Genomic DNA, 72,089 nt, shown 5'->3' with positions numbered 1-72,089 from the left:
AATTGGAAGACCTTTAGTAAGAATATCAGCAAGTTAATCCTTGGAAGAGACATGAGCAGGAATAAGATCACTCGATTTAACCATATCTCGAACATAATGACAGTCAATTTCAACATGTTTTGTTCTTTTATGTAGCACGGGATTAACATCAATAGGAAGAGCACCTTGATTATCACAGTTGAGTAATGTTGGACCTAGATAAGATATACCCAAATCCTTGAGAAGAGCTTTGAGCCAGGTGATCTCATAAGCTATGAGTCCTTAACAGGAGTTTTTTCTTGATAATCAACCAATATTCTACTGCCATAGCTAGTGTAGCCTTGAGGAAGACACATATAAACATCTTCATCTAACTCACCATGTAAGAAAGCATTGGTTACATATGGCATAGAAGCATAAGAAGAGCTCAGATCATATGGATGGCAGCTTTGTGAACTTTTCCATGGGACAAGTAACACAGACTTGAATGTCTGTAGAGATGATTTTCTTCACACTCTCAATGTGATGAAGCTTTCCCAGTGATGCATGACCCAATCTATTGTGTCATACTGCAAATGGTACCTTGTCATTGCTAGGATGAGATGTCATACATGTAGGAGGGGAATGATTGATGTTGATGTTGTTGTGTTGATCAAAAGAATTATCAAAGGAATTATTCACCAAATAATACAAGCAATTCCTAGCTTTTCCTAATCTTTTAACCTTTTTTGTCACTATGTCTTTGATAATACAATGAGTTTTGCTGAAGATCACTTCATACCGTGAGTCTTTCACGAGTTTATGAACAAACAACAAATTATGTCTGAAGTAGTTTGGAACTACCAAAACATTCTGCAAATAAAGGGAGTTGGGAAGCTCAACTGTGCCAACATGAGAAACCTGTGCAGTAGCTCCACTTGGAAGATTAATCTTGAGATGTTCATGATACTCTCTGGGACTAGTGAGAAATTTTAGATAAGAAGTCATGTGATTAGAGGCTCTAGAATATATAATCCATTCTTCATTTCCAGAAAGTGAAAGTGCAGCATTACATGAAACCATACCTGAAAACCTATTGTCCAACTCTTCATCAGTGTCACTACCATTGATTGTTTTTGGAAGTTGTTTCAACAGCTGCTTAAATTGCTGCTGAGTGAGAGTAATATTACAAGAAGTACTTTGTCCTGTATATGTTGAATTCTAAGCAACAACAGCCAATTTTGATGCTGGTTTGCTCCATTTCTGATCCTACCTGACAAACCCAGGTCTATACTTGTGGTGCCTACTAGGATAATAACCCACAAGTTTCCAGCACTTATCAGGTCCATGACCTTTTACACCACACACACTACACCCAGCAATCCTATTATGACCACCTGGATTGTTAGCAAAGGAACTAGGATAGCATGGATTTCCAGAATTTCTGCTGTACATAGCTGAAATTATCTGGCTCATTTTTATTCACAAGCAACACATGCTCTTTGACTCTCTTCTTGTTGCAGCATGGAACTGTAACACCCAATAATTCTCTCATAAGACCTGTAAGTACCTTTCATGCATAAATTGCAAGAGAATTACAGACGTGCTACCGCCACGTGTTCAAACGTTAAGGCTATTTTAGAATTTAGTAGCGGAAAAATCAACTCAGTTATAAATAACTTTCAAACCAACTAACAAAACCAAATTAAGTCTTCCAACTTGGAACCATTAAGGCCCTTATTTAAAACTCAATAAAAGTGGTAAATAAACCAACTAGTGTTTAAATAAATTCAAATGTAAGAAATAAAATAAATTGTGAAGGGTAACCAACACTACACTCAAAATCCCACCACTTTGATGCAAGTTCTGATAATGTGGAAACCTGTGATTAATCTGCTTCCCAATATTACAAGTGTAATAATTGGATCATGACGTGATCATTGGAAGGCGAAGGCCATGACCAAAAAAAGACACATAAAAAGGCATGTAATCAGCAATGCTGAGTACATACAACCCACGAAAAATAATAAAGAGCTCTTAGCATGCTACTAATAATCAATCATTACACACAATTTAATTAATGACTCAAACATTACCGAGACTTCACTAATTAATAATAATTAATTTATTTCATTATATTCATTGGATTAAGGTTGTCCTCCCATGCTCCAATTTGGAACATCATATCAATAAAAGAAAAACCCCATGCCTCATTTCGGAAACATCAATAAACATCCAATGGCAACGGGCGCGACTCCGTGGCCATAGCTAGTATGAGATCTCATCTAACTCTTTATTGTTTTAAAAATTATTAGAAACAAGAGACTCGTAGATCAGACGGCCTCTAGAAAAGTGCACAGCTAATACCCCGTGTACCTCAACCCTTGATTGTCATTACTCTAGATGTGCACAAATCCAGAGTTTATTGTTCATCCATCTTGCACTTTACGTGATTTACAAGTTTAAACTTAGTGATGACTCATATGCAAAGCAATACAATTAATCAAAATATCAACCATTCAAGCAATTCAAGTTTCCAATTCAATTCCTGATTTATTAGTGACAAGTAATGTTTAATATTGAATCCTTTAACTACCTCGGTGTATAAACACCTTAAGTGCGTAAGGCAACTCAAATTCTCAACCTCGTCTTATAAGACTTTAATAATTCTCCCTTTACTCATTCCATTTCAATAATCACGAACGAGTAATAAAATAATTAATTCCACATATTCATGTACCTTTGCCTCTAAGCTCATCTTGCAAGTTAATGCATAAATAATACTTACAAATAAATTAATACACACTTTTCACACATGTATCAAAACCAAATCATCACATTAATTACCAACCACGCGCACATTTACAACCATACAATTTCAACCAATCCACAAGCTCCCTAACACGATTCTAAATTTTCCAAGTCCTTAAACATGCTCCTAAAGTCAAGGTTTTTCGTATCCTTGTACGTACCTTGAATAAACAAGTTGCTTGGCCACTTTAGGAACTAGAAACCGCCCTCTACGAAGTTCTCTCCTAAACCAAACAATAATAATTCAGTCAATACCCAAGCAATATAATTTACATCAATACCAAACTACTTTAAAACTCCTTAAACCATTGAAATAATGCCTTTAAATTATTCCCAATAGTTAAAGTTAATATATCAATAGTTCAACTATAAATTTATATGTTAAAATCATGAAAATATAGCTTATAATAACATAAAATTCCAACAAGTTTAACTTACTAACATATGCTGCAAATTTGTTTTATTAATAGTTTTTGCAATTTAAATAATCTATACTTGTCATATTGCATAAATAGTGTTTAAAACATGTTAAAGCATTCTAAATCCTTATTTTAAGCTTAATAATAATAAAAATTCAAATTATATAATATCTGGGAAATAACTTAAATTGTAGATTTCAAGCTTTATGATCTAAATTCATAATACAATAGTCATAATAGTATATTACACATTAAAACCATAAAATACTTCAAATATACAAATAAGACCCTAATGTCATAAAATATAAAATCTGAAAAATAATTGTAAATATAATATTTTGGATCTTGTCATTATGAAATCATAGGATAGATAGATAACTTGCTTAGCACGTCTTTAAGCCCTTAAACATGAAAAATCAACATTTAAACCCTTAACTAGTGTATGGCACGTGTGATGCTCCGGGTTATTTTTTTTAACACTTGTAATTGAATAGATAGGTTCATTCTTTATTATTTATTAATTCATTCATTATTTGTATATAATTCATAATAGTTTCTCATTAAACCTTTGAATTAATTATTTATGGAACAACTATTGACTAATTATATAAACATGTTCTTGTAAAAAAAAATTATATAGACATATTTTTTGTACAAAATTTATAATATAATGAAAATAAAAGACATAATTATTATCCAAATAATTAAATAACTAAAATTTATAACGATAGTTAATTTTTCTTGCTTGTATGTATTATCCAGGATTTTTTTTTAAGAATTGCAGTTATTAAATATTTAGATCTCCATCTAATCCATAATCTTATACAGTTATGAGTCGAGTATTAAAACATGATTAATATATGGATGAGATGGTAAGACATCTAATGCATATTTTTGTGGTTGTGAGTTCGAATCTCATGATAGACATTTTTATTAGAATATACTCATAATTGAAAGATGATGGCACATAAACGTTTTTAGGAATGCTTTTTAATATATAAGTATAGATAGATATAGATTAGATTCTAGAATAAACCAAATCTGAAAATTTTGTCATTAATTTATGCATAGAAAAATTCACAAAGTTATAATTTTTTGCAATATATGCTTAATCAAATCATAGTAATAACAATTTAAGAACAAGATTTTAATAAAGATTAAATCTTTAATTAAATTAACAAAAGAGAGGAAAGGAAAAATTTGAGAGATTGAAGGGCGTACTGGTGTCTAGGGGAGGTCGCAGTGGACGCCGGAGCAGTAGCTATGGCGTCGATAGTGGCTGGTATCATCGGGCGGCAGCATTGTTTTGTTTTTTTTTGTTTTTATTTTTTTATTTTTATATGAGCAGCAAAAGAAGGGGGAAGGGGATTTAACATGAAGATGGGGAAAGAGTTTAAGGGTTTTGGGGATTTTTATATGGGCTTGGTTTCCAAATTTAAGTAGGAGTAGGATTTTATGGTTGGGCTTGAATGAAAGTTTAGGCTTTCTTTATTCATATTTGGGCTACTAATACTATTAGTAACATATATTGTGGTATAGAAAAAGAAATTTAAATTTAGTGACTATTAGTTTAATAGAGTTTAATTAAGTTTCACATAAAATACTTTATTTAATGAAAACGAGAATTATTTAAATAATAAGGAAATATATTATAATGAAGCTAAAATTGTAGGGGATTACAGGAACAAGTTGATCAAACTGTAGTTAATGGAGTGAACATGAGCAATTGGCTTCTCATAGGGCCAAAATGCTCATCCAAACCATTCAAAAACTGAAACAATATATGCTTATCCTGATATTAGAAATTGCATTTAAAAGAGTTTTAATCTTAGCATTAGACTCGGAAACAATAGGCAGAACATTCATAGCATCAATTTCTTCCCATAAACTAGTCATGCTAGTGTAATAAACATTGATAGAGTCATTGTTCTATTTCAGGTTATACAGATTTTTGTTCAACTTATATTTTCTAGATTCCATTTGACATAGAAAACCATTTTTCAAGCTGAACCCAGGTTTCCCTAGCTGTAGACACCCAAATGTGTCTCCCCAAAACCAAACCCAGTGATGAATACCTTTCATGTCATTTGATTATCGAGCAAAGAGAAAGTGTGAAAAGTCTAGTGATGAGGATGTTTTTATTAAAATATCTCTTCTTTCTGTTTTTGAAAATATTTTTTTTCTTACCCTAATTTTGAAAAATGTGCATTCTTATTTATTTTGGTCCATGATAAGGGTCCAATAATGGTGTAGTTTGATGGGGCTTGAAAAGACCTTTCCAACGATATATTATAAGCCCAATTCCGATGATTAATGAGGAAGTTATGGCCAAAATACTAAATTGGGCCAAAACCAGATTTTACCTACGACCCAATGTCATGTGGAGGGTCCAAAGGTTTAATACTATTCCTAAACTAATTAGGATTAATTAGAAGCTTCTATAAGTTTTTAAAAGATCTTAATTATCCTTTTTGAAAAGATAAGATTAAAGAATTTGAGTTAAATAAAAACTTTCCTTTTCTTAAATCCTAATTCTATTCGAATTTAAAGATGATCAAAAACAGTCAGATTTTATTTTCGTGCCTCATAATATTTATCCAAATTTTATATGGTTGGATAGATCTTGAAATTATCTTTCCAATGATATATTATAATATTAAATCTGAGCTATAACGAAAAAGATATGAATGAGATACAAAACTCTATCCAAAACTGACACCCTTCCACTATTTCGGCCATATATTTTTATCTACAAAATATTTTAATCTTATTCTATTAGGGTTGAAAAGTATACTTCAAGAGATTTCCAACGACATATTATATGCCTTATTTGGACTTTCGGATCAAAAGATATGATAAAAACAAAACGCGTGAAACTGATTATTACCGTCTGACGCTAAACATTAGCGCCTGGCGCTAAGGCTTGGCGCTAACCATCAGCGCCTGGCGCTAATCGAGTTTTATTCTCGTTGAAACTCTGATTCATTTTTTTATCCATCCGACCGATTTTCTCTATAAATAGCCTCTTAAAATTCTGTTTTCAATCATCAATTCTTATCAATTCTTATTCTTTATAATTCTCATCAACTCTCATCAAGAATTTCTTGATTTTCTCTCTTTTTCTAAACCAACCCTTTTTACAAACACAATTTCTAATACATTATCACTAGACATACCTAGCATTGTTCAAAGTTGCCTTCGCCCTAGACGTGAAAGGTTTTAATTTCCGAGGGTTTGGTCCCAAATCTTTATTTCAATTATTTAATTTAATTATTGTTTATTATTTTCCTTGAAGTTACTAACGTGTGTATTTTGTTATTAGAAAGAGGAACGAGGCATCCAAGTAAGTGCTTTAATTGTTTACATTGTTATTATGATATAGAAATCATGCTTAGGTTGTTGTTATGATTCCTAATGTTATGTTAGGGCGTTTTGATCTTCTTAGTATCATGTCTAGGGTAACTTTAATATCAAGTATGATTAAAAGTATGATGCCTTTTATGTTCTTCCTAATATTTATGATCGTTAGTATCATGTTAGGGCTAAATATTTGATCTTTATTGTTTAGTGACATACTAGGGTTTGTTATTAATCTTGTTAGTATCATGCCTAGGATCTTGCTATTGTTATTATGCTTTAACATGATTATGTTAATTATGATTATAATTGTTATAATTTATGAACATGATTATTTTAATTATTATTTTAATTTATTATGTTGCTTGATTATATTTATTGTTATTGCTTGATCAAGCCTTTTATGCATGTATAAAGGGAATTTGTACTTGTAATCATGCTTAATAAGATAATTAATAATCTTGTTTAGGGTTAATGTGATTATAATTCAAGTGATCGCCAATAATAATTTTATTTATGCATTAATATTCAACCAACATAGATAAACAGGTTTAGGGTTAACCTATTTATTGCATGTTAGTCAGAAAGCGCACATGAATACGATCAGAATAAAGTAGAGGCCTATTATTAGGGCAGGTTCAATCTCTTTTGGTTGGATTTGTACCTTCATCCCCGAACTACCAGTCATGGTTCCAGACCTATTGGAGTTGACGATCTCTTGGATCGTTAAGGGGTGTAACCTTCACCCTATGAACGATTTACAAGTTCCTAAAACTTGTTGGCGACTCTTTTGCTCTATCTTCTTTCCCTTTGGACGCCACCGTACTTTAATGTATGATCACGGTGGGGTTCAAGTTTGGGATAATGCTTGAAATATTCCCTACAGTTTTTGGCGACTCCACTGGGGAGGATTTCTATTTTAATTCCTGAAATTTATTTCGGCAATGATTTAGAATGAGTGGATGAGACTCGAAAAGTTCTAAGTATTTCATGCGCGTAATTTTGGTTAACATTATTGTCATATGCATAAAAAAAGATCTCATTGGAAAGACCATCCGTAATGAGTTAAAACATAGGATTTTTACACATAGGAAATTTGAGGAATATCTTTCACAATTAGGATCGAAATAATGCTGCACGAAACAAGAAAATTTTATCGAGCACAGAAAACTGCTGAGGCATGTAGGAACTAGCGTCAGCGAACAAAGATTAGCGCCAACATTTTGACGTTAGCGCTAGGCGACAGCTTCTGTCGCCAGGCGCTAAAGCCAAAAAGTGGCGCTGGACTCTGTTTGCTGGCGCCAAGTTCTTCCAATACCGAGCCAGAAATATGCGTTCTAATTTTGACCGGTTTTTAGCACTATTTGCTCGATCCTACTTCCTGATTGAGTTTATCTCACTTTTTTGAAACCCATATGTGTTCTACATATGGACATAACCCTCTGGGAATTCATGCTCCATCTACCTGATTGAACGCTCTGAGCAACAAAGGGTACATCCGAGAATGTTGAATTCACCAAACCATGGAAGCGAGTTTTTCTAAATTCGCGGTGTCCCATCCACTCGTGCCAACCCTTCACGATTAGGCTTCCGCGAGGTGCATCCGGACAATTAACCATGGACCCTCTATTGACTAACCCATATCCCGAACTTTAGAGAACTAGAGCCATGGTTAGGTTGCAAACTCATTGCATCATATTGTGACTACTTGACTACTTGTGCATTCTTTGCTTGTGCATACTCTGTGTTTTTCCTAACCATTTGTTTGACATGTGATTAAGCCTAAATAAACTAATTAATGACTAAAAGACTTTTTTAATTAATTAATTAATTAATTAGAGCTAATAAATATGTCAAAAATCGAGTTATAGTCCCTTTAAGTCAACCCGGTTTTTTATTCCCGTATACTGCACAAGCGTCAACTTGTTTTGGTCATAGTCGGAGTTCTAGGAAGAAATACGAGTCGTACAACTATGGATCTGTAACCCCTAGTTTTATCTTTAATTTGGCGTTGGTTTAATCCCAATCAGAGTCACAGATCAAAAGTTATGACTAAAATACCACAGACTGTCCAGTTTAATGCATATACGTGAAGTCTTAACTTAGTCTTTGCTTGAGTCTAGTCACATAGTCTAGCCACATGGTCATGACACGAGTCTTAACATGTCACCTACACTCACTAGTATTAGCACATACTTTGTACATACTCTTTTCACACCATGACCATGTCTTAGGTTCATGCATGAGTCGGTTTTTTCCGTCATTTGAGTGAGAGTACATTCTATTCCTAATTTTTCAAGTCACTCCATCTACATGCTTTCTCTATATCACAACCTTCATTCTTCCTACCTTCTTTCATCTATGCATGTTGAATAGAGTTGATTCAAATAATTAACAGTGAATATCCCTAATTTTCCTTTCCACAGTACTTGGTCAACGAGAGAAGGGCGATTAATCAAGGACAACACCTTTGTTCAAGTCTTACTTTTTGATAAACCGATTCGTCAAAAGAGGAAAGCTAAGAAGATAATGACAAGTCAAGAAGAAGTCAATGAACTTAGGAATCAATTGACTACCGTGACTGAGGCGTTGAAGGCTTTAACCCTCAAAATCAATGACCCTATGAAGCAACAACAGATGGACCTCATGCAAGAGAGCTTGAGCAAGCTGTCTAGTGACTACAAATTTCAAGGCATTAGTTCACAATGGGTCTCGGTGGACAAGGAACTTCTTCCGCATAAGTTCAATGCCAACGACATCCCAAAATTCAAGGCAACAGATAACCCTTACTTTCATCTAAGAGCTTTTGAAACTATAATGAACATTAAGGGGATTGATAAGAAAGTCTTTCAATCCTTATTTCCTTTATCTCTTGAGATCGTTTGTCAACAATGATTCTTTTCCCTTGACAAAGAGAAAACCTCTTCTTGGGAGTCGATAACAAACGCTTTCATAGATAGATATAAGTGCAACATTCAAGACGAAACAGACCACAGACAACTTGAGATGCTAAGACAAAAAGAGAATGAAGGCTTTACTTCTTTCTTTAATAAATGGAGGGAAAATTCCGCTAAGATGATTGAGGTGCCCACTGAAAAAGAATATGTGAGGATGTTTATCAAGAATCTCCAGGAGAAGTATTCGAAGCATTTAAAATATCAACATAACTTGAATACTTTCAAAGCCGTTTATGACATCGAAATTGAAATTGAAGATCACCTCGCAAAACAAAAAGCTACTAACAATAGTAACCACAATGGCTGGAAAGGAAAGAAGAATGACAATCCTTCTTCTTCCGAAAACGCCTACTCTTGTAATAATGTTAGTACCTTTGACCATAATGGTGTCTTAGCCATGGACAATCAAGGATCTAAAAGGAAACCCAGGAGAGAGTTCACACCCATTGGAATGACCTACGATGCTGCTTTCGATCGTCTCTATGATCGAGGGTTAATCAAACCTATTGGCCCTACCGAGGATCCAACGCCAGAAAATCAATCTTCGAGATGGAATCCCAACTCTTATTGCAAGTACCATCGAGGACGCGGTCATACTACTGATGAATGCTACAGGTTTCAAAATCTCATTCAATATCTCATAGAAGCAAATAAGATCCCATTGCCTCTAGCTAACGAGAAGACTGGGTGATGATGAAGCAAACGACACAAGACAGAGGCGAGCTTTAACGACGAGATTTCATGACCTCTTTTTTCTATTTCTTTTTTTTTTTTTTTTTTTTTACCCTTTCCCCCAATAAGTCTAGCATAGGCACCTTTCTTTTCCCTTAGATTAATTTTGTAGAATCTTTCTTTTTCCCTTTTAATAAAATGAGCATTTATTTCCTTGCATATGATCATCGCATTGCATTGCATTAAAAAAAAACAAACCATGTCGAATTAAGCAAAAGGTATACCAATGATTTGAGGCACCCCTTGTATCCACATCATATCACTCATCACCCTTCAAATATGCAATCCTTTTTTGATAAACCACTTTGAGCTTCGTCTAATGATAGACCTTTCATTTTTCAACCTATATCTACATAACCTTGGGATGGGGCAGTGTGCAACTTATGCAATTTTAAAAAGCTTGAGTGATTTCAAAAGATCAAAATAAATAAAAATAAATAAAAGTGTAACAAAGGGAAAGTGTTCCAATGTCATTGACATGAACATGTCTTTGATATGAACACGTCTCAGATTGCGTCTCTTATCGAGTGCTCGGTACCGTGCCTGAGAAACATGAATGCCAAGTGAGTGATATACCGCATGATCAGGATTGCCCACACTTATTAAAGCAAAAAAAAATAAATGCAAAAGCAAAAAAAGAAGAGAGCAAAAATAAATAAAGCAAAAAAAAAGAGAGAGCTAAACCTCAAGCATGAAAATACAAAGATTCAAAAGCAAGGTTGCACACCTTAGGGGCTTATCTAGGGTCTTGAGCCTTTGTCCCTTTCTTCTATAAACTTTAGCCTAACCACGTTACAACCCTTTAAAAGACCTTTTTGAGGTATATACACACTTGTGCGAGGTTCGGCTAGAGCTACGTTCGGCCTGATTCCTAACGGATACGTAGGCAACCTCCCATCGAGGTGCGGCCATTATAAACATGCATTCACATTCACACATCATGGTCATATCAAGGGATCTCCAATGCTCATCCCTATTCATGTAGAGCTAGACTTGGGGGCTTGATCCCTACATCATTAGCTTACCTAGCCTAAGAGTCACCACCATTTGACTCTTTTAAAAAAATAATATCTCTCCACACACTTAGCTCTTGCGGCCTAACTTTAGTGTCACTTTCACACACTGCACAGATACATGACCAAATATACTTTCCCTTAGGAACCCTTTGTCATGAAATCTTAACACATCGTTGAATTATGTATTGTCATATCAAAATCACTCATCAATCATAATCATCATTGCATCGAAGTATGAAGTGCTTAGCCTCCACGCCTAAGTTACCTAAATACTTTCATTATCGAGTCAACTAGGATAGTCTAAGATGTTACAATCCTTGAGAGATAGTATCAAATGACATTTGACTAAGCTCATTCAACATGCACCTTCAAAAACTTCACTTCGATTCTTTTTCGTGTCTTTCTTTTTCGAGAGAAAGTCGGTACCCTCCACAAAAATGATGGAAATTTTTTGCCTTTTTGCATTTTTCGAGTCGCACGATCACAATACAATGCACACACGAGTCATGTACACGTTGAGTCATGTCATGATATAACCTTGATTTGAGTCTAACACATGTGTCAAACACTTTGAGTCGAGTCAACCTCGAGTCAATTACAGCGAGTCAAGTTCATACCTTGAGTCACGACAAGTCAATGAGTCAAGCAACACTAAGTCTTAGGTCAACCCTAAAGAAAGATAAGCAAAGTCCTATAGTCAAAGATTAAATGCAGGTGCATCCCAGCAAGCAAGAACATTCCCGGATTTTTTCGAAAAAAACCGCGAATATGATACATGAGATTCTTCCAAGATGAGAGGAGTTTGAGCAAAATTACATAGATCAGTAAATTAGAGATGAAGAGCTTTAATTTACAAAAGATTTAAGCGGATTTGGTTGAAAGGAAACGACCAAGTTCAAAGTTCGAAGCGAAACCGAGCAACAGCGGCAGCAAGAGCAGAATAAGGAAGACCCGACTCCAGCGCCAGACAACAACATCTGGCGTTTAGCAACAGATTTCAGCGCCTGTCACTAGATCTCAGCGTCTGGCGACATAGCCAATTCTTGGCGCCAACGATATTTCAGCAGCGACAAAGCTCGAAGCCGCTCAAAATGGTTATTTCGACCTCATACAGCAATTTCGGGTTCCTTGGTACGCCAGTTAGCCCCTATAAGTAAATTGACATGATTAGTAGTCGGCTCGATTACAATCGTAGTAAGTGATTGACCTGACAAAAAATCGTCTCACTTAGCTTAAGCGCCTAAAACACTGGCTCATTACAAGCACCAACGTATCGGTTTAAAAGCAAGCACTTAAACGACAATATTTCCAAATATGGATTGTCGCGCATTCTTCTTAAACGACAATATTTCCAAAATATGGATTGTCGCGCATTCTTCTTATACGACAATTTTTCCAAGATTGGATTGTCATCTCCAACTGACAATATTTCCAAAATATGGATTGTCGCGCATCTTCTTCGAAGACAATTTTTCCAAGATTGGATTGTCACCTCTGGCAAAGTTTCCAAGCGTGGATTGTCGTGCTCCTTCTCTGTTTGGCAAATTTTTCCAAGTTCGGATTGTCATACATTCATCGATTCGCTGGCAAGTTTTCCTAGATTGGATTGTCATACACATAGTTCCCTATGACAAAATTTTCCCAAAGGATGGTCGTAGGTCTCCACTCATCATAAATTTCGGCAAAGGTTCCTCAACGTGGATTGTCATTCATTTCAGTTAGTGGCAAATTTTCCCGAAGTGGATTGTCGGTCGACTCTTTTTTACAAATGTTCCAAGACGCGGATTGTCAATAGTGGCAACATTTTCCCAAAAGGATCGTCGCATAGCATTGGCAAATTTCCAAGGTGGATTGCTTTCAAGAGTTATATTCCAAGATGTGGATTGTCGATCGTAGAAAAATTCTTATGACAGATTGTTACGAAGCATTAGCAACTTTTCCCAAAAAAAAATGGATTTTGGCAAATTTTCCGAGATACGGATTGTCTCTTCATCGTGACAACATTTCCAAGGATGGATTGTTACGAAGTGTAGACACCCATTTATGTCTCCCCAAAACCAAACCCAGTGATGAGTACCTTTCATGTCGAATCATAATCGAATGAAGTGAAAGTGTGGAAAGTTTAGTGTTGCGGATAGTTTTAATTTCTTTTCTCTTCTCACTGTTTTTGAAAACCTATTTTTAGAAAACAGCCAATCTAGTTTGGTTGGTCCATGATATGGGTCCAATAGTAGTGTAGTTGGATAGGGCTTGAAAAGTGCTTTCCAACGATATATTATAAGCCCAATTCCGATGAATATTGAGGAAGTTATGGCCAAATTACTAAACTGGGCCCGGTTTGAACCTTATATGCGGCCTAATGATCTAGAGGAGGGCCTAATATGAATTTATCATTCCTAATGCAATTAGGAATGGTTTTAGTCTTCTAGATTCTTCTAGAAGGTTCTTTTCATTCCTAATTCAATTAGCATTGATAAATTGACTTTTGTTGACTTTTTTAGTATTTTAATCAAAATAAAAGAATGTTTTTGAGGAAAATATGATTTTATCCTCCTGTACGGTTAAATTCTATCTGATTTTCGAAAACGCGTCAACAACGGGATTAGCGCCTAACGCCAGACATTAGCGCCTGGCGCCTGGCGCTAGCGTTAGCCTCTGGCGCCAATTGCCGGCGTCGGCGCTAATTAAGTTTTATCCGCGTCAGAACTCTGTTTTGATTTTTTATTTTTTTAGCTGATTTTCTCTATAAATAATCTTCTAAAAACCCCGTTTTCATTCACCAACTCTCATCAAGATTCTCTTGATTAATCTCTGTCTCTCTCTTTTCTAAACTAGCCTTTTTTTAAATACAAAATTCCGCATTCGCAAGACTTAGATACACTTAGCCATATTCGAAGTTGCCTTCGCCCTAGACGTGAAAGGTTTGATATTTTTGAGGGTTTGGTCCCAAATCTCTATTTCAATTATTTAATTTAATTGTTTTAATTATTATTTTCCTTGAAGTTACTAACGCGTGTATTTTGTTATTAGAAAGAGGTATGAGGCATCCAAGTGCTTTAATTGATTTATTGATATTATGATATAGAAATCATGTTTAGATTGTTATTTTGATTCCTAGTATCATGTTAGGATGTTTTGTTGATTCCTAGTATCATGTTTAGGGTAACAACTATAATTTCTAATATCAAATATGACAATTGTGATTCTTGCGATGCTTCCTATTTTCTTTCCTAATATTCATGTTAGGGCTAAAACTTTTATTTTTATTGCTTAATGACATGCTAGGGTTTGTTATTAATCTTGTTAGTATCATGCCTAGGATCTTGCTATTATTATGCTTTAATATTATTTTTATTATTTTTATGATTTATGATTATAATTGTTATAATTATTGTTATGATATTTATTATTATTATTATTATGATAATTGTTATGATTATGTTGCTTGATATTTATTGTTATTGCTTGATCACACCTTTTATGCATGTTTAAAGGGAATTTGGTACTTGTAATCACGCTTAATAAGATAATTAATAATCTTGTTTAGGGTTAATTTCATTATAATTCAAGTGATCGCCAATAATAGTTTATTTGTGCATTAATATCCAACCAACATAGATAAACAAGTTTAGGGTAATCCTATTGATTGCATGTTTGTCAGAAAACGCACATGAATACAATCCGAATAAAGTAGAGGCCTATTATTAGGGCAGGTTCAATCTCTTTTAGGTTGGATTTGTACCTTCATCCCCGAACTACCAGTCATGGTTTAAGACCTATTGGAGTTGACGATCTCTTGGATCGTTAAGGGGTGTAACCTTCACCTCGTGAACGGTTTACAAGTTCCTACTAAAACTTGTTGGCGACTCTTTTGCTCTATCTTCTTTCCATTTGGACGCCATCGTACTTTAATGTATGATCACAGTGGGGTTCAAGCTAGGGATTAACGCTTGAAATATTCCCTACACGAAGCATTGACAACTTTCCCTAAATCGGATTGTCATACATCATACAAGAGAGTTGTGTTGGCAACTATTCCCAAAGAAAAGAGGATTGTCATCACAGCAAAAGCACCGACATAATGGTTCACAAGCAGCAAAAGCACCGACGTACAGGCATAACGGAAGCAAAGTTCAAGCGAGCTTTTTAAAGATCGACAAGCGTAGGTCTTCGGTAATTTTCTTTGGAATATTATCGCAACAAATGAGGATAGCTTCAAGCGAGGATATCTTCGGCAGTGTTCCCTAGCTTGCGGAGAGTTGTCACAAACAACTGGAGGTGATTTCAAGCGAAGTTGTCTTTGATCGTGTTCCCTGGCTTGCAAAAGATGGTCAAAGTGCTAGATGGTCGTTTCAAGCGAAGCAATCTTCAATGGGGTTCTCTAGCTTGCAGAAGTCTATCATAGCGAAATTGGAGGCAGTTACAAGCGTAGCAGTCTTCAGGCGGCATTCTCTAGCTTGCAGGAGGTCGTCAAAAATACAGAAATACAGCAATACAGCAGCAAATCGGTTACTTTAGAGACGTGTGCTCGACGGTGCAAGATACGCGTTTCTTAACTCTCTTATCTGTTTTAACTAAAGCTAGTTTTGCAGGTATCGGCGTTACAAGAATGATTTAGGATCGCAGAACGTTCTGAATCATTCTCCGTCCCTATCGCTACTTTGACTTTTGTTTTCGAAACTTGCGTTTCTCCAAACTCAGTCAAAGTTGGGGCTTCTGTAGACACCTAAATGTGTCTCTCCAAAACCAAACCCAGTGATGAATGCCTTTCATGTCATTTGACTATCAAACAAAGCGAAAGTGTGAAAAGTCTAGTGATGAGGATGTTTTTATTAAAATATCTCTTCTTTCTGTTTTTTTAAATATTTCTTTTCTTACCCTATTTTTGAAAAACGTGCATTCTTGTTTAGTTTGGTCCATGATAAGGGTCCAATAATGGTGTAGTTGGATGGGGCTTGAAAAGACCTTTCAAACGATATATTATAAGCCCAATTCCGATGAATAATGAGGAAGTTTGGCCAAAATACTAAACTGGGCCCAAACCGGATTTTACCTTGGATTCGACCCAATGATCATGTGGAGGGTCCAAAGGTTTAATCCTATTCCTAAACTAATTAGGATTAATTAGAAGCTTCTATAAGTTTTTAAAAGATCTTAATTATCCTTTTTGAAAAGATAAGATTAAAGAATTTGAGTTAAATAAAAACTTTCCTTTTTAAAAACTTTCCTTTTCTTAAATCCTAATTCTATTCGAATTTAAAGAAGTTCAAAGACAGTCTTCGTGCCTCATAATATTTATCCAAATTTTATATGGTTGAATAGATCTTGAAATTATCTTTCCAATGATATATTATAATATTATATCTGAGCTATAACGAAAAACATATGAATGAGATAAAAAACTCTATCCAAAACTGACACTCTTCCACTATTTCGGCCATATCTTTTTTTCTACAAAATATTTTAATCTAATTCTAATTGGATTGGAAAGTAGACTTCAAGATATTTCCAACGACATATTATATGCCTTATTTGGACTTCCGGATAAAAAGATATGATAAAAACAAAACGCGTGAAACTAATTATTAGCGTATGACGCTAAACATTAGCGCCTGGCACTTAAGGCTTGGCGTTTGGCGCTAACCTTCAGCGCCTGGCGCTAATGTCCAGCGTCTGGCGCTAATAGAGTTTTATTCTCGTTGAATCTCTGATTCATTTTTTTATCCATCCGACTGATTTTTCTATAAATAGCCTCTTAAAATTCTGTTTTCAATCATCAATTCTCATCAATTCTTATTCTTTATAATTCTCATCAACTCTCATCAAGAATTTCTTGATTCTCTCTCTTTTTCTAAACCAACCCTTTTTACAAACACAATTTCTAATACATTAGCACTAGACATACTTAGAATTGTTCGAAGTTGCCTTCGCCCTAGACGTGAAAGGTTTTAATTTCTGAGGGTTTGGTCCCAAATCTTTATTTCAATTATTTAATTTAATTATTGTTTATTATTTTCCTTGAAGTTACTAACGTGTGTATTTTGTTTTTAGAAAGAGATATGAGGCATCCAAGTAAGTGCTTTAATTGTTTACATTGTTATTATGATATAGAAATCATGATTAGGTTGTTGTTATGATTCCTAATGTTATGTTAGGGCGTTTTGATCTTCTTAGTATCGTGTCTAGGGTAACTTTAATATCAAGTATGATTAAAAGTATGATGCCTTTTATGTTCTTCCTATTATTTATGATTGTTAGTATCATGTTAGAGCTACATATTTGATCTTTATTGTTTAGTGACATACTAGGGTTTGTTATTAATCTTGTTAGTATCATGCCTAGGATCTTGCTATTATTATTATGCTTTAACATGATTATGTTAATTATGATTATAATTGTTATAATTTATGATCATGATTATTTTAATTATTATTTTAATTTATTATGTTGCTTGATTATATTTATTGTTATTGCTTGATCACGCCTTTTATGCATGTTTAAAGGGAATTTGTACTTGTAATCATGCTTAATAAGTTAATTAATAATCTTGTTTAGGATTATTGTGATTATAATTCAAGTGATCGCCAATAATAGTTTTATTTGTGCATTAATATTCAACCAACATAGATAAACAGGTTTAGGGTTAACCTATTGATTGCATGTTAGTCAGATTGCGCACATGAATACGATCAGAATAAAGTAGAGGCCTATTATTAGGGTTGGTTCAATCTCTTTTAGGTTGGATTTGTACCTTCATCCCCGAACTACCAGTCATGGTTCCAAACCTATTGGATTTGACGATCTCTTGGATCGTTAAGGGGTGTAGCCTTCCCCCCTGTGAACGGTTTACAAGATCCTAAAACTTGTTGGCGACTCTTTTGCTCTATCTTCTTTCCATTTGGACGCCAACGTACTTTAGTGTATGATCACAGTGGGGTTCAAGTCTGGGATAATGCTTGAAATATTCCCTACACTAGCAAATTACATACAAAATAAATTTCTTAATAGTATCAGACAAACAACTATGAATCCAAGATATTATCATGGAGTTGTATGTAGGTATCCCATTGCTCTTCCTTGACTTAATCACTTGCATAAGTTGTTCGAAGCACCGTTCCCTGAACAAAGCCAACCTTCTTTTTAGTTGTGAAAGCTATTTCCATGGATCTTTTCCAGGATTTGTAATCAGTAGATCGATCTTGTGAGCTTGTTAACACTGATGGACTAAGAACCACCATTTTGATGCAGATATAAAACATTGCTAGTACGTATCAACAACCATTTTAGAGGAGATTGAAAGAAAAAGAAATAGAGAAAAGACCAACAAGGATAGAAAGAGAGAAGAGCAAAGAAGGCAGCTGAAGAGAAGAGAAGAACAAATGAGAATGATATCCTGACTGCAAATTTAAACCCGATTTTGCATCAATGGTTGTGATACCATGAAGACTAAAATAAAAGCATGATGCAAGGGGAAATCAATAGAGAAAAGAGAGAATATAGTAGAGGAATAATCAGATCATTTCTCATTACTTACAGGCAGCAGCTATGATGTAGTGCACCTTATATATATACTTCCTCTGTTATTTTTTACTTGACCTGTTTCTTTTATCACGCTTGCCAATGCAAAACTTTAACGATCAATAACTTAAATTTTCCATAAGTAAAAATTATGAAAGTTATATATTATGATAGTACTTATTGAGACGAATCAAAAATGATCATACATGAATATATTTTTCCTTACATGTTATTCAGAAAAGACGGTCAAAGGAGGGGTGGTGAATAGTGTAAAAGTCAAAGTGGGTCAAGTAATAAAGAACGGAGGAAGTATACAATAAGACAAAGATTAGCTTTATTACACAACAAAAGAAATAATGGCCTGAGAATCTTTCTAGAATAATTCGAGCAATCTAACAACTGAAGTAGATGTCATATAGAGGTGGCATAACAACTTTGATTCCCTTAGAGAAAAGACCAAAATATCCCTGCATAGACATGCACAATATATAAAGATTGAATGGCCACCCCTTTCCTTTGTTCTCCACCATTGTTTCCAGTAATTTGGATATGTTTTCCTCTAATCTTTTTAGTGGATTTGGGTTCAGATGTCCATGGGTGCAAGTGTGCAACTCATGCAACATGCAATTAGTTGCATTAATAAAGTATAATTGGTGACAATTTCTTTATAAGAGTATTAGTTGTATTAAACTAATACTTCCTTCTTTCCCCTAATATTGCAATGAAGGTAGAGGACACAAAATTTAAGATGAAAAAAACAATAGAAAGAAATAAAGATAGAGAGTCATGTGTGTGGAGAGAGATATATAAAACATGTGCAAGTATATTAATATTACAATATATGTGAAACTTTCTAAAGTGGTAATTATTGTTGTAAAAACTGAGGAAGCATTTTATTTGCTTATCAATGAAAAATAAGTAAAATTTAGGTACTTTCAAATAAATCCTCTAGTTTTCGGTCTGAGCAATTCCCCCACAATATGTCAAAACTAATATAAATTCTTTCGATTTGTTCTGTCGGAGTAAAAACCTACGAGTAAAGCTCAGTTCATTTCACCTTATTTTTGCTGAACTAAAATTATTTTTACTGACTGAAATTATTTTTACTGAATTGAAATTAATTTTATTGAAATGAAATTATTTTTGTTAAACTGAAATTATTTTTACTGATTCCATGTTATATTTCTTCTTTGAAATTACTGATTTTTACTGAACTAAAATTATTTTTACTAAACTGAACTTATATTTAATGAATTGAAATTATTTTTGCTGAACTAAACTTAATCGTAATAAGCTGAAATTATTTTTACTTAATATTATTTTTGTAAGGTGAAGTGAAATTAGCTAGCCTAATTTCAAAAATATTATCTACGCACGTAAGATCGGTCTTGGGTGTTTATTTAATTATTTATATTATTTGGATTTATCTTATGACAGCTTACAATATTAATTAGCAGTTCTTCTTGAAACACTACCCCATTTAGCAATTTAAGCAGTAGTCAAAGAGACCAAGCTTCAATAGCAACATTCTCTTTCCCTCACAAAATGACATGCATAATCCTATCATGAAAATTAGGGTAAATGCCAGGGCTGTCCCAACTATTATGGAGGCCCTGTGCAATTGAGATACATTTCCCCCCCTCCCTTTTTTAAGTAACGTATAATAATATTGCATTTTTTTTTTATTAAATGCTCCGCTATGATTTATTTGTTGAAGAGGTTTAGGATAAAGAAATATATGTAATTTTTGTAATACTATTGAAGAGATCAAAATATGTTGAAAAGCAAAAATAAAAATAAGTTATAAAAGTATTTACGGGTTATTGTAAAGAGGAGAGAGAATGGTAATCAATAACATAATACTAAAGGTGAATTTGACATGACACTTGTCATGTTCTAATTAAAAAATTTCCCGCCATTTTTAACTTTCCTTTTTTTTTTTTTTACAAATCTTCGTGAATATTTATTTATATATATTAGAATATTTAACCTTCAATTTTGCAACTATATTATATACAAAGTATATTCTATAATCTATATGCATTCAATGATAATAAATGAATAATATTTTAACCTATCTTTCATTATTTTATAATAGGTATTTTTTTCTAAAATAAACAAACATATACTCTCTCCGTCCTCGATTGATAGTCACTTATGTCATTTTTGGACACCCAAAATGTTAGTCACATTTGCTTTTTTCAAGTACCATTAATCTTTGTGCAAATTTAACTTTTCAATGTAAATTTTACTTTCCCATGTACTTTAATTACTTTCTATCTCTACTTTTTTGCATATCCAATGTAAATTTACTTTTTCAATGTACTTTCTTTAATTCTCCTTAATTCCCGTGATTATTCTTCAAAAGTGAATATCAATTGGGGACAGAGGGAGTAATATATTACAATAATAATGTACTACTCCATATCATTTTGATTTTTTTTCTTTGGAAGTTTTTTTTTTTTTTTTTTTTTGCTCCAACCTGGATTGGCTCTTTAACTTTTATTACGACGTATATATTTGTTGATTTATTTATAATAATAACACTACATACAATTCAATAAATAAAGATATAAAATAAAAATAAAAATAAAAAACCTTTATTATTAATTATCAAAAAAAGTCAATTAAATTTGTATAAAACATTATATCGGTCAAATTAAGCTATAAAATATTGTGCCGGTTAAAACATGCCAACAAAATTGGGACGTTGAGGTATGTACATTACACATGTTCCTCTAAAAAAAAGTACATTGTACGGGTTATAATTAACATAAAATTTAATTCTTATGTAAAATCCTATAATCATTAAATTTGTGTTTTTTTTAAAAAAAAAATGTTTAATGATCAATAACTTTTGACATCAATATAATATTAAACTCAAGTTTTGTTTTGCCTTTTTTTTAATTTATTATTATTATTTTTTTTAAAGAAATTCAAGTATCTATTTCAAGTTTTTGTTAAATTAATATTGTAATTAAAAATTAGGTTAAGTAAAAACCGTGCATTGCACGGGACTTAAACTAGTATTTTCTAAAAATGAAATTGAATCAAGGGACCATTATTGGGGATAAAAATATAAATATTGTTACAATCTTCCAAAATATAGGAATGAAATTAAAAAAATAAAAAAAAAACTAGAATAAAAAGTAAAGCACAGACGAAGTATTTGAAAATCGAAAGAATATCCAAACCTTTAAATTATAAAAAAAAAAAACTGAAAAAAAGTACATAAGCAAGGCTCGAACCGCGTATCTTCAAGACTTGGTATCACCATACTTACCACTAAGCCACAAAAATAACACTAGAAATTTGTACAACAATTTTGTATATAATTATAAACTTTGAGGCCCCAAGCGATTTTGGGCCCTGTGCGGTTGCGAATGTCGCACACCCTAAGGGCCGGCCCTGGTAAGTGCTTGCCAGAATTGTAGATATTTAATTCAAAGAAATCAGTTAGATTTCTTGTTTGAAAGACAGGGACTATTTTAATTGGGGGTTGGGATTAAAATGTCACCAAATCTTGAATAAGCGAGGCAAACATTGATTAACTTATTATAAAAGTTACCCTAACAGTAGTTAAAGGGACAATGATACACATACATTGAATGTATATGATCCCAACATACATTACCAATTAAAAATTGACAACTCATTATTAGCTAAAAAAATGAGAGGGAAAATTGAGAAGGAATTTTTTTGGGTTTTTGGCGCCATTTACCATAAGAAGGCGGGACAAATTTCATTGGCACCAAATAACTTTTCTTGTTACTAAAAAAATATTTTAGGTTACTAAAATACACAACTTTGTTACTGAGAAAATAGCATCTTAGTCAACGTCATTAATGAACAGAGATGTTTATTATAAAAATCGAATAATACTTCATTTGACGATATTTTGCAAACTGTATATCAAAAAATTATAATAAAAAAACCAATGAAATTATTTTTTAAAAAATCTTTTTATAGACATCCATATCAATATATTTTCAAAAAAGTTATTAAGTTAAACAATTTTAACCTTACTATATTTGTTAAATTTTTTAAAGTACACTAGTAGAAAAAAAGCATTAGGCACCCCCCATATGGCACCGGTTCAGGCTAAACCGGTGCCCAAAACCGGTCTAGAATTGGGCGGGATTTTACCAAAAGAGAAAAGGCACCGGTTCAGCCTGAACCGGTGCCAAAAATAAAAAAGGCACCGGTTTGAACCGGTGCCAAATTCAAAAAAAAAAAAGGTCGCGTCTTTTTCTCTTTTCTTCCTCTCTTTCTCTTTCCTTCCCTTCATTCGTTCATCCCTTCTTTCGTTCTCTTTCAGAGTATTTGAAGTGCCTCCACCTTTTCCCTCTACCACAGCCGCCACCTTCACCAGCGCGCACCGCCTCCACCTCCATCTCCATTCTCCCTGCCCTGCCCTTCTCTGTCTTTCACGACCGGCCTCCTCCGCCCTTCTCTGTTCGAAACAAATAACAACAGCAGCAGCGCGCACCGCCTCCACCTCCACCAGCGCGCACCGCCTCCACCTCCTGTCGACCTCCACCGGCGAGGGTCTTCCTCATTCTCTCATCCCCTTAGCTTCTTCCACCTCCAACTAATTTAGGGTAAGTTCATCTTTTCAAGTAGAGCAAATTGGTAGATTTGTTATCTATCTGCTTAGATTGTATATGAAATGCGAAGAAAATTAATAGGTTCATCTTATTTTAGATTAAAATTGTGCTACATTGTTGGGTTTTATGATTCTGATTGACTTTATTGTTGATTAAAATATCTGCTGATTACAATGGCAGTATGTTCTGCTATTCATCTGAATTATTGTGATTTGTGAGATGTTGGGGTTATTATGCAAATTAATTGTATGTTTGTTCTTCATAGGTTGATTGAGTATTATTTCCAAGCTGTTGCTGGCTGTGAAATTTGTTTATGATGCCTTATTTTGGGGAGTTTGGTTTTTGATAATTGAATCAGTTTAAGGATTTATTACTGAATTTTGTTGCTTGGATTCGATTTCAGCTGAATTCCTGTTGCTGTCAAAGAAGGGGATACCGTGAATATGGAGGAACTACAGTGAAGCTTGGTGAAAAAGAGTGAGTTTATTTTTCTCCATGCACTTTTCTTTTTGTTCCAGATGGTGATTTCTTAGTCAAATTATTGTGATTGAATGCTTTGACTCTTGATCCTCGATTGAATATTTCATGCTTATAAATGTACTCTTGGTACTATTTGTACAAACGTGCCAACTAAATCCAGATGAAAGTAGTCGTAACTTGAATAGATTTGCTCGACTTGTGTAATATTCAATGTGGGAAGTCTATACGATGGTAACAAGCATTTTGAACAATTATTGTTAAGAAAATTTTGAATACATATTATACATTAGATTAATTTTGCATTACCTTGTTCCTTAGTTGAAAAATTTGTATGTTTTAATGGGTTATTTTGAGGTTGATTTAATGAGTAATTATGAATATAATAGAGATTAGTAAAAATGTTACTTAATTAGTTGAGTTTTTGTATGTTTTAATGTGTAATTTTAGGTTGTTTTAATGGGTAATTGTGAATATATTAATAATTTTGCATTACCTTGTTCCTTAGTTGAGTTTTTGTATGTTTTAATGTGTATCTTAGTGACCTTGCTTCTAATTAGTTGTGAATAAATTAGAAAATTGTGAATAAATTAGAGAATTGTGATTACATTATAGATTTGTGAATAATTTAGAGAATTGTGATTAAATTAGAGAATTGTGCATAAATTAGAGAAATAGTGATATTGCCACTTAATTAGTTGTGAATAAATTAGAGAATTGTGAATACATTAGAGATTTGTGAATATATTAGAGAATTAGTGACATTGCTAATTTTTGTTTTTTTAATATATAGATTCATATGTGAATTGAAGCACGAGTTTAATTAGCTTGAGGACTACATATTGAGCTCAAGTGGGTAGTTGCTATACTGGTATGACTTATAAACTTTACTTAGCTATATTTCTTTCTATTTATCCATTTAATAAAAGGTGATTCATGAAATTGCAACTTGTGTATTGTTTAATTGCAAATAAATACAACAATATATAGAATACTTGAATTGCATCATCATATGCCTAGATACCCGTTCAAGGCTTTCTCATTAGGAGAAAGTCTTGAATAGCCCCCGGTTGGGACTGTTCTTGAATGTGTACTCTCACTTAGGTGGTGAATGTATGTTTTCTTTTCGATTTTAAGGAACATCTTGGCTTACCATTTCCTCACTATGTTCTCTGGGTACATATGTGGGTAATTAATTATCTACATCGTGTACTTGGAGAACTAGGGGGAAATGCTGCCGGATTTTCCTTAAAATTGGAAAGTTGACATACATTCACTAGTGAGAGTAGACATTCAAGGATGGGTTAGGTTGGAGTGATAAGGACCCTTTGGAAACATGCATTTTTTCACTATATGAATGGTATATTCACGTTTTGTACTTGAATTTGATTTACATAAAATATGTAGCACTTACACATTATAAATTATATGTTGCTATATATGTTTATAGACAATTTACTAAATGGAGAAGGATCGTGGTTGGATGTATGGTAGACGCGATACAATGGAATTTTGGAATGGGGTTCAAGAGTTTTGCGAGAGGGCTTTAGCTTATCAACGCAAACTGGGAGGCAAAGGCCTTTATTGTCCTTGTGTTGATTGTAATTGTGTGAATGTGGTCGATAGTGTTGAAATCATTAGAGATCATGTATTATGTCGTGGGTTTAGGCAATTATACCATGTGTGGATTTGGCACGGAGAAAGTGGAGAGTACAGTGGGGATCTTGATCGGAATGATGTGCGTGTTAGAAGCACTGAGATTCATGTGGACGAGGAATACGAGAATGATGAGTATATTGTTGATAATGGTGAGGATGGAGCCGATGAAGATCAGGCGGATGAGGTCGAGGATGAACAAGTGGATGAGATGTTGCAAGGTGTTGAAGGTGAAGTGTTTGAATTATTATCGGAGGCTTCCAAAAAGCCTTTGTATCCCGGGTGCAAAAAATACTCCAAACTATCGGCCGTGCTAACACTTTTCAACATTAAGTCGAAGCATGGGTGGACGGACATCAGTTTTACTTCTTTGTTGACCGCATTAAGTGATATGTTGCCTGATGGGAATGAAATTCCTAAGTCTTATTATTACGCAAAGAAGCTCATGTGTCCCTTTGGTTTGGAGTATAAGAAGATACATGCATGTCCTAATGACTGTATTTTGTATCGAAATGAGTATGAAAAACTGCAGGAGTGTCCACGATGCAAGCGGTCGCGGTACAAGCGCATGAGTTGCAACAATGACATGTTATGAGAAACAAAAAGGCTATTTCACAAGAAAGGTAGAAAATGGGCTGAATAGAAGTCATATGGGCCATATTAGGGCCATTTTGTGTTAATATGCTCTTTTGATGTGATTTCTTTCCTTATACACCTATAACTAGATAATATTGACATGTTATGAGATAAATAAAGTTCATTTAATAAGAAATGTAGGAAATGGGCAAAGTAAGGTCATATAGGCCATATTCGGGCCATTTTGAGTAAAAAGCGTCATAAACCTTAATAAAAATGCTCTCCTATACAATTTTAGGTCTTACACACATACAACTACCCCACATTGACATGTTATGAGAAAGAAATAGTTCATTTGATAAGTAATGTAGAAAATGGGCTACATAGAAGTCATATAAGCCCTATTTGGGCCATGTTGAGTAAAATGCGTTGTTAAACTTCTTGAAATGCTATATTGATGTGATTTCTAGCCTTAGACACCTAATATTATCCAACAATGACATGTTATGAGAAACAAAAAGGCTATTTCACAAGAAAGGTAGAAAATGGGCTGAATAGAAGTCATATGGGCCATATTGGGACTATTTTGTGTTAATATGCTCTTTTGATGTGATTTCTTTCCTTATACACCTATAACTAGATAATATTGACATGTTATGAGATAAATAAAGTTCATTTAATAAGAAATGTAGGAAATGGGCAAAGTAAGGTCATATAGGCCATATTCGGGCCATTTTGAGTAAAAAGCGTCATAAACCTTAATAAAATGCTCTCTTATACAATTTTAGGGCTTGCACACATACAACTATCCAATATTGACATGTTATGAGAAAGAAATAGTTCATTTGATAAGTAATGTAGGAAATGGGCTATATAGAAGTCATATAGGTAATATTTGATAAAATACATATTGTTTGCCTAATTAATTATTTTTAAAATAATGTTTTTGTATTTCAAGTTTTGCAAGGTCCAAAAGGATGGTCCGTTGACAATCAAGGAGCTTAATGAAGTTCGTGACATGTTGGCGTCTTTTATCACCTTCAACATGTAAATGGCATTGTAATTGTAAATTATTTATGTTAACTTTTGAATTATATAACTTATTATTCATTATATATGTACTTACTATTATTTGTATAAGTAAGCAATTTTTTTTTTGTATTGCGTTTGGGAATATTTATATCTATATATATAATTGAATTCTTGTTTTTAATATTATTTTTGTATCTTATTGTAATAATTAATAATATTATTATTATTAGTTATTATAATAATAATATTTAATATAATTGCTGGAATTACAGGTTATTATTATTGTTGGAAACAGGTTTTTTTTTTAAAATATTATTGCACGATGGAAAAAAAAAACGAAAAAAAAAAATTTGGTGAATAGGCACCGGTTAGGCAGCAACCGGTGCCTAAAATATCTACCACCAAAAAAAAATGGCGGGAGAGCAGTTTTAGGCACCGGTTAACCGGTGCCTATTTCACCCTATGGCACCGGTTTTGAATCGGTGCCAAAAACCAAGTTTTTGGCACCCCTCACATAGGCAGCGGTTCAAACCGGTGCCTTAGACCGGGTTTGAACCGCTGCCAAATGCCATTTTTCACCTAGTGGTAGTGTTAGTAATTTGTCATTATTGTTACTACAAAAATTTCAAACGTACCAAAAAAGTATATATATATATATATATATATATATATATATATATATATATATATATATATATATATATATATATATATATATATATATATATATATAAGGAATTACATAAAATTAAATAGGTGTTAGCTATAATTATACAATTATCAGTGTTGTACGGATTAATGCATACATTGGAGGATATTATTCCTTTCTTAAAGGTTTTTAATCAAATAAATGAGAGTTAACATGAAGTCACAAAAGCTAAGGTTACACACAAACTTTTATCACGTATTGCAAAATACTCCCATGTGTTTATAACTTATCTTTTTTATTTGTGTTACTAAATAAGTTGGTTTAAATTTTTATTTGATTTTATCATATTTACGTATACTAGTTTACTCATATTATGTTTTAAAAAAAAAAATTACTCATATTAAATATGTGGAAAAACTAGTTTGCTTATATTATCAATCTAATATATATATATATATATATATATATATATATATATATATATAAAGGGGGGTTTTTTCTCAAGTTTATAGAGAGCCACGTAAGATCTAATTTTCTTAGTGCGCTAAGTAAAATTTTAAATTTTAATAGTAGCCAATTAAATAAGAGATTAGTAAAATCTTTTATAATTAAATAGTTCAAATGCCACATAAGCAAAATTGGCGAATGAATTTTTAAATTTAAATTAATTAAATTAAATATAAAATATTATCTTTTGATGTTAGGAATTTTATCTAAATACATAACCAATTTAGCACATAAATAATTAAAATATATATTTTTAAAAAAATTCAAACAAACTGTGCATTGCACGGGCTTCATCTAGCAAATATAAAGTGTTAATACAAACAAGTAGTGTTAAATACAAAGTCTTAATAAAATAAATACAAAGTGTTATTAAAAAAAAATGATGTTTTTTTTTTTTAAAAAAAGGATGAATTATATGCTTGTAAATATCAAAATTGAAACATCATTGAGGCTTTGAGAGTTACAATTTAAGTGTAGTAGATTTACTTTATAGATTTGAAGATTTAAATAAAATAATTAAGAGTTTAAGGGCATGTTCACTTCAGCTTAATTTCAATTAAGTTAAGTTCAATTCAGTTCAGCTCCAATTAGTTCAGTTCAGTTTATCTCTTAATTTTCTTCTCTCATAAAATATTCATTTCATCTCTATTTTGTTCTGTTCCGTTCAGTTCAGCTCATTTGTTTAGGACATATTTTTTTAATAATAAGTTATTACTTTTTGTTTGTTAAAAAAAAGGTTGTTATTGAAAAAAGTGTCATATAAGAATAAAACATATAGTTTCCAATACTATATATAATTTTTGTTTTGAACTTGTATTATCTACCACATATGTACATTTTGTCTAAATAAGGACATCACTTTATTTAGGATGAAATTGTATATCATGAATAATTTCCTTATAACAACTAAATTAAAAATACTACATATTGACTAATATTTAGAGGACTTGTTTCAAACTCTATCTTTAGACATTGTTCAACTACTAATTAATTATTTTGGGATACCAGTTAAACAAAACATGTTACCAAACAAATAAAAAACGTCGTTCCGATTGTAATTTGTATTGTAGTCAATTTTACCGCGGTTACCAAATATACCTTTATTGTTACTATAAAAACAATTAAACTTAAAATTTTGATACAAAAATGTATTTATCCTGTATTTTGTGATGGAATAAAATAAAAATGCAGGAGATAATTTTTTTACAAAGATTGTTTCATACTATGTATTTGTTTATTTTTCAAATCCAATTTTAAAGTGTTTATTTTTCTTTCCAAATTGGTGTACAACTTTTTATTGAAGTCATACCTCGCGTAATTCCAAGAGAAAGAGATAATAGTATTGATAACCTCTTTATCGTCTTTATGTATTTATATAAGATATGTCGCATATTAATCAGGAGTTTTTACAAATGAAGACTCTTCAAAAAAAAAATTATATAGAATGAAATACAAGCCAATGATTATTTTTTTAGGGGACCTTATCAAATCGTGATGCTACTCTATTAAGGATTTGAGAAAAAATAATACAGTTATTACAATTTTATACTCCATAACATAGAAAGTTCCTTTGACAAGTATATACTTTTTAATTGTTTGAAAGTGATCCATCAACAAATTTATAGTATTTACTTCATTATTTTGATTATGTGTAACAATTTTCACACTAAATGATTATTTCAATTGCTAAAAAATCATCATTGCTAAATTATCCATATTCTTTACTTGATAGGGCGGTATATTTTCCTCAAAACATGAATTTATTTTAAACAAATACAATTATACATGATCAACGCCACTTTAAAATTATAAATAACTTTTTTGTAACCTTTGGTAGTTATAATTCCTAAAAAATAATTACACAAGATCATTGTAAAAGGTAACAACAAAAAAATAAAATAAAAGGGAGAAACATCGCTTTTAAATAATCACGTAACTCGGAATCGATATGTGCTTACCATATATATACGTTCTTATGTTACTAAAATTCATAGTATGAATTGTTGTGTGGTTATCAATTTTGTGCGTACCAATTTAGTTCTCTGAGTTACTAAAAAAATTTCTAATGACATTGTTCGAATATTTTGGGGGTTTCTCGCCATTGTCGACGACCTAAGACCATTTTCAACCACTGCTGTTGTAGGCCTTCAAATCTCCTACTTATTTACTCCGTATTAATCAATATGCCCTCAATTACTTGTGTGCCTTAAACAATTATAGTATTTAAAAAAAAATCCAAATTAAATCAATTTGAAATCGATAGGAAGAGAAGACCTATTTCACAACTTCAATTGATAATGGGTATATATATTCTACAAGCATACCCTTTTACGAATTGTAGACGATTAATGGAGGAAGAATAAGTCAATTAAACCACAAAACCTCAATAAGGAGATATCATGACATTGAAATTTTAGCTAAACTTCTGATTTCTCTCTTTCTTATAGTTTGATGTTAGTTCATGGCATTCTTGCAGTATTAACAAAATAGCATATCTTAATCTAACTAGTGACATCCCTGGGTAACAGTAGGTATGATCGGGCAAAAATAATTTTTAATTTTTAATTTTTAATTTTTTTTTAATTTTTTTTTTTTTTTTGCAAAAAAAACATTAAATTACGTACTTACATTGGAAATGACAATTAATTTGAAATTCAAACCTTTGAATTTTTATTCAAATTTGAATGAAAATTGAAAGTAGTGGATTTTGGGCCCCTTTAAAAGAACCAATAAAATGCTACCATGTCACAATGTATGTGGGAACCACATACATTCAATATATGTGTAGCTTTTTCGGTAGTTAAAGTTACCCTTAGTTACTATAAAAGTTACTCGTATCTTTTTATCATAAAAATTTAACCTTAAAAGACTCATAATATATTAAATTTAACCTTAAAACATTCATAAATTCATAATGTATTAAATTTAACCTTAAAACACTCATAATGTATTGATTTCATTTTGCTTAAATTCCCAGATTCAAACACAAAAAGTATGCAACAAATATATACAACAAGCTATTAAAAACAATTGACAAAAAAAAATTGTATGTTATGCTTAGAAATCTATGAACAAATCAGCAATGAATGAGTAGTAAAAGATTACTCCGTATTAGAGATTTATGTATCTAACGACCAAAATTAAGGCTTGTACTAAGCATTGAAGGGGCACTATAGCCGTCTGATGGCGTCATTACTGGTACATGATAAATCGGAACAGGCATAGTAGGTGGAAGACTAGGCAAAGCAGCCTCAAAATTGAGCACTTGAATAGCTTGTTTTATAGATGGCCTATAATTGTAATCAGGATGAACACACCACAAACCAACTAGCATCAAACACTCGACTTGTTTAGCATCGAATTCCCTACGAAGCCTTTGATCAGAAGCCGAAAGTAGCCTCCCATTACCATAGAGATCCCACACCCATTGTATCAATCCCTTCATATTAGTCCCTTCATCAATTGGATCCACTTGCCTCCTTCCGGTAGCAATCTCTAATGCAACCACGCCAAAACTGTATACATCCGACTCTTTACTAGCCTTTCGTGTACTTATGTATTCCGGTGCCATGTACCCTATAGTCCCGGCCAGAGTTATTGTCTGAGCAGCACGCCCATGTTCCATCAACGTTGCTAGACCAAAATCCCCTAGCTTGACATTAAAATCAGAATCTAGCATTATATTGCTCGATTTTATGTCACGATGCACCACACATTGCTCCCACCCCTCGTGTAAATAAAACAACCCTGAAGCTAACCCTTGAGCTATTTTGTATCTCAAAGGCCAAGATAAGGGTGTCTTCTTACCAAATAAGTGAGTATCCAAGCTACCATTTGGCATAAACTCGTAAACAAGTAACAACTTAGTTTTATCATGGCACCAACCCAAAAGTTGTACAATGTTTCGATGTCTTAGCCTACTAATAATCTTAACCTCGGCTATATACTCTTTTTTCCCCTGTTTCGATCCCCTGGATATTTTTTTCACCGCGATTGGCAAATCCAAGTCGTTAAGATAGCCCTTGTAAACGGCTCCAAACCCTCCCTTCCCCAACTTTTGTTCACTTGCGAAATTGTTGGTGGCTGATTCAAGCTCGAAATAAGAAAACCTTCTTGGCCCGACTCCTCTCTCAAGTTCATCATTGATTGAGGTTTCCTCTTCCTGTTTCATTTTTTCCTCCTTCCTCTTTCGATGCAAAAACAACACTACCATCCCTCCTAAAATAGTAATGAACGCAAATGATGATACAACAACAACAATAATAATAATCCGCTCCTTAGTTTTGTTATTCGTGGGATGATCATCACTATTTTCATTATTAGTAAAGTCGGTATATTTCTTCAAAGTAGAATAGAACTCCCATGATTCGAGAGTGTGTTGCTCCTTAAGGTCCCCAGTTCCCGCAGAAAAACCAATGTTAACCAATTCAGGGAGGACTTTCGTAATATCAATTGGTAAAGACATGTTTGAATCTTTATTAATATTTGGATCATTTTTGTAAGACCAAAACACGTTTAATACCTTAGCAGTCGCGTTATAATTGATCCAAACATCAGCAGGTTGTTTACTATGCTCACTCGCGTTCCATGGTCTATGAACCGAAGAATTGAGAGAGTTGACGTTTATGCCAACATGCTCTTTATCACTAGGATCAAAAACATTTGGAAATGAGTCAAACTCGACTACAATTATTGGTGTACTCGACGTTACATATGTTGTTTGATTAAATAGGCCTAGATATGGACCGTCGGAGCCAGGTGGGATTTTAAAACCCACCGGAGCAATGAAAAATGTGAACCCATGCCCGTATTTAGGTGCCTTAAAAGTGTCAACAACGAAGGTGAAATGTGTTGAAAACTCGGCGATTTTGCCTAGACTTTTATCCCAAAGACGTACATTCTCACCATATGTAACAATACCGACACGTTCTTTGTGAGTTAAATAGTTGAACTCTATTTTACCTAGGGAATTTTCAGCATTACCCTGGAAATGTAAGTTTGAGTTTGAATCAAAGCGAGAATAATTAAATGAAGTAGAGGTAACAATCCGAAGATGAGAAATCGAGAGAAAGGCAAAGATTAGAGGGAAACATGTAGAAATAACTCGAAAAAATAGTAAGAAGCTAGGGTAGAAAGAGGCAGCCATTCTATGGGAAAAATGAACGAGGAGTTTGGAAAGAAGAAGGAAATTTTCTTACAAAATTTAATATTATTGTTATCATTATTCGGATGAAGTATGAATAAATATTATATACACATTGTTTATACTATGTATATGATAGTGTCAAACAATTTAAAAAAAAAAAAATTATTATAGCCTTTAATAAGTTTTAATTCATGCTTTCAACATCATATTGTACATCGATCATGATGAACACTTTGTGATTAATTAATTATACCTTCAAGACTATTTACCTAATTTTCTATAAATTAATTTTATTGTCATTTGTCAACCGACTTTTTTTTTAAAAAAAACTTGTATTTTTTATCAACTTAATCGATCAAGAACAAGTATAGAACTAAGATAGACATGGTGTTCTCGTCTTCCAAAGTCAATTGACATATCCTTAACACTAAACAATTTGTATCAATGTCATAATACATAAGTGTATAACTTAAATTTTGCGATCTCTTTTAGCTGCAAGGTTAGTTCTAACTTTTACATTTGTCAATATAAAGTATATGAATTTTTATATCTTTGATTATACATAGATAAGTAAAAAATTATTTTTGTAAAATTATAAATTGAGACGAATTTAACAAGATTTTACGTCATTATAATGACTAATTTGTTAAAAAAAAAATAGACCTCCCAAGTAACATCAAATGTAAGTGTCCTATTGGTTGAAGAACAGAGAGTTTTACAAGATTAGTATCCTTGAACTATATTCGATTTCAAAATCGATCTCATTATTTTTGTTCTTGACAAATTCAGTATCTAACTAATATACTCCGATCCGTATTACGAAGTACAACATCCTTAATACAATTCTTAAATCATATAGAACATTATATTGTATCATTCTGTTTGACTAGTTGATTATATTAGCCAGGCCAGTTTGACTTGGTAACTTTAAATAATTGATTGTTAAAAAATGTTTGGTAAATATTTTTTAATAGTTAGTTGTTTTGTTATATATATTTAATAGCCAAAACCCTAATTGCTTAATATGCTAATTTAAAAACCCTATACTAATGAGCTTTTTTCAAAAGAGCTTTTTGAGCCTAATTTTTTTTTTTTTATTTTAAATATCATTATTTCCACTATAAAAAAAATGAGAATAGGCAACATTTAAGATTGCAACACTTACAGAAATGATACTCTTAGTAATCTAAAGCAACAATATTTATTTGTTACCTTGAACTAAAGTAACAGATAAAAAAGTGTTGCTCTAGAATATATAAGGCTACAGTCGCTTAAAGTGTTACCTTTTTCTAGTCTAAGACAACAAACATAATAATTGTTGCATGAAAAGATAACAATAACAAAACTATTGCTTGAAAATGTAACATTAATATGTGTCTCCTTTTATATATATATATATATATATATATATATATATATAGTTTGGTGGAGTTGATGGTGAAGTCACCTTGTGACTTTGAGGTCACAAGTTCGAGCCCTACAACCTACTAAATGCTTGGGAGTGGCAACATTTAGAAACATTTTTGAATTGTCTCCTTAGATGGCAACATTTTTCATTTGTTGTCTTTGTAAAAGTGTTGCCTTATGTATTATTTTACCTTGGTTTTCAAAATTGTTTCTTTTGAATAAAAATGTGTTGCCTTATGAATAGACAACGGGGGCATATACTACGCCTCATATGTGTTGCCTTAGCTACAAGGCAACACTTTTTTTATGTTAGGCAATGATTTTTCACTGTTACCTTTGCTTTATTTTGTTGTAGTGTTCTCAAGATACATGATTTTAGGTACAACCTCTATAATAACAAGCTACTTATCTTGTAAATATATTATGTCGTCCCACATGATGACATCAAATAAATAAATATATTGACAAATACATAAAATATATTAAACAAATAAATATAATATATAGCATTGGGTAGAGTGAAACTATAGAGCCATGTATTTTGGCTTAGCTACAAGAGGTTATAGCTCCACAATGACTAAGCTAGTTTAAGCAGACTCTTATGCACAATGACTAAGCTAGTATAAGCAGATTCTTATGCACAACCATTGTCACATTGTGGATGCTCTAATTGGGTTGGGAGCTAGGGACTTGAGAGAATCCCATTGATCTTAGCTTGTTTCTGAAAAAAACAATATACTACTTCCGTTAATTGTTATGTGCAACTTTGGAATATTTTATATCTTACAAATAATACCCCAAAGTTACAGATAACAATTAACGGAGGTAGTATAACTCAATAGAATAAAATCAAAAGCTCACTCGACTTTTAGACAACAAGAAGACCAATTTTCTCTTAGCTCTACGAGATTTCTTGATCGGTCGACTGAATCCTCTTGTTGTACTCCATTTTTTTTATAATTTTATTTTGATAGCTAGCTAAGCCAATTGACAAGAAATTAAGGATACTAAATTAGCCAAGTAAACTTTAGGATAAAATGCTCGTCATGTAAGGTTCATCACGATGTACAACATGATGTTGAAGGCATTTATAATTTGTTATACAAATTATAATTGATTTGACACTATCATGTACATTGATATACTATATGTCTATATTATTAGTCAAATTTTGTTTGCAGAAAGAATGTCGATGAATAAACCTCTCAAGTGTCACCACATGTAAGTGTCCCACATTGGTTGAAGAAGAGAGAGTTAAACACTTTATAAGGCTAAGGGGCTACTCCTCCTATTGCCATATGGTTTTGGGATGGAACCTCCTTGGACTTGTGAAGTTGACTCTCTCTCTCTTAGTTTGCGGGTGCGGCCCAGACCCGCGTTTGACATGGTATCAGAGTCAGGCCCACGATATGGGACCTTAAATGGCTAAAGTTCACTGGGCCAAAAGTAGGTCCGTGTGAGGGGGAGTGAAGAAGCACTCTAGCCCGAAAAATCACATGAGACAAAGTTAAAAGGGACCTTACATGTGAGGGGGAGTGTTGAAGAATAAACCTCTCAAGTGTCACCACATGTAAGTGTCCCACATTGGTTGAAGAAGAGAGAGTTAAACACTAATTTCCAAGGGGATGCTAAATATTCCCTTGGGAACATAGAGATGAACATACATACAGAACTGTACCGTGTTGGTCTAATTACTTATGGTGACAAGGTACAACTTTGGGATAAAAGTTTACGAAAAATGTCCGATTTTACTACTCATTTCACCTTCATAGTTGACACTTTAGGCCAAAAGAATGTTACCAAACATGCCGCTGCCTATCTAGGCCTCTTTAACACAACAACACGCGATTTATCAACTAATCAATTGATTGTAGTCGAGTTTGACTCGTATGGAAATGGTGGATTTGAGCCTGATTATCAGCATGTTGGTATCAATGTCAACTCTGTTAGTTCCTCTGTTAATAAACCTTGGAATGGTAGTGAGCATAGTGGAGACTCTGCTGATGTTTGGGTAATTTATAACGCGACTACTGAGATACTGAGCGTATTTTGGTCTTATAAGGATGATCCGAATTTTGGTAGAAATGTAAGTATGTCTTTACCAATTAATCTTATGAAGATCATCCCTGAATGGGTTAACATTGGTTTTTCTGCCGCGACTGGGATAAGTAAGGAGCGACACATACTCGAATCATGGGAGTTTTATTCTAGTTTGAAGTCAAATGATAATAGAAATGTTTTGTTTAAGGAAATAAAGTTCAAGGAGATTATGATAATTGTATCGATAGGTGTTTTGTTTGTGATTTTGGGAGGAATTTTAGTGTTCTTTCTATATCGAAGGAAGAAACAGGTCAAATTACAAAAAGATGAGGAAAGCTCATTCAATGATGAACTCGAGAGAGGGACCGGACCAAGAAGGTTTTCTTATTTCGAGCTTAAATCAGCCACCCACAATTTCTCTAGTAAACGAAAGCTGGGAGAAGGAGGGTTCGGATGTGTTTATAAGGGCTATCTTGTTGATTTTGATATGCCAATCGCGGTTAAAAAAATATCTAAGGGAAAAAAGAGTATGTTGCCGAGGTTAAGATTATTAGTAAGCTAAGGCATCGAAACCTTGTGCAACTTATTGGTTGGTGTCATGATAACGGTGAATTTTTACTTGTTTACGAGTTTATGCCTAATGGAAGCTTGGATTCTCACTTATTTGGTAAGAAGCCACTCCTATCTTAGCCTTTAAGGTACAAAATAGCTCAAGGGTTAGCTTCAGGGTTGCTATATTTACACGAGGAATGGGAGCAATGTGTGGTGCATCGTGACATAAAATCGAGCAATATAATGCTTGATTCTAATTTTAATGTCAAGTTAGGGGATTTTGGCCTAGCAACGGTGATGGAACATGGACTTGTTGCCCAAACAATAACTCTGGCCGGGACTTTAGGGTACATGGCCCCGGAATACATGAGTACCCGAAAGGCTAGTAAAGAATCGGATGTATACAGTTTTGGCGTGGTTGCAATAGAGATTGCTACTGGAAGGCAGTTAAAGGATCCAATTGGTGAAGGAACAAATATGGTGGGTCTAATACAATGGGTTTATGGGTGTGGGATCTATATGGCAATGTGGGGCTACTTTCGGCCACTGATCAAAGGCTAAAAATGGAATTCGATGCTAAACAATTCGAGTGTTTGATGCTAGTTGGTTTGTGGTGTGTTCATCCTGATTACAATTATAGGCCATCTATAAAACAAGCTATTCAAGTGCTTAATTTTGAGGCTGCTTTGCCTAGTCTTCCATCTACAATGCCTGTTCCGATCTATCATGTACCGGTAATGACGCCAATCCCGCCATCAGATGGCTCTATTGGCCCTTCAATGATTAGTACAAGCCTTGAAATTGGTCGTTAGATGTTTGTAATTTGTTCCATATTCGCATATGTTCATTTCTTGGTGTTACATTCGTGAAGTTTTTTTTTTTTTTTTTTTTTTGAAGCATTACATTCATGAAGTTGAACACACGGTGTATTGTTTTGTAAAATTCAAATTATTTTGCTTTGTAGTTTGTATATCATGAAATTGCATTTGTTGTTTCATACATAAGAGAAAATTGACTTTTTTGTGTGAAAATTGATATTTTGAAGTGATTGGAATAATTTGATGTGCTCGTGTTACTTAACGTTGTTGATGTTGGTTACATGGTTAGGACGTAATTGATTTTTTTTTTTTCGGACAAAAAGTACCTTTATTTGATTAATGTAATTCATCTTAAGAACCTAACATAGAGTAGATTAATTTATATTTGGGGGTTAAATCTCCTAGAGTGTTTTAACTTGGGTACATCTTACCATCAAGTTAAAAAAAACTTCTAATCTGTAATTATATTTGCTTTAAATTAATAGTGCTTAATATCCTTCAAATTAAAGAACTTGTGTGAGGGTGACGTATCTAAACCTAAACTTAGTATATGAAATAAATCAATAATGAGTACTTATCTTATTTTTTTTCTTATTATGTTACGGTGAAATGACATCAATTTTATTTTTTTTTTCATTAATGGCGTTAACTGTTTGTTGTTTCACTAATAAAATACTTAAATGAATTGGGTTTGTGGGGAAAGGATGAGATGATTGTAAGCAACATGAGTATACATACAATTGTTTGTACTGTTGATTAGTTGTTAGCAAACATCATCTATCTGGTTTTATTATTAATGTATACAATTGTTTGTTAATTAAGGAGAAAGAGCCACTATTCAAGATGAATTAAAATTGTCATGATCTATCAAACTCAGTCTAATGCATGATGTAAACCTTATCTCAACATGTTAATACTTAATAGTAACTAAACATGGTTATTGGATAGGGCAATCCAATGATAATTGGGTCAAGGTCAAGCTTAAAGAATCTTTAGTAGATATGACCCTTATAGGTCAGGGTAGGGTCTATATAGAACCAAAGTATTTGTCCAATTTAATAGAATCTTTTTTTTATTTATTTTTTATTTTTTATTTTTATTTTTTTTTATTTTTTATTTTTTTTTTATTTTTTATTTTTTATTTTTTTTTTTACTTGGTTGTCTTCTTCCTCAACACTTCATGTCTATCTCATTATGTCATTCATGTCTATCTCATTCTAAAAAGAAGGGTATGGAGCAAGTTCAGTCGAACAATTGTAAAGAACACAAAATATCTTAATGAGACATAGAGGGTACAAAACTTTAAGACAATGTTTCAATTTGTCACTTCACTTTTCTTCAATTTCATTATGCACACTGTGACAATACATATAGCATCAAAACAGAGATTCTCTCTCTAAACCCAAAAGGTCTGTTTTCTCTTCTCAACCCCTTAAAACCCTACCCCTGCTAACCCTAGGAAATCGTCGGAGTTCCAACGTCGCGGCCGAACTCCGGCGAGCCTCCTCCTCTTTTTCTCTTCTTCTTGTCCTTTCTTCTCCCTTTCCTCGTCCTCCTTCGAGCATCTTCATTAGTTAAACACCTTATCGCTCCCGCCATCCATCTCGGCCTGCTACTGTCGCCGGAGTTCGGCCACAGCTCCGGGACTTCGGTTAGCCTCCTCCTCTTTTTCTCTTCTCATTGTCCTTACTTCTCCCTTTCCCCCTCCTCTATTGAGCGTCTTTAATTTCTCACACTATAAGAGCCGACGCCATCACCTTCTCAAGTTTAATTCTTCTAGTTGAAGGTGTTTGTGTGAGCTATCCCTGTTAAAGAATTTTTGAGGTGAGTAATTCCGAACGTTGGACTCCGTCACCTTCCCCACCTTAGCGTGTGTAGAAGTATATCGTTAAAAGGGTCTATCTGCCGGTGAAACAAGGCCTAATTAAGGACTAGGCCTAACGCCGCCGTCATAGGTCATTGGTAAGTTTGACTGTTACGGAAACAGTAAGTTAGGGTTAGGGTTTTGTGGGTCCTTGTGCTGGAGGGCTAGGCCTAACGCCACTGTCAAGAGAAGTTAGTGACGGAAACGGTGAAGTTAGGGCTAGGGTTTTGAGGTTCCTCGTGTTCTTGGGTTTGTGTTCTTGTGTTCATGGTTTCGGGTTTTTCGGTTTGGAAGGTGCTCTCCTCTGGTTTGTTCTCTTTCCTAAGTATGTTTTTTGTTGGTTGTCTTAGTTTGTTTTATGGTATTTTTTAGCCCCCTTTGGTTGTTTTAGCGAGCTATTGAGTTGTTTTTGCCATAGAATTTTAAATGGTTGTGTGCAGAGGGAGTTAGGATCCTTTGTTAAGGATTGTGGTGTGGTTAAAGTGGTAAGAGAGTTTACAGGTGTGGTTGTTGGGGGTTTGAACAAGAAGTTGGCCTTGTCTAAGATGAAGTGTGTATTTTGTTGGAGTGGTATTGGTTTGGTTTCTTTTCCCTCGGTTGTACGTAATGATTCTTGGAATCATTACTCTTGAAATTTATTATATGAAGCATGCACCCAAACTTTGTTTTGGGGTTTCTCGAGCCTCAACGTTATCAAAGCTTTCTTGCCAACAAAGAAAGTTATTGAATGGGAGGTCACTAGTTCAAGTGACCCGTTTGATGACCTTACTTGGTGATGTATTGATCCCGCCAGGTAAGGATTCTCTCTGTTGCTCTCTTTATGGTGTGTAGTAAGTTTTTGCTCCTTAGTTTGTAAGGAGTCCCTAATATGCGACTTATCCGGCTAATTCAAGTTTAATTTTGTTTTTAATGTCAAAAATTATTGTAAAGGCTTAAGTGTTAAAAGCCATGCTTTAAGTTTTAGTTCTTGTTCTATATTTTGTAAAATCTAATTTTATAAATACATTTCTATTGTCCCCCCCCCCCCAAAAAGACAATACATTGCTTAACAAATTTGCACTCAGACCCAATTGACGCCTTTGATTGCCTAATCCATTGGGCATGAGCCCTCGTCTCAACCATGTCTTTTTTTAGTTGCTTCGAATTTTGTTCTCATGCATGACACAACTAATTCGCCCGGCCATGCAATAAGAAAATACCACGCCCTAATCGATTATTTAATTTCTCTTGATTGGAAAGGCATGACCTTGTTAGCAAAACAATGTTTCTCTTTTAATTTAGGAGAACATGGTGTTCACTCTAGTTACAAGCTAAGCCTTTAGCTTGTTCTTTTTGGCTAATGTGGTCTTCTCTGCTCTGCTTTGTTTTGCTAAAATATGCTCTACTAATATCTGCTCTGTTATGCCAACATCTGCTTTGCTATGTTGAAATCTAAAAAACACGGCGTCGACAACATGGTGAGCCAACCAAGAACATGCTCTTACCTTATTTTGTTTCTCTTCATATGTAAGAGACATGCCTTAGCTTGAATTTGTTACAGGTTTCAATGTAGTGAGCGATAAGCAATCGCTCATTAGGAAGCTCATAGGCAAGTTGGGGTTCGTTCTGATAAATTTAGCGCTATAGCTCCAGGTGAGTGAACGTTACCTCACAACGAGTGAAGGTTCGGCTTGGTCGAGAGAGAGCTTGCTCGACAGCAGCTGGTGAGAGGTCTGTCAGTGCAACTCTAAAAGTCGTGCTTGTTTTGCTTCTTCAATACATTCATGATATTCCGAAGCACTATACATAATCTTCTAGGGCTTTATGTAGTACAATTTGAAATCCGTGAGACAATCACTCTATTCGTTGATCATTCTGTTTCTATTCATTTTATTTAATCTATTGTCTGGCCTAAATCTGTTTTGAATCTATAATATGTTTTTCCTCAAGATCACTCGCTTAATTGTGGATGTAGCCATCGCATTGTTAGTGAACCGCGTTAAATATGTGTTTTTTCTACTTGTTAATTATTTTACATTCATTATCTGTTCTTTTCACATCCGTTATAATTGACCTCTTTTCGACTATTTAGAGAATAAAACAAATCAAACCCTAAACATAATAATTTCATAAAAAAGATGTGAGTAGTTCTTAAAGTAATTTGAGTCTTCCAGTGATTTAGATATGAAGTTGGAAGGTATTTGTATGTGTAAGCGTGTAACTTAGTCCAAGGCACAATCATCATCACTAAGAACCTCGTATTGATGGCGATGATATAAGTTCTAGGGGCAGGTGTAAAATGTGTCACAACTCACAACTTATATACGATTACAAATGAGTATTGTCTTCTTCTCTAAATTTTTTTTCATGGTAACAACAATTTTATTTCTAAAATATCACATCAAAGTAGACCATATCAAACTCGCGAAAAATATGACCAAACTAGAAAAATTCAAAATCAACCTAGGCCAATCTAGAAAAATTATGATTATAGACAATAAAAGTTTAAAACCGAAAACATTGCATTAACTCACCATTTTAGTAGAGGTGGTTTTGGGCAGATGTAGGGTGGTCGACGGAATCAAACAGGCCCCCCAAATATTAGATATATACTTGTATATACTGTCAGATAATATAAACTTCTCGATTAGAGTGATTTTCATTGATCAATATTTATAGAGTTACAATGAGAAACCTAATCATATTAGGTAACTATAAGATATGTACAGATATCAAAGATAATCTTATACAAAATATATCCTAAACCTAGGATGAGAATATTCTATGGATATTCTCTATCACACCCCCGCAGTCAGAGCGGGAGAAAATCGGATGCTCAGACTGGATCTTAATCACGCAGTGAACGGTAAGGATAGTATAATAACCCATGATCAAAAGAGAAGTAGTAGACGTGTGCTGGTGATGACGATGAGAAGCAACAACCACGACCTACGTATAGTAGAGATATGCGCTTTTAATTAGGCCGAAGGAGAAGAGTCACGCATATACTTGGGCCAAGTTGCAGATCCAGAGAAGAATAAGTTAAGGGATCAAACCATCATCGGGGAGAAGACACTACACTACTACGTGAAATCACAGTTGAAGAAAAACAAATAAAATTGCGCAAGAAAAGATTAAATTCCACCGCTTGAAATTTATCAATTCTCAAAAGAGAAACCAGGTAGCAAGAATTAATACTCCACAAAGATTCCAAGTGCTGCAACAATAAAAGGAGCTAACTTGATAGCAAAAGAGATGTGTAAAAATTTGACCTTATTGTAATATACCACCACCAAAACAAAATCTATGTGATTATGTGTAGAAAAACCAATGAGGCAATGTAAGAATCATTGTTGGTCATGGGGAGGTGGAAATAGAGTGCGGCACATGGAGTAGGTTGGCATATGTGGTTACTGCCAGTAGTGGGAGGCGGTAGTGTATGCGATTGCCACCCATGATGGAGGACGCTTTCACGGTTGCTACTGTTGGTGGGAGGCGCAAGGTTACATAAAGATTCTAAAAAAAACTTTGAGAAAAGAATGTGTGTTTGCGGAAGCATAAAAAACTTTGTATATCCCGCCGGTGGATTTAATTTTCTAACCCACCGGCAGGGTAAGAATTTTTGTATATGATCCCAAGATCTAACCTAAGCTGTGATACCATGTCAGAGGACCATCTCAACCAAAAGCTTAAGCTGACACGGTTGAAGCCCAGGAATATGTTTTATACTCTATCACGTCCCCTCACACGAGATATGATTAGGTTTCTCATATTAGGTAACTACAAGAAATGTACAGATATCAAAGATAATCTTATACAAAATATATCCTAAACCTAAGATGAGAATATTCTATGGATATTCTCTATTATATACATGTTTGTTCCTCATAGTCAATGATATGTTTAGTTGGAGCAATGGAGTAGATTACATGAGCATGGCACAAACATTATATGTCCCTTATGGTCAATGATATGAACAATACTTTTTTTAAAAAAAAACACGATTTTATATTAATTTTTTATTTATTACCAATTAATCTACAAAAATCCTTCAACTCCCTAATTAATTATTATCACTTCCTATTTTTCGTTTGATAAAATCTACATTTCTAAATTATATTTGTTTTGCAAGTATTGCGACAATAGTGATTGAAAAACTCTCACGAAATAGAGGGCATTAGGGCCTGTTCACATTTACTTAATTTCAGTTCGGATCAGTTCAGTTCAGCTCCAATCAGTTGAGTTTAGCTCCAATCAGTTCAGTTCAGTTCAGTTCATCTCCTAATTTCCCTCTTTCATAAAATATTCAGTTCAATTTAGCTCCAATCAGTTCAATTCAGTTCAGCTCCAATCAGTTTAGTTCAGTTCAATTCAATTCAGCTTAGTCCAATAAATGTGAACAAACTCTTATTTTGATAAATTGCACTACAGGGCCTCAAACACATTGCGTTATTGTAACCTGGACACTACATTCTAAGCATATTCAATTCCTCAATATTAGCACTTACAAGAATATGTATACCCATTAATTTTTCTCCAATTTAAATATAATTAGTGCTCGTGTACTATATGTAAATTGAAATTTTCTGATGAAACTTCAACCATTTTATTTACTTATTGTAGACTTGGATAGTTGGATTATAATACTTTTTTCTTTTTTCATCTTTTGAACCATAAATAAGGGAGCTTTTAATATTTTGTATAATGATCGCCATAATATAGCATCAATTAGGCAGGGCCCCTTAGTTGATTTGTTAGGTCTTGCAAGGTCCACTTCATATCTTCCTCTATATATGACAACCCTTAGAAGTTGTTTTGATAGTGATAGAGATTTAATATTAAACATTTATACTACAAATATATACGTATATATTAGTGGCCCAACAATTATGGAGAATTAATATCCTACCCCTCCCCATCAACTACCCAAAATAAGGAGACAAAACTAAAGATTAAAATCAGACCACGTCTTTTCATTTAGCCAAATGAAAGGCATCATTATTGATCGTAAAGGGGTATTTAGTATTCTATCATGCTTAGCATCTACAATAAAACTTGTACATCAACAAATGAATCAGTTTATAATGCATAATTGCATATACTTCGTATATAATGTCAACATTTAAACTTGTACATCCACTAATATGTCGTTAAAAACATTGAGAGTAAATAATAAACTTAAAGAGGCATGCTACATGTGGGCCTAACTTAATCAAGAATTTCATAATACAAAGGCCCCAAAGTAGTTGTATGTTGCAACTAATTTTTATACACACACACAATTCAAACTGCCTCATCATGCCATTGTCATCTTGTCAATAACGTATATAACCGACCAAGTATGTTTAAGATATGTTACAAGAGAAGAAAAACGAATCATCTGGATATGATTTGTTCTTGGTCAGATTATGTATTGAGTCATTCACTTCATTCTCTTTTTTGGTAAAGTCTTAGGCTTTGTCTCCGCTAACTAAATAAGGTGTTTTGCATTGATTTTTAAAATACGATCTTGCCTGTTTAAATTAATCTGTACGTACAGTCTGATAATACAACAACTTTTGTGTCTGGTTGGCTACATCGTGTGGCCAGGTGACACATACCAAGTAACCCCTAACCCACAAGTAATAACCCCTGACCAACCAAGTAGCTCCAGACCAACTTAGTACCCGCTGATCGAGTGAGTAATCCCTGATCGACCGAGTAACCCTTGACCGAGTGAATAACCCCTATAACACTAACAAAGTAACCCCTATAATGGTTGGCCACATGATATGACCAATCATATATAAAAGTTTGTATTGATCATAATATTTTATTTGTCTGTGCTTTAATTAACTTTGTTAATTTACTTATTAGTATACTTCCTCTATTGTTTTAATATATTATAACATGGAGGGAGTGTACAAAATTTTAAACAGTGAAAAAGTGGAAGTGAGAAAGAGATTGGCAAAGTAACAAACTTGATCATGTGGTCGCAAGCTTTAAGTAAAGCAACAAGTTTTGAAGAGTATATATGATTATATGTACATATTGGGTTTTTGCAATGAGAAATGGGCTACGTACTCGTTCTATTCTATTTAATTTACTCGCAACAACTTAATTGACACTCAATTATATTTAACCATCTTTTTTTTTTTTGAAGGAACTATAATTAACCATCTTTAGTAAATGATATACATCGCAAAACTGCCAAAATATAGTCAACATTAATCTAAATTGATTCATCTCAATACGTACAATTCATATATTAATTTTTTAATCCCTTTATGTTCTATAATAACTAATACAATCAAATTTGTTACACATTTTAATGTGCAATATGAGTTTGAGTATATCATTAAATTTCACAATAATATCAATCTACAAGAATTTTACAAGATACTAATTTTTTTTAACGTACATTACTAAAAATTGTGGTCGAAGTTAGTGTAAAATATTCATCAAGTTAGAAGATCTAGTTTGTCCAAGTATGAACTCTTCTGATATAGTCTGATCTGATGTGATTAAAAGTAATAAAAATATATACGAAGTAATAAGTTCCAAAATTTAAGACCTATCATTATCAATTTCTGTAATACATAAAAGATAAAAATTAAATCAAAAAAAAATTGTGATCCATGTTAAATCGAGCTGTCTAATTTTAAGGTCATTGCAAACAGAATATATTATAATTTAATACGGACATTTTTGTCCCATCTAACTGTAAATGTAAATGTAACTGATAAATACTTAATATACAACACTCTAGAAAGTTTATAAATCAAGACCTACGGCCTATATATATATAAGTGCTCAACACACATATTTACATGTACATAAAATAAAATTTCTTTTCATGCCATCTTTAACTAAATACGAAGTATGTCTTTGTGTAAGCAATATTATTGTCCAATTTTGAGTTTCTTACTTTGTTTTCTGATTTTGGCTACTAATTTAAAAGTTGGAAATGGCCATAATCTAGAAAAACAAAAGCCAACAAATAAATCATCTATTACAGCAGTTTATATATTTGGTGATTCGACCGTTGATCCAGGCAATAATAACTACATAAAAACAATTTTTAGAAGTAACTTTCCACCTTATGGTGTTGATTTGCCGGAGGAAGCTCCCACCGGAAGATTCACTAATGGAAGGCTCCCCACGGACTTAATAGGTATGTTTTTTTACGACATTTTTCGTTCATGGTATATTAGTTTATAACGAGTTGATGAATAAAAGATTTTATCAGTTAAGCTAGCTAATAACATTATTATATATGTTAACGTATGTTTGTTATGTAATCAAATAATATGAATTATGAAAGTGTTACGTACTAACCTAAGGATTAAAATATGTGACCATATCTCCTTAAGTTAATTCATGCGTGTCGTTGCATGCAGCTTCATATGTTGGTATAAAATCATTAATTCCAGCTTATTTGGATCCAAATCTTAGCTTGAAGGATCTTATTACGGGTGTAAGCTTTGCTTCGGCGGGTACGGGTTATGACCCACTTACAGCAGAGAGAAATGTAAGTACAATCATTTCTTGCCTCACATAAAAAAAAAAATTTCAAAGACTGTTACTCCGTAATACATCTCTCTGTGTCCCTAATATCTTCTTTATTATCCCAATTTAAGGGGAAATTGATTTTTTTATGAACTAATTTTGACACACCTCTTTATGAGAAAAATATTGTTATCTCACGTTGCATGCATGAATGCATGTGCCAAAATCAATTTCCTTAATTTAATCTATTATGTATTATTTTCTTTTATTAAAATAAAGACAGGGAATTAGAGAAGTTTTTTTATACATTATCCATGGTGAGAAAATTAGGTGAAAGTAAAATGGCCAAATGGGTACCCTTTTCTCTTTCACACGTACCCTACTCTCCTTTCTTCCTCCCCTATTCTCTTCATAAATGTTAACCAATAGTATTGTCATTGTTGTACATAATATACATGGGAAATGATCATTTTTACTCTCTCAAGTCTCAGGGCTTATCACTTTTGCTTAGCTTGTACTTGTAAGTTGTAACTTGTAAGGATCGAGCGAAACATCACTTCATATATGGAGTACTTTGTTTGTCTATATCATTCAGACCGTCCCATATAATAAATCTGGATGTCCCAATTTAATCTTTATTTTTTCTTTTATTACATTTTCACAACTTGTAAGATAATTATTCATGTGACAAGTTTAGCCACTTAGTTTACTTGATTCTTAATTAAGGAAAATTTGTGAGGAAGGTCATTTTCAGTAGACCTTTTTGTGACAAAGGCCCTATTATAAAAAAGGTGGCACAAAAGGTCATTATATCATGTTTGGGTTGTGATGAGAGTCTTTTGACCATTTTTCGGCGTTGACTTTTTTATTTTCCGGCAAAAAAAAACCACGTGTAAAGCATGTGACTTATTAAGTTCCCTTTTTTCTCTGTTTTCTCTCATTGTGGGGAGGATTAGCCTTGAATTACTTTGAATAGCCTTCAATTTTAATTTATGGGATTACAATTGAAGTTTTGGGCCGGGGTTAATTGTTTTCAGAAATAAGGATTTAATAGGGGGAAAAAGGGGGAAACGAGATAAAAGAGGAGGGAGAAAATAGGGAACTTAGATGTGACTTTTTTTTTTGCCGGGAAATAAAAAAGTCAATGCCGGAAAATGGTCAAAGGACCCTCCTCACAACCTAAACATGATATAAGGACCTTTTGTGCCACCTTTTTTATAAAAGGGCCTTTGTCATAAAAATGTCTACTTAAAAGGACCTTCCTCACAAATTTTCCAATAATTAATAAATAAATCATCACTTTCACACTTATCAAGATTCCTCTTTTGTTCACCTTATTTCCACTCATACTCATTGCTTGTGAGAAGAGTAAGTTTGGATAGAAGTTAATAAGTTCTGAAACACAAGTTCGGATAAGTTTTCATCAAGTTTATTAAAGACTTCCTAGATTCAATTTACAAAATCGATACCCTTTATTTCCTAGCTAGCTTAGTTCAACCATACAATAGATTCACAAACTAAAGGAAGTAGCTAGCTTAAAATAAGAGAGTAGACACTAGCATGTGTAAAATAAAGGTGATACTTTATGGGTAAGAAGAGATAGTAATCACAACAAGATATTAAGTGAATAAGTGCTTGCCAAGAGTAGAATAAAGTATTAAGTATAGGTGGGTATTATTGGTGCTTCTTATTTCCCGACCTAAAACCATACGAAGTAATACAAAAATTGTACGAAAGAAAAATTTATATATTGATTATTGTAATTAATGTCAATTTAAATTAATATTTGTTTGACCTTTTTTGGCTTTTTATAGAGCCCTAAATTAACTAAATTTCAAACGGCTATATATTATCATAAAATAAATACTTGGCCTTATAACAAAAAAAAGAAAATTTTGTTTTTGAAGTCGGGGCCTAGCTTTAATTAGAATGGCCTAACATTAATTATTTACAAGATGGTTCAATATTTCTTGGTCCTCACATTTTTGTTTTACCCTAATTTCAAACATACAATATAATCTGCATGTCGAAAGTCCTCTTACGTAATTACGTAAATCATTGATTGGTAGAGCTCTCGTCAATTAGGATCTTTAGGTTGATTTGGGTCAGATCGTACGTGTTAGACAGGTCTTGGATCATATTGATAAAGTCTCCTATTTATGAAGTTTAGTTTGAGTTACGATTGGTTGTTTACCATGTTGCCATGTTGGGTATAGGTCTGGTTTGGCTTGAGTCGAGTTAAATTTTAAGTTCATGATGCGTCGAGTTGGGTTTGGAGTGGGTTTATATACGTGTAAATTCAAATTCGAATCATGTTTGAATTGGCTAACTATTGGATCAAATCAACTTCAAATCAAATAATCAATAGTAGTCTTGGGTCAAGTTCAAGTCGAATCAGTGCCAATATAGGCACATATATATAACATTATAGATAGTTTAGCTATTAGAAAACTTGTCTAACATATGATTCAGTGCCTATTGCCTATATAACCATGCATATTGGTCACATATGTACCTCAATTGTGGCCGAATTGATTAGTAATTTGGAGCAAACGGAGTAAGTCAGTCTCATTGTTGTTGTAAATTTCATGGTGTAATTTATAATACGAAGTACTTTATTAAAACTAATTAACTCTAGGGATTGATCTATGATTGCAGAAAGTAATTGATATGGCGACGCAATTACAATACTTTGATGAATACAAGAAAAAACTTCAACGTATGGTTGGGAAGAAAAGGATGGAGTACATCATTAAAAACTCAGCAGTTGTAATTAGTTGCGGCACAAACGACATCGTTTACACATATGTACCAAACTATTTGCCTCAGCAGCCTGACAAAGTTGCAGCTTACCTACACTTCATGCTAGACCAAAATCATGGCTTCTTACAGGTAATAATCTATTAACCAATCCTAACGAGTTGTACGCAAAAAGTGAGACAGAGGATTAATTTCACGAATAAATATGATGGAAAGATATGAATTTACATGCATATCAACTTCGATCTTTTCCCCTATGGTTTGTTTGAAGATTAAATGTAGAAGCTAAGAATGTCCACTTGTACATTTAACGAGCAAAGGAAGTTTTTTTTTTTTATATAGTTATATATATATAGAAAAATAAATCTTTTTTATCATGTTAAAAGCTTTTAGCATAAGTACCTTAGTAATAAACTACAAAAAAAAGTTTATTGTAGAGTCTTACAAAATCTAGTTTAATTAGGAAATTTTCAACTTATAAGAAAAAAAATTTAAAAAAAAATTACCCCATATGGTGCACTATAGAGTATTTCTCGACCTCTACATATATTATTCATATATGTTTTAGTAAGCATATAAAGCTCATTTTAAAGCATATCTACTTTGTAAGATACAATTTCACTTAAATTTGAATTTAAATCAATGTGCAGGCGTTAATTGATCGTGGCGTGAGAAAGATAGGGGTAGTGGGGCTACCACCAGTGGGTTGCCTACCCGTAGTGATGACTCTGCATACTTCTCTATATCAACCACGTAGTTGTATTGAATCTTTTTCATCAATTGCAAAAGATTTCAACCAAATGCTCAAACATCAATTGACAACCATGCAAGCTTCCCAACAAATTGCAACTATTGCGTACGGTGATATATTTCAACCTTTACAAGACCAATTTAACAACCCAAATAAATATGGTAAGTTGTTATTTAAACCCTTCTTGTCTTTGTCTTTGTCTTTTACACCATTTTATAGCTTTTTTTTGCATTTATATCTAGCTCATCTTTCCCCCACATTTCATAAATAGATAAATAAACGTGTGACTAGATTTTAAACATAAAAATATTATTTTGGTGAGGAGTCATGAAAGTAGATGAATAATTCACAAATGATTTAAAGATGAAGTTATTAATGGATCCACTTCAAAAACCCCAAGTGTACACAAATTTATTGCTCATTTATTTATTTCTTCTACCACCATAACAAGTAAATGATGTAAAAAAAAAAAAAAAACCATTGAAGATAGTTGTTTTTCTTGATATTGCCTTGTTTCAAGTACACTTGTATTATTGGATGAGTCATATAGTATTTTTTATTTGTTACATTATGAGTCTTACCGTCGTCAATAAGTATGCCTCTCTGATAACGATTGTATTTAACTTTTGATAATATGATATTTTGAAAATACAATCAAAGTTAAATCTAACATGCACGATTTCACTAATTATGATTTTAATGTTTGTAATATTATACTCCCTCCGTCCTTTTATTAGATTTCTATTTCTAACATTTATTCCTCGCATAATAGAGGGAAGTAAGAATCTAATTAAGGGACGGGGGAAGTATAACTAGTTTTTATAATAAAAGTTTATGAAAGTCAAGAGGTAACAAATAATAAGCTACAAAGAGTCTACTATATAAATAAATCTTTGATTATAAAAACTAGCTATATAATATTATTGTACAAAAAGAGGTAACCTTACTCTTAGATTATTATACAAGAACCATGCTTTTAATTAATATTATTATTTTGTCAAAAAATAAATTAATATGAGTTATTGATTTGTAATGCAGGATTTGAGATTGTTGACAAAGGGTGTTGCGGTACCGGATTAATTGAAGGATCATTAACATGTAACTCTTTGTTGCCAATATGTGAAGACCGATCTAAATACCTATTTTGGGATGCAATTCATCCAACCGAACGATCGTATTACTTACTTTTCGAGGCTCTTCGTCCTGTTGTTGATTTTATACTATCCAATTAGAAAATCAGGAAACATTATTAAGTAGTATTGAGTATAAAAAGTGAAATTTTGGAGTAATCCTCAATTACCCTTGTATTACATGAAAATTCATGTTTGTAATTATGTTATATGAACAAATTTTCATTGAAATTCAATTTATATGTTTACACTTAAATCTTTCGTCCTCGATTATTATTACTAATCGGTGAAGGTATTGGAGAAGTTCATAAATACCATTATCCACGAATTAATTGCCAATGAAAGAAAATGTTCTCTAATCAAGCTTTAAATGTAAAATCCCACATGAAAATAGGAAGAGTCTCAATCTTTATAAGTGTCCACCTATCTTTATTAGTACGTAGTCTACGTACGAGGTCTTTTAGCAAAGAGTCCAAAAACTAATTTGGGCGGGCTAGGCCCGTAGCAAAAATTATAATAAATTTAATATTGTGTGATTAGAGTCAAGGTGAGAGTGCAACCCAACAAGTTTGGATGCACCATGCACGGGTTCTATTGTCCTAACAAGTGGTATCAGAAGTTGTGGGCTACATTTATGTTATGTGTAGAGCCCTCAATGCGACCTCACAATCTATCCCGATCATTGTATGAACGTAGCTAGTTTGAGAGTTTTTGTTTTCAAATTTGGTTAATTATAAAATCTATCATATGTACTAGTTGTGTAATGTGAAATTGTGGATATAAAATCTTTGGGCAATTTCAAATTATTTTTTTCTAAAATAGAGGTGGTTTTGACTATAACACATTGACTTAGTTAGGATTGGTTTCCTTTTTTCATCTAAAAAGAGTTATTCATATCTCCAAGGAAGTAGGGCAAAAATGGACACTAGACCCACCATAAATTATTTTGGCCAAACTAATTATTTATCTTTAACGACTATTCACAACTACTACTATTATTGTAACTTTAACATATATGGGAATTATAATGAGTCACTTTTTTGGTTTAGAAAAGTTGGCAAATGGTAGTTGAGAACATGAACAAAGTTATGTCTAATTTTCCATAACAAAGCGACCTGCCTATAATGCATCAAATCATTGTACAAAGACTATGTAACACAATTTAAACTATAAATATGAAAAACATTATTATAAATACAAAAGTTTTCAATTAACAAATTATTAACCCACATTAGTCACCTAGAATTCTGCCATGTTTCTTGGCATGAAAACCTCCATGAACACAAATTTAACCTCAATCCATCATAACTTATTATTATTATTACTAATTGTTCTCTGTAGTTTCATATTTATATTGTGTGCTACAGCCCAGTCTACTCTCGAGCCTAAGGCTCCAAGGAATTCGGTCCGAGCAATATTTGTGTTTGGTGATTCTACGGCGGACCCTGGAAACAATAACTACATAAGGACTGCATTTAAGAGTGATTTTTCTCCTTATGGAAGGGATTTACCTAGCCATGTTGCTACCGGAAGGTTTAGTAACGGAAGATTGAGTACTGATTTTATTGGTACGTAAAAACCTTGAAAATAATTACTACCTCTGTTTCTTATTATTTGTAGCAAAAAAAATATTTTATGTCTCACAAATAATTTCTTTCAATTGCACATAATAAATAACAAAGGTAGTATTAAGTTACATCAATTCATATGCAAATCGTGAATTGTAATATTTTTGTATGAGAATTTCATTCTTTTAATTTTTTAATTTAAATTTAATTTTTGCATGCAGCAAGCTACGTTGGAATAAAAGAGCTAGTTCCACCATATTTGAACTCATCGCTTAGTATAGAAGAGTTGATGAGTGGAGTTAGTTTTGCTTCTGCTGGATCTGGATATGATCCTCTAACACCAACACTAAGTGTAATCTTCCTCTCCCCCTTTCGTCGATACGATTAATTTAATAAAAATGTCATTTATTTAACATGTTCTTATCTTATATATATAGTCCTGTGAATTAACTCAATTAATTGATGTTGTATATTCGAGTTGTTTTTTGTTTTTTTTTTTTTTTAAATAAGGTCATTTAGGAGGTCGAGCTTCATTCAAATGAGGGGGTGGAAGGGAGGGGTTGAAGTATGTTGTGATCATGGTACATCTTGGTACATAGAGTGAACACACTTTAAATAAGAATGCATTGGAGTTTATAAACACCAAAATACTTGTCATTGTAATTAAGTTGATTTGATTGGTATCCATCTCATATTTAGACTTGTATATATATATCCTTGCTTAATTAATGGGGACAATTTTAATAAGGTTTAATATGATCGAAACTCATTACTATTAATTGCTCTAAATAAGTGGTGTTTTTTTCTTCACTTTATTAGAGTACAGTACTAAAAAAATCAATTACATTATACTAAAGGCGAACCTGAACGGACACTTGGCAATAAAATAGAAAGAGTTTTCCCTCCAAAACAACTTACTTAAAAAAAAAAAAAAAAAAAAAAAAAAAAAAAAAAAAACCTTATTTTTATATTTGTATCAAAATTTTGACTATTGATCAATTACATTATACTAAAGGCGAACCTGAACGGACACTTGGCAATAAAATAGAAAGAGTTTTCCCTCCAAAACAACTTACTTAAAAATAAAAAAAAAAATAAAAAATAAAAAATAAAAAAAAAATAAAAAAAACCTTATTTTTATATTTGTATCAAAATTTTGACTATTGATTTGTACAAAATCTAAAACAAACTTCTTTAAATATAACATTGCCAATAATAACTATTACATATATATATTTAATTATTTTCTTTCACATATATACTCCTATCATTTTTTTTTTTAAACAATACATTTCATACTTATTTTTTTGAAAAAATATATTTCATACTTTTTAATACTGAGTTATACTTTTTTTTTATAAAATTTATTGTCGTTAAAGTTATTTGAAAACCGTGCATTGCACGGGGTTTAATCTAGTATAATACTATAACAAAAGTTCTTTTAATATACCGATAGAGTATAAAACATATTCCTGGGCCTCAACCATCAGCTTAAGCTTTTGGTTGAGTTGGTCCACTAACATGGTATCGGAGCCAGCGTGACACAAAGGTCACGGGTTCGAATCTCATCCGCCCCTCCTTCAAAGTGGAATTAATTCGCACCAGGTATGGGTGTGCCTGTGTTGCATCCACATTTCAAGCCCAAAGAAAGCTTAAGCTTTTGGTTGGAGTTGGTCCACTAACATATACTTAAGAAATATTCTTTGTATAAGTTTTTTATTATACATTAAAAGATTAATTTATTTATCGTGAAAAAAATTGCATCAAAATTGTTAAGCTTCTAAAAGCAAATGCATCACTTCTCTAGGATTAATGCGAATAATAATAAGATGCTCCTAATAAGATTTAAAGTGAAAATATTTAGTCCCTTCCAAAAGAGGAAAAAAAAAAGTAAAATTGATAGAAAAAAAGATAAATCTCGATCTTAATAATTTGCTATTTTAGCATTAACGTAGATTTTGTAGTGCAAAACTTGTAGTAGCAAAATGTAGGTACTGCCTTTACTATGAACTTATATGAAGTCAAAGTTGCTCAACTGATGATATCTTTTGTATGATTTTATTTTATTTTATTTTTTAAAGTATATATTTTGTTCACAATATAATAGTGCTTTCCATAATTGTTTTCCATGGAAATTCATTATGCTTTATGCCAAATATATACATGCAACATGCACATACAATCTCTCATTCTCTCTACTTTGTCTTCGCTAATTCTTGTGCAAATAGTAAATGTTAAGAACATCATAAAACGGGTAATTTATACACCAAAACGAAAATCATGTTTTGTACTGTATGTTTTTACTTCCTATACGTTATGTGCTGTAAATGACTTGTATTTGCAACATACAGGGAGTAATTCCAATGTCAAAACAACTAGAATATTTCGTGCAATATAAATCAAGAATTGCAGCCAGCATTGGTCAGGAAAAGACCAATGAGCTCATCAACAAATCGGTATTCATTGTTAGTGCTGGAACTAATGATTTTGTGGTCAACTACTTCACACTACCAATTCGGAAAAGGATGTATACTATCCCTCAGTATCAGCACTTCTTGGTCCAAAACGTTCACCAATTTATCAAGGTTAGTCCCTACTACCTTTACAAATAAATTAATGCACCGTTTTAATTGGCACGTTTTCCTATAAAGAACATTAATAAATAATACTCGTAAATTCAATTAATTACCAATAAGCTATGTTACTCGGACACTTTCATTTACATCATGTGTCCGTGTCGACACGACACGTGTCAGACACAGACACCGTACCGACACTTGGACACTTCATTTTTAACTAAAAACACAACTTGTTTCAAGAAAATGGGCGAGTCCGATGCTTGGACACCCGTGTCTAATTTGACACTTCATCCGAGTCCAAGTAACATAGCCATTAGCCAATAAGCATAAACGATAAAAAGTTGATATTAAGATATTATAAATTGAGACAACGCTAACAAGTATTTACATGACTATGTTAATCTTTTATATTCTGTATAAGTTCCAAATACGGAGTATTTATCAAGGTGGTGTATGTTTCTGAAAAGTGTAAAAATCATAGGGACATTTATTTAGTACGGAGCATTATTTTTGATATGTTTTGATTGAATAAGTATTAATGTCATTATCAGAGCATTAGGAATGTCGTGTGAGAATAGATGATTCTTGTAAAACATAATTATTAGTCCGTATGTTATGTTAAAGTTGATGTATACCAGAATTTGAAAGAGTTTATGGTGACAACATGCTTTAATTACTTGAATGGGACTTGATATAAAACAAACTAAACTTTATTATTTATAATATTTATTACTCATCTAATAAATCATTATAGGTCGGAATTTAGAAATCACCTCAAAAAGTCCTCCATAACTAGGAAAAGGGTACAACTTGAACTACACGAGACATGACATTTAGCAGTAGTGAAATCTTGACTTATAAATCATGTCATTTGTCATCACTATTAGGTGACTTAGGTATGAAGAATTAGCCAACTTCAGTCAAAAAATAAAATCTCATTTCAATCATTAGATTGTATGTTAATCTTTAATTAAAACACACAAGAGTAATATATCACTTTTGCATTATTTTATTCATTTGTAAATCAAGGTAAGGCTAGAATTATCCGAAGTATGTACTGATTTGTAAAACACCTTAAATTTAGAGTTTCCAAGTAATTGAACATGTGTAACTAAGTATTCGTGTTCACTTGATAGATTTCGAAAAATTGATACTTTATTTTCAAATAAACTTTACATTTATCGATATTTAGTTATTACATTTCCATATCAATAAATAAGATAATTTTTTAAACTGTAGGCCGATAATTATTAATTTAGTACTCTCTTGTTTTCTTTTTTATTTGTTATATTTTGACTTTTACAGTCTTCAATACACATCTTTGATCACAAATTTGTTCATTCGTCATATGTGTAAAATCAATAAAGAATTAATATTTTATAAATTCATTTCAATTCGAATTTCACAATATATATATATATATATATGTGTGTGTGAATTTAATCTTTTTTATAATATATTTGTATAATAGTCAAATTTATAATAAAAATTGTCCACAACCATCAGAATTCGAAGGTACTTAAAAATAAATACTAGTAAAATAAAATAAACAAGTAATTTAAAATGACATTTTATTAGTTTACATTTTAATGATTTTTATGTTCCAAAAAATAGAGTTTGTGGGACCAAGGAGCAAGGAAAATAGCAGTGGTTGGAATACCACCAATGGGTTGCTTGCCAATTGTGATCACCATGGCATCAAACAACTCCATCACACGACGTGGCTGCGTTGAATCTCAATCGTCCGTTGCTAAAGATTATAATCAACTTCTTCAAACTCAGCTTAATTCCATGCAGCTTAGCTTACAAGATCAACGCACTAGAATTGCTTACATTGATGTTTATTCCCCATTGTTTGACATGGTTCAACCTTCTTCAAATTCTAATTATAGTAAGTTTCTATGCTTAACTAGATTAGAAAATTGTCGAATATAAGGATTAGAACTGGCAATCTCCCTAAATTGAATTTTTCATGTCGTCCTAAGATTATGTTAAGAATCCTAAACACAACCTATTGTGGCTCGTCTATTAAAAATTATTCTAATATTAAACTCACCCTATATACTTTTAAATTTTCTATAGAAAAAAATTGCCTAAAATTGACCCTACAACTAAACTTTGTCCCAACTCATTGAGGGCCTGTTCACATTTACTAAACTGAGCTGAACTGAATTGATTGGAGTTGAACTCAACTGAACTGGGCTGAAATGAATATTTTATGAGAGTGGGAAATTAAGAGCTGAACTGAACTGAACTGAACTGATTGGAACTGAACTGAAATTAAGTAAATGTGAATATGCCCTGACTTGAATTGCCACCCTTTCATATCTATTTAGTGTATACTATAATTTATTCCAATAATTAATTTTCATACACTAATTAAAATTTTGGGTTATATAATGTGTGTAGGTTTTGAATATGTGAGCAATGGATGTTGCGGTACAGGTTATCTAGAAGCAGCATTTATGTGTAATCCGGCGTCGTATGTGTGTACTGATGCATCCAAATATGTATTTTGGGATTCAATTCATCCCACTGAAATCACTTACTATCTCATCTTCAAGGCCCTTCGTTCAGTCATTGACTATATTATTAAAGATTGAATTAGTCACCCCTTTTTTGTGAAAATTTGTGTTTATCAATTACATTCATTTATTGAGATTTCCTTGTGCTAAGCTCATTCTTTAATTTTTTAGGGTTTTTAGTAAAGTAAATCATTACATGCATGTATGTCAAGGATCGGATCTACTTACTTCTCGAACTAATCAATAGGGTTATTTCAGACAATAATTTTAAATATTTTGTATATAATTCATCAAATTAGTTATACTCTTTAAACATGCGAAAATTAAATGTTTAAAAAATAATCAGTTAGTCTATAAAAATTACAAAATTAAAGTAAAACATACATGAATCTATTTTTTACCATGCTGCATGCACTTTCTAATGCTATGTAGACATTTTCTTATAATGTGATCCGATCTGATCCCTTAAATTTTGTCTCATTTATCTATTTAATTGATTTGTCTTTCTAAATTTATTCCATAGTTGAATGAAAATAAAGATTCACAGTATATACTCATACTTTAAGATCATTCACTACACTTGATTTCATTAATTTTTATCTTCCATCAACTCCATACATCCATTAATAATTAATTAATTAAAGAAGTACTCGTAACAATTATAGCATATATGACAAACAAAAGGAGACGAAGGAGAAAGTAGTATACACAATGAACATCATGAATGAAGATAGATATATAATATTTGGAAAAACGAATATTTAGTAGACAGAACTATACTGTAGAAGAGAGTTGCCCCCTTAGAATTGAAAACCCTTCTTATATTTAAAACACAAAGCATTGCATGCTCAAAACCTTACATAGGTGTCTTTGAAATTTCACTAGTTAATTGCATGCATTTACATCAGCAAAAGAAAGTGGATGGGATAGACTTCATGGTCACTTGAGCAAGGATTTTGTACAGCATTTGAGAAGGATGAACAGCATCCCAAAATACATATTTATCTGGATTTTTGCATGTTTCTGAGCCTTTGCATGCATCACCTACTTCAAATGTTCCTGTTCCACAACATCCTTTTGTTGTCTCACTAAAACCTGTCAAAATAATATATATGTATATTTAGCATTAATAACCTTTCTCATGCATTAAATTTTATTTTTTTTTAAATTAAGTACTACGTACATATAATTAAATTAAAACTCATAAAACAGTTATTGTTTGAATGTAATTAAATTAAACTCATAAAACAGTTAGTTATTGTTTGAATCATCACATATATTGAAACGAATATACATGCAATTCTGCGCTAGTTTTTTTTCCTTCATGTGAATCAACATGCACAAATTTCAATGATTAATACTCAAGGTTAATGTTTCTAGCTTCAACTATAGTATTCCTCCTAATTAGCATGTGATATACAATTTAGAGACGATGAAAATAAATTTTTGAGAAAATAGCACAATATCATCAAATTAAAAAGGAAATTCGTACAACACAAGCTTCTAAACAGAAGTTGGACTTACCATATTTCTTTGGGTTGTTAATTGCGGAACTTACGACTTTGTAAGCATCAATAAAGAGCGTTTTCATGTTCAATTGAGTCTGAATAGCCTTCATTTCTTTCTCTATTTTTAAGTTAAGAGATAAGACTGCTTTGTTAATTTTATCAACACAATGTACTCCATCACCTACAAATGTTTTCACCGCGGGCATGCAACCCAATGGTGGTACACCAACTACGGCTATTCTTTTTGCTCCAACCTTGTGCATCCCCTACAATTCAAGACGAAAAAATTGATTAGGTTAATTGCAATGCGCATTATGTATCATCTTTCCTTTTTTAAGGTTGGAATCATATAATTATATACTACCTCCGTTACATATTATTTACAACGATTTGACATAAAGTAGAGAGGAAAAATGTCTAATCGTTGCAATTAATATGTAACGGAGGTAGTATTTGATATTATCTGATTTTGATATATGAAAATATGATTAAATAACTAAGCTAGGGCCTATTCACATTTACTGAATTGAGCTGATCTGAACTGAACTAAACTGATTGGAGCTGAAATGAATATTTCATGAGAGAGGGAAATTAGGAGCTGAACTGAACTGATTAGAGCTGAACTGAACTGAACTGAACTGAAATTAAGTAAATGTGAACAAACCCTAAGGCTATATTCTATGGACAATTATTGAATGTCAATGTTAATTGTTATGAAAACGAAGATGACCATTATTTTGAAACAAAATGAGTATGTATAAGTGTACTTACCACAATGGCATGGCGCATGCGAGAGACCAAGTAATCTTGGTACTTATCTAAGGTGAATTGCTTTGGACGAGTAGGCTCCAAGAAGTAATTTTGTAGGTAATCGTTGGTGCCCATGCTCATTAGTATAGCAGCCTTACTTATAATTACGTCGGCCTTTTTGTATCCTACAAATTGTCCCAGGTGTATCTTGTAATGCTTGAAGTATTCTATTTGTCTAGTCAATGATATGGTATTCTGTCCATGAAACAGAAAAACAGTTTAATGTCATACACATATATATTTTATAACGGCAAAAATGAATAAAATGTCTTTTTTTTTAAAGTAAAGATGAATGTTTCAATTGAACTTGGTGTCCTCAACTCTTCCCACAATCCCACGTGTCTCACATATTAGCGAATTAGGGCCCTTAGCTTGGAACTAATTGAAGGGGGTGGGGACGGATTTCCCTACCCCAGCCCTAACTGTTGTACCTAGTTGAGGTTATTGGAGACACAAATTCTAATTAATGGACCAATTTGATGTACGGAGTAATAGTTAATTTGCTTGAATCTTAAAATTGTTTGGATACGTTTTTGAATGGATCTGTTAACCGCATCATGATCAATAATTAAAAACAATGTGCATTTATCAATTTACATAAAGATATTAATCCAATTTTTAGTACGTCTCTCAATCACACGTACACGTATGCACACATATATGTATCACGGTGAAAAGATACAAAGAATTCATAACTTCATTTGATAAAAAAAATTGGGAAATTTTCTTTGGTAAACCTCTAATAATAAACATTCTCAGTGGTCAAATGCAAAAAAAGTTATTATCCTTGGTGAATCATGTTTTAAAAAGTTTTATCAATGGTAACATTAAGCAAGGTAATTAGGCATTTCTTAACCATGGTTAACCATTCTAAGTAAAAAAAAGATGTGATGCCTAAAATACCCCCATTTTAAATTAATAAAAAAAAAATTAAAAAATAAAAACCACCACCCTGCCACCACCTTCCCCACCCTTCGCCACCATTCCCTCTCCCCCTCCCCCTCCTACACCAAAGCCGGCGCCGGCGCCGGCACCGGCGCCCAACTCTACCTTCGCTGGTGCGCCGGCCTCCCTTGGTGACGCCCCGCCTCCCCCGCCCCCACCTCCTCTCTCTCGTTTCCCTTTTCGACCCTTCCTATTTTCCCCACCCAATGCCCACCGCCGATCACTCTAACCACCACAAAACCGGCGCCCTTCCCCGACGACCCCCTCCCTTGTTCGCCGGCCAAAAACCCTAAAAAACCCCAAAACACCAGAAAATACCCAAACCCGTTCAGGGTTTCGAAACCAAACCCAGGAAATGGGTTTCGGTTTTCTGGTGGTTTGGGTAGATTTCAAGGGTTTGTGGTGGTTTTGTCGGGGAGGGGGTTCGTCGGGGAGGGGTGTTGGTTTTCGTGGTGGTTTTGAGTGCGATAAGGGCCTGACGAAGGTGGTGGGGGAACTAGGAAAGAGAGGTGGTGGGGCGGGTGGTGATCGATGGGGGAAATGGGAAAGGGAGGAGGAACGGGGCCGAGGTGGGGTGCGCCGGCCGGAGGTGGTAGAGGACAGGCGTCGCCGACCGGAGGTGGGAAGGCAAGCCACCGGGGGGTTAGCCGCCGGCAGTGGTGCTGGTGGCTAGGTGAGGGGTTTGAGTTTTTTTTTTTTTCCTTTAAAAAAAATCTAAGAAGGGGTTAACCATAGGGTCAAATTAGTCATTACATCATTAGTTAACCATAGTTACGCTTAAAATGCATAATTACCTTGCTTAATGTTACCATTGATAAAACTTTTTAAAACATGGTTTACCAAGGATAATAACTTTTTTTGCATTTGACCACTGAGAATGTTTATTATTAGAGGTCTACCAAAGAGAATTTCCCAAAAAAAAAATTCATCTTTATTGTTGTTGTTAATTTATGTGCAACTTAAGGCTTAGTAAGAGAGCTTACAGTGAGATTGGCAGTGAGGTCATCATAACCGGAGCCAGCAGAAGCAAAACTAACAGCATGTAGCAAATCCTCCTTTGTTATATTTGGGTCTAAAAACGCTGGTACTGTTTTTGCATAACCTAATGCTTCAGCTGTTAAAGTTAAACACCTAAATTAACTAGTAGCATTCGAGTTATTAGCAATAAATTACTAATGATACGTAAAAAAATAAATAAATAAATAAAAGAAGAATAATAAAGTGTTAAATTGAGAAATATGAATCATATATATTTCAATTAATATTTAATAGGAGGTCATTATTATTGTTTAATCATTATAGACGCGTTCATAATTAAGCTAGCTAAATCTCCATCATCACGATTTATTATTGATCGGAATCATGGATATAAAAGCAATACTATATGATTACTTCGTACTCCATTTTTATTTACACACTATACCCCTCTTCACCACAAAAATTGTGCTTGTATAAATCTATTATATAACCTTCTAAAAATCAAATTGTTATTATTTTTTTTATATTTTAGTAAGAAAAAACTAAGGGACCATTGTGAATGCACGACAAAATGGCAGACCATTTTATGTTAAATACTAAAATGCAACCCGCGTCCTATCATCTCAAACATATAGTGTGGCTTCTCTTGCTAATATAACACAAGTAGATAATAGATGGAACAGGCCAATCCTACTTCTTTTTTTTTTTTTTTTTAATCAAAAACTAATAAAACTTAGTTAGGCTATCGAAATAGATAGGTAGGTCCTACTTAACTAAATCTGGTTTATCATATTTTAGTTTTTAATATTTTCAAAAAATTAAAAAATGAAAATTAAACAGTTATGAATGGGTCCATAACTAGTTACCTAGTTCCTTCATTTACAAATATGTTTAAGGTTGTCATAATTGCAAATTTGCAACCTCAAGTTACAAGGTGAGTTACCCGACCAAACGGGTTATTAAGGATGTTACTATAATATTGATACCTTTTATTCTTATAAGTGTTTTAACCATGAAATAAAGAAATTCCACTTATGACATTTTTCTTGTATATATACGAACTGAATGAAATACCAGTAATTACATGCTCTTTCTCTTTGTAGAAAGCTGCCATTTACTTTCAACTTTGCACTGTACCAGATTTCTCTTGTACAGTGTATTCTTGTTAACCATAGTACGAGTACAAAAAAATACAGTAAATTAATACGAAGTATTTCAAAAGATTTATAAATAAACACTTTATGTATGTATAAATATTTAATAAAAGTACTACTATGCATTTTATTATTTAATTTGCATGATAGAAGTTTCTTTTTAAAAAAATGCATGATAAAAAAAAGTATCATATCCAATTTCAGCTACCGTGCTCTACGTTTTCTTTTACGTGCACACTGCACATACAATCACTGAGGTACACGTATGAAAATAATAACAATTTTCGTTATATATGTATTACCATATTAAAAATTTATTTATGAAATGCTCATTAATTAAAAAAAATCATTAAAACAAATTTATTAACAAGATCTTATATAATAATATTTTATATATATACTCCGTAATATGATAGAGTTGATTAATTTGAGTCCAAAAGAAGCATATATGTATGTACTCCTTACTCGTAAGAGTCTTAACAAACATGCAAAATGCAATGAAGGGAATAATAATATAATATTTACCTACAAAGTCACTTGCAAGTTTCCCATTACTAAACCTTCCGGTAGGGTGACCGCCCATGAAGTCCTTCCCATAAGGTAAAAAGTTGCTCTTCGACGAGGTTGTGATGCGATTGTTGTTGCCGGGATCAACACTTGAATCTCCAAACACCAACAAACTCGACAACCGGTGTTTAGCTCTCAACTCTCGAATCTCCGACACCGTAAGAGCATTCAAAAGTGTAGGCATAAACAACATGAAAAATAAAATTGATCCTAAACAAAAAGTTCTTAAACCCATGTTAAGATCTCTTTGTGTGAATAACTAAGTGAGAAATGTACGTAGCAAAGTAATACACACATATATAATAAGTACTAGTAGCAATAAAAGCTAATTAAAATATTGTTTCAATAACAAAAATAAATAAATTTTTTATACAAAAAAGGACAAGCAGTCATAGTTAAGTGAATTTATTTGACAGAGCGTAATTTAGATGGTATTGGTGAAACATTTATGATTAAAAGTTAGGTTTATCTACTGAATTTATACTGTACACTGGTACAGTTAGTTCTTTATACAGATTGAATGCAATAATTATTAGCCGGCAATATTATTGGATATATTTGGAGATTTGGTTAGTACTTGATGAGTAATGTTCTCATGTGAAATGCCAGATGAATATATTATCCGTGTCGATAAAAATACATTTTTATACGCAAAGTTTTATATATATGACTGGTCACAATGTCAGGATTACTTCGTCAGTGTTATAAGGTTACTCGTTTAGGGGTTACCTACTCAATGTTACTTAGTCACTATTATAGGGGTTACCTAGTCAGTGTTATAGAAGTTGCTTTGTCAATTCTTTTATAAGTGGTCACACGATATGACCACCCACACACAAAACGCGCTGATTTTTATATCTTATTTATATTTCCAAGATTAATTATGCACACGTCTTTACATTAAAACGCATCAATGATAAACTGCCAATTGCTTATAGTGGATAATATTTAGTTTTTTTTTTTAATGATTTAGATAGGTCACTAGAGAATGTAGTTATGCATTAGCTCCCCCCCCCCCCCCCCCCCCAAAAAAAAAAAAAAAAAAAAAAAAAAAAAAAAAAAGAGAATTAGCTGGGATGGAGTTAGGGTGGTTACATTTTTCATACTTGTTCCAATAATTTTGGACTTGTCATCGTAATAACAATAATAATTCATGAAGTTCAATTCAGTTCAACACAGTTTAGCTCAAAAAATTAATGCCTTACTTCTCAGGTTGTTATGTTGTTTTGATTAAAAAAATTTAAGACAAATGAAAACTAATTGAAATATTTTGGAGTTAGTTTCTGATCGAGTTATAATATGAAATAGATATGTGTAGGGGCGGATATAGCATGTATCAAGGGTATGCCTTTGCATACCCTGCAACTACATTAAAAAAAAAAATTTGGTGCAACTTTTTAGCAATAAGTAAGTGTAGTCAACCGGTTATCCAAGTGTTTTTTAGTCTTTTTTGAATCTTAACTCTAGTCAAAGTTCAAATCCCATTGCAACACATTTTTCCCAACCATTATTTTGCTGACTACAACATGATTTTCTATAAGTATATAATTGTGCACACCCTTTATGTGAATCCTGGATACGCCACTGGATATATGTAGAGTATTTAATAAAAGAGGTGTACAAAAATTATGAAGTATGTCAATAAAGATCACTATAGTCTATGGAAGAAATAAAGTAATTTGTAAATCATTAAGCATAATTTATTGAAAAATTTACAGTAATTGTTTGAAATATGACTACCGTAATATTTTAATGATTATATAATCCATAATTGACATATTTTTGTCAACTAATTAATTATATTACGTTACTTTTGGTATAAAATAGCATTATCAACATTTTTTTTATTTATCAAATTTTCATTTTCATTTATGTAATTTTTATTCATATTTTATAGTTTCTCGAAAAACAATTATTTTATATTAGATTAAAATTTTCAAAAAAAAATTGTATTTGCGTTGTAGATATTATAAGACTAACTAGGTTAGAACCCGTACGATGCACGGTTTATATAAAATCTATTTTTAATTTGTACATTTTATCAATAAACCGCTATTATACATGAATATAAATAAGAATTAAGTACATTTTGTAATTTAAAATCTTTTATTTTCATCAAATTTATGATATAGTATCTGTTCAACGATATCTAATTCATAGTTCAATGTAGGAAGTCATTTATTAATTTACTATTTAAAATTAATTGTTTCAATTTCCTACGATAAATTGATAGGTTTTAGTTGTAATAGGTAGAAACTTCTAATATTTCATTTTCAAAAATGTTAAATATATAGCACCACAAAAAAATAAAAAAATAAAAAGATGACATCAACATTGCATTTAGACAGGAAATTTTTTATTAAGAGAGCGACATGTGGGTAGTGGTGACGCCAGCATTTTCTGTTTTAGTAATATTTAATAAGTTGTGGTCATTTCATAACATGAAAAAGTGAACCAATCATATTGTGTATCATCAAAATAATAAAGTCATTTTTCAAACGACCGGTGTTCTACTTAATATAGAAAAAAATATATATATATTATTTTCATACAATTAAAAAAAGTGCTCGAAATATGCTTGAATAAGATCAATTTAATTATCATAAGCATGGTTCTTGTGCTGATGTGGAATAAAATATCAAACATAAAACATATACGATTATACGAAGTACTACTTAACTAAACACGATATTAAATATATTCTATTTTGGGGGTAAACAAATAATGGGATGACAAATGGTGTATACGAGATTTGATCCCGGCCATATACTATGTAACATCGATCCACAGTTGGCAATCTTGACATCCAATATGTTTTTTTTTTTTTTGGATATAGTATGAAATGTAGAAATGCATAGTTCAAGAGGTAGGTCTATGTTTTATGGGCTTTTAATCTTAGTAGGTGTCATTATTATTGCCCATAAGGCCACAACCTAGCATCCAGCTACTTGTGGTTTAAAGCACTGGATCAGATCAATGCTATTATTTCTAAATTTGTATTAGTGCCAATTATTACTTTTATTACAACTATTATTAGCCCTTATACTCTTAATTGCTTCGAAATATTTCCTCACCTATAAACCAATGTAATTATGAGTATGATTTTATGAAAGCCAATCAGGCGTGCATACTTATATGATTGGAAGCGTAATCAGTTGTGAAATTTAGATTGATAATTGTATTTTGCAAAAAAAAAAATATATATAGGGGAGAGATCCGGTAAGAACCCCTAGATATATAAGAACCCTAGATATATAAGAATCCATCTCAACCGTAGGATCAAGTTGTTTTAGACGGTTAAGATTAAAACACATGTCCAACTTTTTCAACCCCTTACCCACCTCCCAACCTTTTCTCTCTCCTCTAACTTTCTCTCTCTTCTTCCCGATTTTCTCATTTTCTCTCTCCTAAAACCCCCAAAAATCTGATAGAAGTTGCAATTTGAAGGATTTTCGCTTCAGGTATGTTTTTCTTTTCGATTTTCTTCAAATTTTCATGAAATTAGCATGATGTTCAAGTGAATTTGCAGTTTTAATTGGTGATTTTTGCAATTTTTAGGGTTCGGATTTAAGGTTCTATTTTTGCGATTTTAGGAGTCGATTTTTGCATATTATTTTGTGCGATTTTTGAGTTGGATTTTTCGTATGGAGTTTGATTATTTTGAGTTCGAGTTTAGCAAATTTAGGGTTCGAATCTTTGCGAATTATTTTGTTCGATTTTTGCGAATTATTTTGTGTGATTTTTGCGAATGATTTTCGATCGATTTTTGTTCGATTTTTTTATCGATTTTTGTTCATTATTTCGTTCGATTTTTGTTCGATTTTTCAATCGATTTTTGTTCGATTTTTCGTTCGATTTTTGTTCGATATCCGGTACTAAGGAGACCTTTGGCTGTGTAAAGATCAACACTCTTAGCTTCTTCTGAAGGCCTGCAATATGCAAATTGAATTGGCTGTAAATTCGGTGGCTGCTCTGTTATAGGTTGTTGGTGAGTGTGTGACGGTGGGTGGGACTCGAATTAGTGACAAAAATAGTGGCTATAGAGCTACGGGGTGAAGAAGGGTGCTGTTGTGGAGTGTGTGGCGACGCTGCGGTTATTTTTGGTTAATTGTTGTTGTTTGTTGGGGAATTGTGAGCAATTTGGCTGGTGTGAGTGGTGTTTGCGTGGATAGAGGTGGTTGTTGACGGTTTTGGCGGTGGCTTGAGGGGGCAGCTTGTGGTGATTGGAGGTTGTTGCTCTTGGGGATTTGTGGATAGCGTTGCTGCTGTTATTGTTGTTGTTGTGGAGTGCGTGAGGAGCAGGGGAGCAGGGGAGGTGTTGTGATGTTGGTGTGTGTTGTTTGGGGTGGTGTAGGATAGTTAAGGGTGTGGTGAAGGTTTAGGTGGCAGCAACTATGATGGCTTGGAAGGTTTTGAATTGTGAAATTTGACACATGACTTAATAATACATAAAGTTTTAAAATAGGCAGAATAAGTATGTATGAAGCTTAGTTGATTGTATCTATATATGATAATTGTTTTATTTTACTAATATAGGGAGGAAGTTCGCTCAGGCTGAGTAGTAGACAAATCATCCTCCTTTTGTCATCAATTTGGGCGCAATCAATCTCTCCTGAAAATACACCAGAAAACTTTGAGGCAATTGCACATACATACAGCCTGGTTTTACTGTTTTCTCGTGCCAAGGTGATTTGCTAATTCATAGTTTTCTTTAATCAATACACTTTTTCCTTTTACCCATAATTGCAAGTATTAGACCTTCAATAGTTTTTTTTTTTTTTTTTTTTTTTTTTTTTTTTTTTTTTTTTTTTTTTTTTTTTTCAGAGAAGAGAAGCTTTTTATAGGAGTATTTATTTCTTCTAGCAATTTGTTTAAATTATACTTAACTCTTATTACATGCTGATTTGAGTGTCAAGCACATCGCTCCTGTTCTCAATGATAATAAAATAATTTCGTGTTTCTAGTTTTTTAAGCTTTTTATTATATTGCTTTTGTTCTGAAGCTGCTGTTTAATCTTTTCTGAGTTGTAGAGCTCTAGCCAAGAGGCACTTGTTCGAAGTTTTCAGCTTTCATTTTCCTTGAGAGGCATTTCTCTTGCAGAAGGAGGTATAAATTTTTTATTATATGCTTCTGAGGATTCAATACCTTTTTTTAATTAGCTGATACAACTTAGGATTTGACGTAGATGTTTAATTAATAATTTTAGTTGTTTTAGAATTTACTGGATAATATATGCTTTCAACATATATTCAATACTCTTGTTGTTACCAGATGCCTGTAATTATAAATTTTTGCTATTTTCAGCATGTTCTAAACTATTTTCAGCATGTTCTAAACTATTCTTATGTTTAAAATATATTACTAATGTAGGAATGTTACTAATGTTTTTTATTTTACAAAATTTCAGCAAAATGAAAAACCAAAATGAAGAAAAATCAGAAGAAGAAATTAATATTATACCGGATGAAAAAATTACTTATGGAAGAAAAAGGTAATTAAAGTTTTCCCTTATGTTCTAAAGTATTTTTCCCTTATGTTCTAAAGTTTTCTATTATGTTTTATTATATTTTTACTTATGTTTTAAAGTTTTCCCTTATGTTCTAAATTATTTCTATTATGTTCTAATATTTTCTATCCATATGTTCTAAAGTATTTCTATTATGTTGTAAAGTTTTCCCTTGTTCTAAAGTTTTCATTTATGTTCTAAAGTTTTCCTTATGTTCTAAAGTTTTCTATTATGTTCTATTATATTTTTCACTTATGTTCTAAAGTTTTCCCTTATGTTCTAAAGTTTTCAATTATGTTCTATTATATTTTTCCCTTATGTTCTAAAGTTTTCCCTTATGTTCTAAAGTATTTTTATTATGTTATGAGTTTTTCTATTATGTTCTAAAGTATTTCTATTATGATATAAAATTTTCTATTATGTTTTATTATATTTTTCCCTTATGTTCTAAAGTATTTCTATTATATTCTAAGAGTAACTATCTTGAACAACATTGCACATGCTTATGCTTTCATATTAAGAAGGAGAATTTTTTTTATTTATGTTCAAAAGTTTTCCCATATGTCCTAAAGTATTTCTATTATGTTCTAAAGTTTTCCCTTATGTTCTAAAGTTTTCTATTATGTTATATTATATTTTTTCCTTATGTTCTAAAATTTTCCCTTATGTTTTAAAGTATTTCTATTATGTTCTAACATTTTCTATCCATATGTTCTAAAGTATTTCTATTATGTTCTAAAGTTTTCCATTATGTTCTAAAGTTTTTTTTATTATGTTCGAAAGTTTTCCCTTATATTCTAAAGTATTTCTATTATGTTCTATGATTTTCTATTATGTTTGAAATTATTTATATTACATGTCAATCTTTTAAAGTACTTTAAATTTTATATATATGTTATAATTTACATATCAATGTTCTAAAATAATTGTAATTGAGTTCTAAATTCCATGTCAATGTTCTAATTATATTATTAATTTTTTAGTTGGAAACATTTGGTGAATTTTATGAAGAAGTTGATAAGAAGAGTGCAATTATTTCCACTTATGAAACAAGAAATGTTGAGATGAGATGGAAAAGCAACCAGAATAACCATGATTGTGGAGTATTTCTGTTGAAGCACATGGAATCCTATGAAGGCCAATGTCAAAAACAATGGAATTCAGGACTAGAGAAGGATAATGTAAGTACAAAACATATATGATTAGGTTCTAATTACGTGTCAATGTTTTAAAGTAATTCTTATTATGTTCTAAATTACATGTATATGTTCTAAAGTCATTTTTTTTTTTTGTGCAGTTTGAGCAAATGAAAAGGTTACGAGTGGAGTATTGTGGGAAGATTATAACATCAGAAGTAAATGAAGAACGGAAAAGAGTGTTGAAGATAGCTAGAAAGTGGTCAAAGATCAACAAATTTTGATATTTGATTGTGTAAATCTCAAGTATATATAATAGTAATTTTTTGTATAAATATATGATTATGGACATAACTGTTTTGAACATGTGTATATTTTGAAACATTAATATCATTTGGAACATTAACCTAATTTCAAGTTATTTTGATTGTGTTCTAATGTATATAAAGTAATTCTTAATATGTTCTAAGTTGCATGTGTATGTTCTAAAGTAATTATTATTATGTTCTAATTTATTATTATAATGTTTTAAAGTATTTAAGTTGTTACTTGCAAAATTTGCGCAAAATAAATGGTTCACATTAGTTGAAAAATATTATGTTATCT

General features: G+C 32.4%; 3 protein-coding genes and 2 pseudogenes across 3 annotated transcripts; 3 read left to right on the top strand and 2 right to left on the bottom strand.

The window, feature by feature from the left end:
- Positions 1–31,399: 31,399 nt before the first annotated feature.
- Positions 31,400–33,418, bottom strand: LOC145637181 (L-type lectin-domain containing receptor kinase IX.1 pseudogene; annotated as a pseudogene).
- Positions 33,419–36,246: 2,828 nt separating this feature from the next.
- Positions 36,247–39,725, top strand: LOC145637180 (L-type lectin-domain containing receptor kinase IX.1 pseudogene; annotated as a pseudogene).
- A 7,156-nt stretch (positions 39,726–46,881) lies between these two features.
- Positions 46,882–52,463, top strand: LOC145635166 (GDSL esterase/lipase At5g45960-like). The gene is made up of 5 exons (XM_081686452.1): positions 46,882–47,231; positions 47,458–47,588; positions 50,225–50,458; positions 50,977–51,238; positions 52,116–52,463. The coding sequence occupies exons 1-5, from the start codon at positions 46,940–46,942 to the stop codon at positions 52,307–52,309; spliced, it is 1,113 nt and encodes a 370-aa protein (XP_081542578.1). The 5' UTR covers positions 46,882–46,939; the 3' UTR covers positions 52,310–52,463.
- A 980-nt stretch (positions 52,464–53,443) lies between these two features.
- On the top strand, positions 53,444–59,014 carry LOC145635165 (GDSL esterase/lipase At5g45960-like). Its single transcript, XM_081686451.1, has 5 exons — positions 53,444–53,775; positions 53,997–54,127; positions 56,127–56,360; positions 57,969–58,245; positions 58,764–59,014. Exons 1-5 carry the CDS (start codon positions 53,460–53,462, stop codon positions 58,955–58,957), a joined length of 1,152 nt encoding a protein of 383 aa, XP_081542577.1. The 5' UTR covers positions 53,444–53,459; the 3' UTR covers positions 58,958–59,014.
- A 671-nt stretch (positions 59,015–59,685) lies between these two features.
- On the bottom strand, positions 59,686–65,126 carry LOC145636232 (GDSL esterase/lipase At5g45950-like). Its single transcript, XM_081687731.1, has 5 exons — positions 64,800–65,126; positions 63,126–63,256; positions 61,159–61,392; positions 60,404–60,653; positions 59,686–59,974 (listed from the first exon to the last, which is right to left on the bottom strand). Exons 1-5 carry the CDS (start codon positions 65,074–65,076, stop codon positions 59,784–59,786), a joined length of 1,083 nt encoding a protein of 360 aa, XP_081543857.1. The 5' UTR covers positions 65,077–65,126; the 3' UTR covers positions 59,686–59,783.
- Positions 65,127–72,089: the final 6,963 nt, after the last annotated feature.

This window comes from Chenopodium album, chromosome 6, assembly GCF_948465745.1.
Source record: "Chenopodium album chromosome 6, dcCheAlbu1.1, whole genome shotgun sequence".
Classification (NCBI taxonomy): Eukaryota; Viridiplantae; Streptophyta; class Magnoliopsida; order Caryophyllales; family Amaranthaceae; genus Chenopodium; species Chenopodium album.
This window is presented reverse-complemented; position numbering and strand designations above follow the sequence as displayed.

Bases quoted from the DNA above. Each gene is read 5' to 3' on its own strand.
- LOC145635166 (XM_081686452.1), top strand. From the start codon at position 46,940: ATGTCTTTGTGTAAGCAATATTATTGTCCAATTTTGAGTTTCTTACTT. The intron at 50,459-50,976 runs GTAATAATCTAT...ATCAATGTGCAG, and splicing joins AAAATCATGGCTTCTTACAG to GCGTTAATTGATCGTGGCGT. The intron at 51,239-52,115 runs GTAAGTTGTTAT...TTTGTAATGCAG, and splicing joins TAACAACCCAAATAAATATG to GATTTGAGATTGTTGACAAA.
- LOC145635165 (XM_081686451.1), top strand. From the start codon at position 53,460: ATGTTTCTTGGCATGAAAACCTCCATGAACACAAATTTAACCTCAATC. The intron at 56,361-57,968 runs GTTAGTCCCTAC...TCCAAAAAATAG, and splicing joins ACGTTCACCAATTTATCAAG to AGTTTGTGGGACCAAGGAGC. The intron at 58,246-58,763 runs GTAAGTTTCTAT...TAATGTGTGTAG, and splicing joins TTCTTCAAATTCTAATTATA to GTTTTGAATATGTGAGCAAT.
- LOC145636232 (XM_081687731.1), bottom strand. From the start codon at position 65,076: ATGGGTTTAAGAACTTTTTGTTTAGGATCAATTTTATTTTTCATGTTG. The intron at 63,257-64,799 runs GTAAATATTATA...TAACTTTAACAG, and splicing joins ACTTGCAAGTGACTTTGTAG to CTGAAGCATTAGGTTATGCA. The intron at 60,654-61,158 runs GTAAGTACACTT...CTTGAATTGTAG, and splicing joins GCATGCGCCATGCCATTGTG to GGGATGCACAAGGTTGGAGC.